This window comes from Puma concolor, chromosome F2, assembly GCF_028749965.1.
Source record: "Puma concolor isolate L17-30 chromosome F2, mPumCon1.1.hap2, whole genome shotgun sequence".
NCBI lineage: Eukaryota > Metazoa > Chordata > Mammalia > Carnivora > Felidae > Puma > Puma concolor.
Genome location: NC_141684.1, coordinates 77,285,477 through 77,357,565, shown reverse-complemented (window position 1 = coordinate 77,357,565; position 72,089 = coordinate 77,285,477). Strand labels below are relative to the sequence as shown.

General features: G+C 43.8%; 2 long non-coding RNA genes across 2 annotated transcripts; one reads left to right on the top strand and one right to left on the bottom strand.

Moving 5' to 3' along the window:
- Positions 1-33,418: 33,418 nt before the first annotated feature.
- Positions 33,419-35,603, bottom strand: LOC147572128 (uncharacterized). Its single transcript, XR_015246881.1, has 3 exons — positions 35,407-35,603; positions 34,517-34,555; positions 33,419-34,267 (listed from the first exon to the last, which is right to left on the bottom strand). It is a non-coding gene; the product is annotated as an uncharacterized LOC147572128 (long non-coding RNA).
- A 13,291-nt stretch (positions 35,604-48,894) lies between these two features.
- Positions 48,895-55,293, top strand: LOC147572127 (uncharacterized). The gene is made up of 3 exons (XR_015247084.1): positions 48,895-49,068; positions 49,344-49,454; positions 50,757-55,293. It is a non-coding gene; the product is annotated as an uncharacterized LOC147572127 (long non-coding RNA).
- The last annotated feature ends 16,796 nt before the right edge of the window (positions 55,294-72,089 follow it).

Here is a 72,089-nt window from a genome sequence, read left to right as displayed (position 1 = left end):
TGTATCTACTGATAAAGACCTCCAGAAGAAATTAAGTTAAAAAAAAAAAAGGATGGAGTAAACTGGTGATGGGCATTAAGGAGGCCACTTGGGATGAGCACTGGGTTTCATATGTAAGTGATGAATCACTAAATTCTACTCCTGAAACCATTATTATACTATATGTTAACTACCTTGGATTTAAATGAAAAGAAAAATCACTTTGAAACTCTCAAAAAATAATGTGTCTAAAGTAAATGAAAAAAATTTTTTAAGAAAGGCAAGGAACAGTACAATATGTAAAATATATATGTAAAAAGTGTGCTCATACATTATTCATGATGCATGAGAAACCAGTCTGACCCAGAGGACCAGGAGAGAAAGAGCCTCCTTTTCCCTGAACATACTTTCACCGTCTTTGAAGTTTTCATCATGTGCATTCAAAACTAAATAAATACAATTTTAAAAACTAGCTTTGCGAAAGATTTATTCCAGTGTCCTTGTTTTTTCAGTTTGTCCTGGATCAGTAAGAACCGAGCCTGGCAGTAGGCTGCAAATGGGCTTTGGAGAATCTCCATCCTAATGCACTATATCCAACTACCTTTTAATGAGTAAACCCCCTGGGGCAGGAGGGCAAGAGCCTTGCCTACCTTAGTCTCGCCCTTTGAGAAAATGATACATTATGGAAACTGCTGGCTCTTAAGACGTGAGTTGTTGTTTCCAAGATTGAAGAAGAGATACAGTGTTTCAAAAGATTCACCTCTTTCCCTTTTCTGGATCCTTGTTTATATTGATGGTAAGGTTCATATAAGGAAACCCAGCCTCATAGCTTTTCCTTTCGAGGGTGTTTGTAATGTCAGTGTGTGCCAGAATGCCCGAGTTTATTAATATGCACTGCACATTGTGTTTATTTCTGTTTCATCAAGATTTTGCCAGATTATGGCCTGTCTGTGCCTGATAGTGGCTGTGTTTGTGTATGAACACAGGGTCATCTGATAACGAATTGTCGCATCATGCGATTAAGTGATGTTTAAAATGGGTGTCAGCCAGAGAGTTTGACTCCCCGCGCACTTTGAGAAGGTCCAATCAACAAAAGAAAGTTCAGGGTATCTTGGAAGGGGTCATTGATTACAACCAACGTCTTGATCATTCTGGACTGGTTCCTTCCTGCAGAGACACAATTAAAATAATATTGTACAGTAGACATTTTTCATTGTTGGAGGAAGGATACTCTTTTTCAGAGGTCGATCAATGCAAAATCGATCTCCTTTTCTAGAAGATAAAAGCTAATTGTTCTAGAAATTCTCTCACTGAATTGTAGAAGAGTTGCTGCTTTATCAAGTGCATCAATTCCTGAATGCTGTTTATCTTGACTTTCTGCGTCACGTCCAAGGCCGCGCGGGCAGGCATGGTGTGCTGTGGGGCGGGGTTCTACGGCGTTCACTTTGCAGCGCTGGTAAAGGGGGCAGTTTGAGGACATAATTGTTGCCAAAAATAATTATTTCATCAAATTGCGGGCACTCAGTAAGTGCCTAGCAAGACTGAACGCTGCAAATAAACCCAGTTACTAGGCAGGACTATTAACAAAAATGTGAACTCTGACTTGTCATGCTCATGCTGTATATTTTTTGTACTGATACCTAATCTCTCCGATTGATGAGGGCTACAAATACCATAGGACTCAGTCTGGGAAGTATGGCAAGAAAGTTTTGCCTGATAGCTACCGCTCAGGAGCAGTGTCACCCCCTTCCCCATTATTGGTGGTGCACTCCAGAGAAAATTCCAGAATTAGTGTTTTCCAATTATTTTTCGGCCTTGGGTTCTTCTGCTCATTACTAGAGGCATATCATCTTGTTATAACTACTTTGAAACTTAAGAGAATGTGCCAAAGAGATGAATTTGTGTTCTCTTCCGTGGAAGCCTGGTAATTTTAGTAATCCGCTGCCCTCCGAGATACAAGCCAACTCTGCTTCCTCTGTAGTCTGTTTTTTCTTCCTTTCTTTCAAAATAACCTGCCATCTTTCCAAAATAAACACGAAGGGGAAATACATTAGTGGGTATGTAATCACCCAGATATCTGTAGCCACATGCCTCTAAAAAAATAGTAAAAATAAGATAGCCAGCAGAAGTTTATTCTGGTTTTACAAGACTTGTTAAGGCTCTTGTCTCTTCTCTAAGTCTTTTGGAAAGAAACATTTATATTCATGAAAAAAGGTTGGCAACGTGAAAATTAAATAACTCTCTGCCTGGAACTTATTTCCTCATCATCTTAGATTTGTAAGGTCATCATTTTGGGTGAACATCATCAAAATCATTATTTTACAGATTTTTAGCATTTTAGAATTATAATATCGTGTTCTATTTCTATTTAATACTTATGAGACCTTGGTCTGATGATCTTGTGCTGAATCTGTGTAACCATATGATTATGTGGTATGTTTTAATCACAAAATTCATATTTAACTTTCATTTTTAGATAGCCTGAATTTAAAGATACTTTTAGGATTCTTTTCAACCCTGAAGGGCCTATGGTATTTAAGAGGCGTTTAAAAAACTGGCTTGCTCAAAAGACTTCATCCCATCGAATGAGTCTGGTGAATGATTTTAGTATTTTCAATTTATGTTTTGGAAAAAATAATGATCACTGTCCTCTTCCTCCTCTTTTCTCCTGTTTTTTTTCTCCTTTTCCCCTTCCTTCTCTTCTTTATCTGCATCCGTTTCCTGACAACAAATATTTATTTAGCATCTATTCTCAATACTCTGCAGTGGGAATTCAAAGTTTTCAGGCACTGCCCTTAGATTTTGCTGCAAGACACTAAACTATGCACCAAATCCTGACTCAGTCTTTATCATTACCGTGGCCAGGAACAGACCCTTAGAAATGTAATACATATTTTTTTTTCAAGTTTATTTTATTTATTTTGAGAGAGAGAGAGAAAGTGCTAGCAGGGGAGGGGCAGAGAGAGCAGGAGAGAGAATCCCAAGTAGGCTCTTCTCTGTCAGCGTGGAGCCCAATGCAGGACTCGATCCCATTGAACTGTGAGATCATGACCTGAGCTGAAATCCAGAGTTGGACATTTTAACTGACTGAGCCACCCAGGCGCCCCCTTGGAGTGTAACACATTTTAAAATCAAGATCTGGTTCTTCTGGAGTCCATGATAATTTGTGGGGGGCTAAGCAATGCTATCTATGTACAACCTACCAGTATAAGGAAAGAGGGTTTGCCAAAGTTTAACAGCATCATAGGATAACAATCTTTATCCCTCAGGCAAGTCAACTCCTTTTGCCCAGACACATGCTTATGAAGCCTGAGGATGCTAATTACAAATCATTTTTATCTTGCCTTTAAAGTCACAAGTAGGCTTGTCTGCAAGCAGACCTTAGAAACCATGGGAATCTTAACGTTCAAAACCACATTAAGAAAAATTCTTCAGGTTAGACAGGCTAGACCCCCAGATTTCAAATTACCCTGACAGTAACACAAGGTGTATGTAGACTTTCCCTTCCCTTTGAATGTCGATTTATTACAATTCTACGTGCTAAAAGGAGCCCATTGTTTACGCTTCTGTGAGTTAGTCCTCTGGCCAAGACTCTGGAGGGAGAGCCCGTGAGAGGGAAATCGCAGCCAAGCTGTGAGGAGGGTTAGTTCTGGGGCTGGAGGTCTGGAAAATGAGATGGTGTTAGCCAACATTCCTAGTGGCTGTCTATCTGAAATGGGTGATCCTTCCCACTATGAGGCTGGGGCTTGTTCATAAAAGAGAAGGAAGAAAGAAAATGTGCAGAAAGAAAGAAAGAAAGAAAGAAAGAAAGAAAGAAAGGCATAGCAGCACCTGTCTGTTTCTCGTACGTACCAGTACGGGCCCAGTCTGGAAGGTTTCCTCTGGATGGATGACCAATTGGCTTCCAACTCGCCATGTTGGAGTTCCTTGGCTGCTCCTCCAGTCGTCAGCCTCAATCCCCAGGAAATGAGTTCCTCCACAATCATCACAGCTTTAGTCCATGGATTCTGACTAACGCTCTTGGAGATAAGGAGGAAAAATTCAATCAAAACATGTAGCCACACTTCCTCGGGGCAGAGCTATGGGACATTTCTGACTGTACCTTGGGACTGGGCAAACCAAAATGCCTAATTTTAATTAGAGTAGGAGTGTTTGGTATCGACGGAGGTAATTCTTTCCTCCCTAAATTGCCAAGTAGGGGAATTTTAGTATTGGGATAAAAATCCCAGGCTAAGGAATTGCTCTGCCAGCATGCTCAAGAACTCTGAGACTTTGGGCTGGTTACTAAGTGTGTGGTTCAGTGATGACGGACCTACGGAAATGCGGATGAGATTGGGAGGACGTCAGATGATTCTTAGGAGGTTCCTTTGCAGGGTCAAATGAGTTAATATCTGTAAAGTACTTACAACAGTATTTGTAACTAGATGGTATTTTTTTAAAAACTTTTCATGGGGCACTTGGGTGGCTTAGTCAGGTGAGCTTCTGACTTCGGCTCAGGTCATGATCTCACGGTTGGTGAGTTCGAGCCCCGCATCGGGCTCTGTGCTGATGGCTCAGAGCCTGGAGCCCGCTTCGGATTCTGTGTCTCCCTCTCTCTCTCCACACTCCCTCACTCACACTCTGTCTCTCTCTCTCAAAAATAAACATTAAAATAATTCTCACAATAACCTTGTGAAATAACTAACCAGCTAATATTTCATGATAGCTGGAAGAGAAGTAATTTTTTCCAGCTTTACCGAGGTATGATTGACAGGTAAATATTGTGTGTATTTAGATGGTGCAATGTGAGTTTTTAGCATGTACAATGTGATGGTTTAATACATGTATACATTATGGAATGATTACCACAATCAGGTTAATTAACACTCTCATCTCCTCACCTAGTTGCCATTTCTTTTCTGTGTGTGGTGAAAACACTTAAGATCTACTCTTTTAACAAACTTCCGGGATACAATACTGTGTTATTAACTATAGTCACCATGTACATAGCTTCCTAGAACTTATTTTCCTTATAACTGAAATTTCGTACCCTTTGACCAACCTCTTCATATACCCTGAGCCTAGAACCCCCACCCCCTGGTAACCACTGTTCTAATCTTTGTTTCTATGAACTCAACATTTTTAGATCATATAGTATTTGTCTTTTGGCTTATTTCACTAGTATAATGCCCTCCAAGTTCATCCATCTTCTTGCAAATGGTAGGATTACCTTCTTTTTAATGATTGAATGATATTCCGTTGTATCTATTTACCACATTTTCTTTACCATTCAGCAATTGACAACACTTAGGTTGTTTTCCTATTTTGATTATTGTCAGTAATGCTCCAATGAACGTGGGGTGCATGTATCTCCTTGAGAACCCGATTTCATTTCCTTTGGATAAATATCTAGAATTGTGATTTCTGGATCATAGGGTAATTCTCTCTTTAATTTTTTGAGGAGCTTCCATACTGTTTTCCAGAGTGGCTGCACCAATTTATATCCCCACCAATAGTGCACAGGGGTTCCTTTTGGAAGAGAACGATTACTGAAAATGAGCTAACATTTTCCAGGTACTGCGCTAAATTCATTATAGATTTATCTGGTTAAATCTTTGTAACTCTTAGAGACTTAATTTGTATATTTTTTGTTATCTCATCAAAAAAGTATCTGAGAGGCTTACATAAATTCATAACCTAAAATTACAGGACAAATAAAGACGTTCCAAGAAAAAGAAAAGCCCAGAATACAAAGAGGAACAAAACAAGGATGCAACATCCTCTTAGCAGATGATGGTTCAAAGACTCTGAGAAGTTTAAGCACTTTCTCCAGGGTGGTGAGGAGTTGAGCTGGGGTGGAAGTCCTGTCTCTCTGAGTTCTGGTGCAGTTCCAAGTGGTTTTACCAGTCTAGATGGCGTTGAGAGAAGGGGGAGAAAGGGTGTGTTGGCCAAATGGACATGTGAGGCTAGCAGCAAAGGTGGAAAAGAATAGGAAAAGTAAGTGGTAGAAAAGAGAGAACAGAGGGAAGGAACTGTAGGTGAAACTCAAATCCACGTGGTTTGTAACGGGGGGGGGGCAAAGGAGTGGTGGGGGAGGGGGCGGACTGTCCACAGGGAGTGGGAGGGGCGGCTCTGGTGAGGAAAGGGATAAGAAAGGTGGCTTCTCTCCAACTGAGTCAGGGGTTTTGTTTTTCTTAGAGAAGGCATCACCAGGGTCCAAAATTAACCCCCGCCCCCACAGAGGAGCAATCAACTCCCTAGTACTAGAAATTGAAATCCTGGGCCTCTTTGAAAATATTATTTTGAAGTAAAAGGCTGGCAAGATTATACCCAAAGCACGGGTATATCTCATAGGAAGCATCTATTCTACTTCTGGAGAAGCAGGATTCTGAGTCTCAGATATTCCTGGTTATCTGCATTCAACAAACTTACCCAGCATGTACTACGTGCTAAGTATAGGCACGTGGGGCTCAAAGTTAACTGGGCATGATGCAGAAATTCACAGTTTGGTGGGGAAAACAGACGTGAAGCTTATATTGAAACTACAGTGCAGTAGACGTTCTTTTGGGGATGTGCCCTTGTCCGCATGGCTTTGGGGTCCAGGGCTGGAGCATCCCACTCTGCCTGGGGGCACGAGCTGAGGTTTCAGCAGAAGAGGGTGTTCTTGTCTGACTCACAGGGATGAGCGGGCATGTACTAGACAAGGGAAGGAGAGGAAAATTCTAGGCAGAGAGCTGCGTGGGCAAACACAGCTGGCCCCAAAGTGAGCTGTGAATCTGGTAGGGTCTGAGCGGGCAAATGGGAGGCTGGACAGGTGGGGAGTAAGTCAGGTGGGGAATGAGGTCTGAAGGCAGCTTCTAGCCAGATTGTTAATGACCTTCTATGTTAAATTCTCACTCTAACCCTGCTTGCTCCGAAAGTGATCCAGGACTGCCTGTTCAAGCGCACATGTATTTCCTGCAGGCAATAGGTCCTAGTAGAGGTCTGAAAGCCTGGCCATGCAGCCCCCCCGGTGGCAGTGTGGAGATGGGCTGCTGGCATACAGAGGCGGAAAAGGCTTGGAAATTTCCCAGGAGACAAGGGCCCAGAATGCAAGCAGGGTGTGGGGTTGGAGACACACACTCAGATTGGAGGCACGACGGTTAGGATATCGTGACAGGCTGTGGGGTCAAGAGAGGAAGGAACTGAGGGCTGACACCAGGGGTTACAGCTTTGGGGCACTGGCCAGATAGCGATGACACATTTCAGGGAATTGAAGCTTAGTACAGTCTCGGAAATCATTGCCCAAGAACTGCAATTCCGCCTTAAAATCATCCAGTTTAGCTTGTTGTCTAGAACATTACATCTCACCAACCAGCCACAGCACATTGCTTCTGTCACTTATTAGCTGTGTCAACTTGGGTAAATCATTCCCTTTCTGAGCCCCTATTTCCTTATCTATAAAATTGGGATCAAATCTACTCTCACAGAATTGGGAATTCAACTGATCATTGACGTGAGTAATCTAGCCATGACCCAAAAGTTGGGGTAACTACACGTTAGTTCCCTTTGCGGAGAAGAATTTTGACTAATGGAGGCAGATCCTGGGGGGGGGGGGCTGGGTCCTTCTCCCTGCCCTCCCCTTTCTCTTCCTCTGGTTTTTCATAGCTAGATTGGCAGTTCAGGGAAGCTAGATGCTTGTTTTCTTGTAAATAAAAAGAGACAAATTGACCACTTCTGGACTTCTATTTGTGGGTCCAGAATTTAGCTTACTGAACAAATAGACATTTCAGTTTTAATATTTCAAATCACTCTTAAAAAAATCACTGAAACTGGTCCTTTGTCTCAATGGATATGAATGTTTCTAGTTGCTAAATCTCCTTACTAGTTTTTGGTCATCAGTTTTTACTGCTTGAGAAACCATGCCCGAGCAGCTGTGAGGACTTGTGTAGACCCACGCAGAGAGATGCCAAGGTGCCTTCTCACATCATACCTCTGCCGGGCATGCCGAGCTTTGAGGTGGCTGGGGCAGCGCTCCCAGGCTCATTTGGCCTCTGTGCACTTCTAGATCCTAGCATCTCAAATCACATGATCATTTATATACCCCCTTGCTTGTCTCTCTCCCATATGAAACCTTGAACCTTAAGAGCAGGAACCTTGTTCTATTCATGGTTTTCTTCCAGCACCTGACACAAGAGCGGCCACAAAGCAGCTAGTGAGTAACCGAGAGGAAAGAGCATGTGAGTGTGTGTATATGTGTGTGTGTGCGCACACACACACACACACACACACACACGCTAGGGATGTCGGTGGAGATCAGTCTACTGCTACTCTGTGTCCCAGAGGAGACTCTAGGGCTGGGTGGAACTGGGGTTATTCATCAGACATGTGTATACAGGAGACCCAGTCTCGGGGGAATTTGTCATAGCATTGGGCACAGGTTGGGAAGGGTAAACTATGGGGCCTCTGGTCTTCCACAGGCTAGTTTCCCAAGTTCTTTTTAATAAAACTGTGCAGATATCCATTTCGAGAATGGCGGAAGGAGCATCAGGCTACTGGATAGTTCTCCATTGTCAGCCTGGACACAGCAGCGTTCTCCTCTTTGCCTGCTTGACAGAGTCTAAGGTTCCTGTATTTTAACAGGTGCATACATAAGAATGTTTGGGATTGGGTGGGCTGGAAGCTCTCCTGCCCTGTGGTCAAGGCCAAGCAGTGGCCTTTTCTGTTGGCTTCTCTGCACTGAGTCTGTGCAGCCTGGATAGGCTCTTGGAAGCTGGAGAAAGGAGAGCATCGGGGCCTGTGCTGATGTCGCTCCTCCTGGGAACGACTTTATCTCTGTCCTTTCTAGCACGTAGGCTTTGTAAATAGACCGGGGTCTTGACTTCCCTGCTTTGTTACTGTGCACTATCGTCAGGACCTGGAGCCACTTGGTCTTTCTGTCAAAGACACTTGTTTATGTGTCGTCTAGAAAGCCAACCGCTGCCCAGAGGGCGGGCCAGCTTGCCTGGGGACGTGCGCCTGGAGTACAAGCTAGAGTGTATCTTGTCTCCTTCTTTGATTTGCTGGCCTGTTGGGAGCTCAATGTTATTAAAAAAGTGAATATATATGCTCAAAAAATATATATATACATATTTATATTTTGCCAAATTTCCACAGAGAGATGCCAAATTACTTCCAGTCTTCTGGTAAATTACCATGTTTCCCATCCCTCTTGAGATGATATTCTAAACAATGTTCTATAATTAAGCTTTAAATTAGGTGTTATTCACTTCAGACCAGATACCAGATACCATTACCAGAAAAAAAGAAAAAAAAAAAAAAGGGGGACTGTCAGGCTGAACAGAGTGTCCTCTATAAAATAAAATAAAGTAAAATAAAATAAAATAAAATACACTCTTTTTAATTGTGGTAACATACACAATATAAAATTTCATCATTTCAATTACTTCAAAATAGCACTTTGTAAATTCACAAGGTTGTGCAACAATCATCACCATCCAGTTCTAGAACATTTTCGTTATTCCACTCACTGTCTCCTTTTTCAAATGCTAAGATTCTGTCTAATAAATAAACTGAGACAATTTCAGTCAACTAGTGATTGAGGCAGTCAGTTCATAAATATCGTTATATTATTGGGGCGCCTGGGTGGCGCAGTCGGTTAAGCATCCGACTTCAGCCAGGTCACGATCTCGCGGTCCGTGAGTTCGAGCCCGGCGTCGGGCTCTGGGCTGATGGCTCAGAGCCTGGAGCCTGTTTCCGATTCTGTGTCTCCCTCTCTCTCTGCCCCTCCCCCGTTCATGCTCTGTCTCTCTCTGTCCCAAAAATAAATAAACGTTGAAAAAAAAAAATAAAAAAAAATATCGTTATATTATTATATTATATATTGACCACCCACAGGGACTAAATTCCTTGCGTGGACCATTATGAAAAGATTTGGCAAAGTAAACACTGTATAGTTATAGATATTGATAGATACATGGATATTTTTAAAAAGTCACTAGAGAGATGTTTGGGGTGCCTGGCTGGCTCATTTGGTGAAGCATGAGATTCTTGATCTCGGGGTCGTAAGTTTGAGCCGCGTGTTGGGTGTAGGGATTCCTTAAAAATAAAACCTTAAAAAAAGTTATTAGAGAAATATTTATGTGGATAAATATATTTGCAATAATATAGTGAAAAAGTGTATAGATTTTATTGACTACATTAAAATTTTCCTTAGTTGGAAGGAAGGTAAGAAATTGACATACCGAATATTTTAAAGAAATCTAATTTTATTGCTTTTATGTTCATAGGGTATCTGCTAATAGAAAAGGACAAGTAGGAATATATTTAATTATTTTGCTTAACAAATATAAAAATGTAGATATAGAGGTAGACAGAGATTTATAGTAATATTATTTATTAGTATTACCCATAATAAGAAGATAGAAAACCACTAGTGATTATCACATTGATGGTTTAACAGTACTATTTGTATATGATGATTTTTTTAGGAGCTCTCCTTGCTTATTAATTCTACTTTTAAGCAAACTATCTCTTTCCTTTACTTCAAAAAAATTTTCTAGCAAATATTCTCACAGGAAACTCAAATTTCAATTTCAGCGAATCACAAAAAACTGCAAGAACTGTTAAACAAATTCTGTAAAGTTGCAGGATACAAAATCAATCTACAAAAATCTGTTGCATTTCTATACACCAATAATGAAGCAGCAGAAAGAGAAATTAAACAAACAATCCCATTTGCAATTGCATCCCGAATAATAAGATACCTAAGAATAAATCTAACCAAAGAGGTGTTTTCTGAAAATTATAGAACACTTCTGAAGGAAATTGAAGAGAACACAAATAAATGGAATGATATTCCATGCTCATGGACTGAAAGAACAAATATTGTTAAAATGTCTATACTACCCAAAGCAATCTACACATTTAATGCAGTCTCTACCAAAATACCAACAGCATTTTTCACAGAGCTAGAACAAACAATCCTAAAATTTGTGTGGAACCACAAAAGACCTTGAATAGCCAAAGCAATCTTGAAAAAGAAAAGCAAAGCTGGAGACATCACAGCTTCAGACTTCAAGTTATATTACAAATCTATAATCATCAAAACGGTATGGAACTTGCACAAAAATAGACACAGAGATCAAGGAAATAGAATAGAAAACCCAGAAGTGAACCCACAACTATAGGGTCAATTAATCTTCAACAAAGCAGGAAAGAATATCTAGTGGGAAAAAAAAAACCAGTCTCTTCAACAAATGGAGTTGGGAAAACTGGACAACAACGTGCAAAAGAATGAAGCTGGACCACTTTCTTACACCAGACACAAAGATACATTCAAAATGGATTAAAGACCTGAATGTGAGACCTGAAACCATAAAAACTATAGAAGAGAACATAGGCAGTAACTTCTTTGACATCCAAAGTAGAAACATCTTTCTAGATATGTCTCCTGAGATAAAGGAAACAAAAGCAAAAATAAACTGGTGGGACTACATCAAAATAGAAAGCTTCTGCACAGTGAAGGAAACAATCAACAAAACTAAAAGGCAACCTATGGAATGGGAGAAGATATTTGCAAATGACAGATCCGATAAAGACTTAGTATCCAAAATATATAAAGAACTGATACAACTCAACACCTGAAAAACAAATAATCCAATTAAAAAAATGGACAGAAGACACGAACAGATATTTCTACAAAGAAGACATACAGATGGCCAACAGACACATGAAAAAATGTTCATGGTCACTCACCATCAGGGAAATGCAAATCAAAACTACAATGAGATTATCACCTCGCACCTGTCAGAATGGCTAAAAGCAACAACACAAGAAACAACAGGTGTTGGCAAGGATGTGGAGAAAATAGAACGCTCTCATGCTGTTGGTGGGAATGCAAACTGGTGCATCCTCTGTGGAAAACAGTATGGAGTTTTCTCAAAAAGTTAAAAATAGAACTACACTAAGATCCAGCAATTGCTCTATTGGGTTTTTCCCCAAAGAATACAAAAACACTAATTCAAAGCGATACACACACCCTATGTTTATTGCAGCATTACTCACAATAGCCATGGTATGGAAGCAGCTCACATATCCAGTGATTTATAAATGGATAAGGAAGACATGGGGCACCTGGCTGGTTCAGTTGGTAGAGCATGTGACTCTTGATTTTGGAGTCATGAGTTTGAGCCCCACATTGGGGCATAGATTGTATTTAAAATAAAAAAAAATAAATTAAAAAGAAGATGTGATACACACACACACACACACACACACACACACACACACACACACAATATGGAGTAGTATTCAGCCATAAAAAAGAATCAAATCTTGCTATTTGCAACAATATGGACAGAACTAGAAGGTATGATGCTGAGCAAAATAAGTCAGAGCAAGACAAGTGCCGTATGATTTCACTCAACTTGTGGAAATTAAGAAACAAAACCAACAAGCAAAGGGAAAAGAGAGAGAGACAAATCAACAAACGGACTCTCGTGGTGCCTGGGTGGCTCGGTTGGTTAAACATCCAACTCTTGATCTCGGCTCAGGTCATGATCTCATGGTTTATGAGTTCAAGTTCCACCTCGGGCTCTGTGCTGACAGCGTGGAGCCTGCTTGGGATTCTCTGTCTTCTTCTCTCTGCCCCTCCCTTGCTCATACTCTCTCAAAATAAATAAATAAACTTAAAAAAAAAAAGAAACAGACTCTTAATTACAGAGAACAAACTGATGGTTACTAGAGGAGAAGGGGTGGGGGGATGGGGGAAATAGGTGACAGGAATTAAGAGGACACTTATCATCATGAGCGTTGAGTAACATAGAATTGTTGAGTCACTACATTGTACACCTGAAACCAATATTACACTGTATGTTAACTAACTGGAATTAAAATTAAAACTTAAAAAAATAAATAAAAATTAAAAAAATTCAGTGAGTCATGACAAATTCGAAGTTATTAGAGCCCCAAAGTGTCACTAATCAGCACATACCCTACGACCATTCTCATGAACTAGTAGCTTTGTAGCAGGAAAATCTCGTTCGACAGACACGGCACTTATTTCCTTCTTTTTTTTAAGTTTATTTATTTTTAAGTAATCTCTATACCCAACATGGGGTTCAAATTCATGACCCCGAGATCAAGAGTTATGAGCTTTTCCAAGTGAGCCAGCCAGGTTTCCCTACTTCCTTCCTTCTTCATATCCTACTCACAGAGTTCTAGTCGTGACATGAGTCAGTATCTCTAACAAAGTGACAGAGAAATTTTATGTACATTAAATCCTGTTTTCTACAGAGTATTAGATATCTAATGGTGGGTGTACCTTTGTAAATTAACCTTGCTTTCCTTAGTGATCCTCTTTTCAAAATCCATAGATCACCCTTCTGTCCTTTCCTTCCATACTCTTCTGAGTGGAAGGATCTTTTCTTCAAATTCCCTTTATCTTATTTTTGGGACTCTAAATTCACCTCTTTTGTTTGTCCCTCCCATGGTCTGATGCCGTTGAACTGCAACATCATGTTTCATCAGAGGGGACTGTCTACATGTTATATATGAAGTATCTGTAGATAGAGTTGTATACCCATTTCTAATTGAAGCCAATGAGAGAGCTGCCCAGTCTAGGTAATGGATGCAAGAGTTTGCCTTATATTTCTCTGTGTTTATTTCATGTTAAAAATAAGAATAAAAATGCAACTAATCTCAGTTCATGAGTCTGAGGCTTTAGATTTTTATAATTAGAATGAGGACTTGGCTTCATTATTTTTGCAGTTGAAATTGAATCTCCTTTCCTGTTCCTAGTTTATGGGCAGTGTTAGCCTACACAATGGAGCACATTCATATTGACGTGCAGCCATCACCGCCATCCATCGCCAGAAGTGTTTCCTCTTCCCAAGCTGAACTTCTTAATACCCCTTAAAAAAGGAACTCCCACTTCTCCTCCCCTGAGCCCCTGGCGACCACCGTTCTACTTTCTCTCTCTGCTGTAGTGGAATCATACAGTCTGTGTCCTTTTTTGACCACCTCATTGCACTTAGCATAATGTCTTCAAGGCTCATCCATGTTGTAATATGTGTCAGAATTTCATGTCTTCCTAAGGCTGAAAAACATTCCATTTATGGACCTAACAGATTCTACTTATCCACTGATCCATCGATGGGCACTTGAGTTGCTTCTACCCTTTGGCTATTGTGAAGCATGCTGCTATGAACACCGATGTACAAGTGTCTCTTCGAGACCCTGCTTTCAATTCTTTGGGAATATGCCTAGGAGTGGACTTGGTGGATTATATGATAATTCTGTGTTTAACCTCTTCAGGAATCACCAATTTTTCCCCCAAACAACTGCATCATTTTACATTCCCACCAGCAGCTCACAAGAGTTCCAACTTCTCCACCTCCTCCCCAACCGCTGCGACAAATCTTTTGACTTCTAAGTGTGTGGTAGTTATCAAAGGATTAACATGGTAATCAGTAGGTTATGGTGGTTCGAAACGGAGCTTTGTCATTGAATCACACTCTCCTTGAATTCTAGCTTTCCATCTGCCAGCTGTGTGACTTCAGACAAGTGATGTGACTTGGCTCGTCGTTGTCTGTCTACTGAAGTATAAACTGAAGATCACAATACTTAGCTCATGGGGGCATTACGGGGCCTACATGAGGTCACCATTGTGAAGTACTTACCACAGTCCTGCCCATGGAAAAGTTAACAAATGCACCTTTTTTGAAAGAGTTTTTTTCTTCTTAAGAAGATGTTGATTATTGAAGAATGACACCTTTCGCCAGTTCAATTAGTAGATATTATTTCCACTGTTGAAACGTTCCTTCATTCTACAACTATCCACATACATACAGACGTTTCAAAGATTTAATTTTTATCTGATCTGGAAGATGAGAAGTTGATAGAAGACCAGAGTAAGTCCTGGAAAGAAGCTACGTTGAAAGAAACTATTTTTCTTATTTTGAGTGGTGGGAAGAGGGGGTGGGAAGATGGATGCTGAGTGGAAAATCCAGTGGGAGGGTGGGGTCTAGCAGAGGAAGACCTGGAAGAAGATTCTATGGCAAATAACAGCACAGGCTGGCTAGAGCCTTGGGATCCTTTCGTTTCCTGGACCTCAATTTACCTATCAAGTATCGCTGCTTAAGTACTCCAAGGAGTGGATGAACAAAACAAGCAATACATTGTGGGTGCTGCATGTGGCCACAAAACTGGTCAAAAAGTCATAATCCATGCTCAATTTTCAGTACTGCATTTCACACTGGCTGTAGGACACTAGCAAAGACTTGTACTGCTGAGTTCTTCTCCTTAACAGCTTGGCAATGGCACAGGAGCTTTAGAGAGATACTAAATATTCTTACGGTTCTTGGCAAATGGTAGCCACATTAGCTTTTCCTCCACTTTCTCTTCCCCCACCCCCCACCTTAGTCCCCAGATTTTTTTTTTAAATAAGATACCACGAAAGAATTAGTGTCAGGTAGAGTCAGCCCCGGGACCATTCCTTCAGCAAAGTCCTTGTCAGGAAATACTCCATGCTGGCCTGTGTCTTTCATTCTCTGAAGAGGGAAATTCTGTCATTGCCTCTGGAATTTTGTTTAGGTTTCTACTGGCAGCTGAGTCGGGCTGTGGCTCCTGTGCTCCCACCTATAGGACTTTAAGATCATTTTAGGAATAGTGGTGGCAGGAGAGGGGCTTTGCCATTGGTGATGGCTGAAGCTAAACGCGCCACACTTCACTTTGAGACAAAACATTTTATTCCGTTTCTTGAGGTAGGCCGCTATCACTATATATCCCTTTGCTGGCAGAAGAAGTTAAGATGGTCTAAAGACAGGGGTGCCCAGGTGGCTCAGTCAGTTAAGTGTCCAACTTTGGTTTAGGTCATGATCTCACGGTTCGTGAGGTCGAGCCCCACGTCGGGCTCTGTGCTGACAGCTCGGAGCCTGGAGCCTGCTTCGGATTCTGTGTCTCGCTCTCCCTCTGCCCCTCCCCCCCGCATTCTCTCTCTCTCTCTCCCCCCCCCAAATAAATAAACATTTTAAAAAATTTTAAAAAAAGATAGTCTAAAGACAGATAGTCTAAACACACTTTAGGGAAGCTTGATGGGTGGAATATTGCTCAACAACAATGATTTGGAAGCCGAGACAAAAACTTACGAGAAGAGCCTGGATTTGGAAGGGAAAAAAAGTTCATGGAGGCACAAGGCAATTGATCCAGGAAAAGCACCTTATGATAAACTCCAGGGGAGAGAAAACTCAAAATTCTTTAATAGAACAGAATGTTGATTCTCCCTTTCTTAGGATCATTGCTAGTTCTCTATGCCTTAAAATAACTAATAGAGAACAGACATCTCCACATGGAGAAATAGAAATAAAATAACCTTAATTATACCTCTAAGTAGGAAATTGGAGGTCTGGCAAAAGAAATGAGAATTTCAGTTTCCAGGGTAAATTTGTTCTCCTATTTGCTATTGTCCTTTGATCTGGAACAAGCGTGTAGTGTTTTTCTTTAATGTAGAACTCAAGTATCATTATATTTTATATAATACATATGAATACCTTTATGTAAGTAAAACAAACCTCTATTTTCTAACTTAGGTAATATTGTGGAAAATGACTATGGTGTACCGATAGAAACTTTCTTAAATTTTTTTTTTTTCAACGTTTATTTATTTTTGGGACAGAGAGAGACAGAGCATGAACGGGGGAGGGGCAGAGAGAGAGGGAGACACAGAATCGGAAACAGGCTCCAGGCTCCGAGCCATCAGCCCAGAGCCCGACGCGGGGCTCGAACTCACGGACTGCGAGATCGTGACCTGGCTGAAGTCGGACGCTTAACCGACTGCGCCACCCAGGCGCCCCACTGATAGAAACTTTCTTAAAATTTCTTCAAGATAAGCATGTTATTGATGCAATCAAATACACTCTCAGGAAAGAAACACGTAGAACAACATCCCTACAATGTCTATTTTGCATCTTGAAATTTGGAAGTGATGTGTTTCAGAGAAACATTGTTTTCTCCATTTTCCCTTCCTACTTGGAACAATAAAATTATAAATGTTATTTACAAACATCTTTTTTTTTTTTTTTTTAATTTTTTTTTTCAACGTTTATTTATTTTTGGGACAGAGAGAGACAGAGCATGAACGGGGGAGGGGCAGAGAGAGAGGGAGACACAGAATCGGAAACAGGCTCCAGGCTCTGAGCCATCAGCCCAGAGCCCGACGCGGGGCTCGAACTCACGGACCGCGAGATTGTGACCTGAGCTGAAGTCGGACGCTTAACCGACTGCGCCACCCAGGCGCCCCTACAAACATCTTTTAAGAAAGCTGGAGGAAGATCTTATTCTGGAAAGGCAGAGACCGAAACTGACTTACAGCACTCAAAATTCATTTTTTTTGTGTTTTGATTTTGTTTGTTCGTATTTATGTTCATTTTTTGGTCCTTAAGGCAGAGTTCTCAGCTCCACAAGTTACCCGAATTTGTTGAGAAACATCAAGGCATAACATTTTCATGGAATTCCTGAAAGGAACTTGAAGCAAAGTCAACACCCAGCCTTGAGGACGAGAAGCATGCCTACGATAATAAGTTGAGGTCTCACTGACCCAATGGAAAATTACAGATTGATACTTCTTTTGTTGGACAGCCTGTGATTTCATTAATTTCATTGACAGTCATTCTGAGTGAAATTTATGAGGGCCACAAAGCATAGAGTTAGTGAACCGCATGAAATGTCAGCACGCCCACTTGGGACCATATTTCTCTCCCTCTACTCCCACCCATACTGTTTGCCTTGGCAGGTGGCTTTTTCTAACCTAATTTGTAATGCTTCAACATTTCACCATGACCTCACTTGAGTTTCCTTACTGACAACCCTAGAAAGGCTCTCTATTCCACTGGGCACCGTGGATGTTTTACTGTGGACATTTTGGTTTCCATGTAGGCACCGCACTCACATGCACCACACACATACCACACACACACACTGTCCCCTCACACACACCTACACATCCCCTGCGTCCCTCCGCCACCCCCCCCCCCCCCGCCCTGTCCCCGCTCCCTGACAATGTCTCGGAGGCAACACCTTCAGGACCACTCTCCTAAGTTTTACACCAGATGGACTCTTATGTCTCATAATCCTACCGAACAATTGGTTTTTCTGCTCACGGTCTATTTCCCTGTCTTCAATAAAACAGGATCACATCTCGGTGCTGGCCCATTGACATAGTGCCTCTTTCTGGCCCCGATGCTGGATGTGGGGGAAGGTTCATCAAAACTAAGGAGACAGCTTCTCCTGGGACTGTTGAGAGGCACACTCACTTTTTCAGCCGGGTTTGGAGTGGTGGGTCTTGATCTTGGAATTGTGTCACGTGACCCTCCCACCACGAGGCGAGTGCCTTTTTGAGAACAGAGTCATCACAGAGGGCAGTGCGCAGGGACATGATGTGGAGTCCAGGTTTGGGTCCCCTGCCAAGTGGCCCTCCTGGCACTTCCCCACCCGTGACCATGAAGCTTCGTTTTTGCTTCAATCAGTTTCGGTTGGATTTTTCTGTCACTCACAACTGAAAGGTCCTGACTAATCAATGATATTTAGACAAAATTAGTCTGTTATCTTTCTGAGATAGTTTGAGGCCACAGTATTCCTCTGGGGCTGACATCTTAATTTGTGTGTTTAAAACGAAACCACCTTTTTCCATCAGTAAAACTTATATGTACAAAGAGAATCCCCAAACTTAAATTATGGAAATTATAAGAGCATATTATGATGCTGTGATACTCACAATGAACAGAAATATTTTCTGGGGCGCCTGGGTGGCTCAGTCGGTTAAACATCTGACTTCGGCTCAGGTCATGATCTCACAGTCTGCGAGTTCGAGCCCCGTGTGGGGCTCTGTGCTGACAGCTCAGAGCCTGGAGCCTGCTTCGGATTCTGTGTCTCCCTCTCTCTCTGCCCCTCCTCCACTCATGCTCTGTCTCTCTCTGTCTCAAAAATAAATAAATATTTAAAAAAATTAAAAAAAAAAAGAATGAACAGAAATATTTTTGTTTTGATGAACATAAATTTTTGTTAGGCATTTTAGATATTGTGTCTAGATTAGTTAAGCAAATAGCCATTAATAAAAAATGTTAAAGGAAATGCTTCTATATTTTAATGAGAAAGATGGTTTATTAAAGAAAAGAGGGGACAAATGCTATCTAACTGTAAACTATAAAATCAAATCTATTAACAGAATAGCCAAAGTATAGAAAAATGAAATATTTCTGTATTTAATCTCTCAGAATTTTAAAAATGAAAAATAATTACAGTAAAGTATTATTGAATATTCCAATCAATAGCTAATATTATTTCATCTGTACTTTTAGTATTTTAGTACTTTGTGTTGTGTATAAATGTTTATTTTGAATGAGAAAAGAACCACCACAAATTACAAATTACAAATTTAAAAAGATTAACAAAGCATCACAAAATGATCACCAAATCCAAAAAATCTCCACACAGTTTATTAACTGTGTCTATTAAGTTATATATTATTATATATATTTCATATTATTATATAATGATATAATAATTATACATTATTATATAGTATTAACATTGTTTATTATTTATGTTAATTGGTTGACATAACTCTATAACACTTTTCTCTACATTTTTTGGTGACAAACTCTTTAAGTGCCTCCCTATATAACATTGGTTTTGTAAGAGAATTTTCTACAGAGTATGAAGATAAATCCGTTTTCGTTTAGCGTGATTGACAGATTGCTTTTTAAGTTCTGATAGTATGAACAAATTTCTTTATGTTTCACGACTTGTTAGTGACAATATGACGTAAATATTTACAATTATTGTCAAATTTGGGAAAACCTTTATCAAATTTCTTTCACATATGAGTGTAAGATTTTAGGACATTTCAAGTTTTCTTGGAAAGTAACTGCTTTTAAATGCTTTCAGAATCGAAAACACACAGTTTGTCACCAATGTTCTTCATGCAGTGTGTGGTCTTAGGAATTTTACTTTATTTTTTTTCATTATAAGATGTTTATTTATTTATTTTTGAGAGAAGAAAGAATGCACGCTGGGGCTCTGAGTTGTCAGCTCAGAGCCCACCATGGGGCTCGCAAACTGTGAGATCATGACCTGAGCTGAAACCAAGAGTCAGACACTCAATGCACTGAGCCATCCAGGCGCCCCTTAGGAATTTTAAATCATCTTCGTTGACACCAGTATCTTGTGTAAGCTGCTCCATAGCCAGATGTACGATGGGTAAGGCCACTCCAACACCATCTGATGAAATATGATGGAGGGGAGGCAGCGTGGAAAGTGACAGAGATCTTAACTGATTGCCGTGAAAAGTCTCATTTTTTCAAATTAAAAAACAAACAAACAAACAAAAAACAAGGCCTATTCAACACAATAAGACCATCCCTAGGGTCTTGGAAGGGACCCCTATCAGCAGAGATTCTAAAACTGATTTCATTAACTTCAGCTAAATTCACTTCTGGGCAACACCGAAAATTAGAGTCAGTTGCGCTAAATCTCAGTACTAGCTTGCTAGTTAGAAAAATGAAACCTACTTCTTTTTTTTTTTTTTTTAAGTTTATTTATTCATTTTGAGGGAGGGAGGGCAGAGGGAAAGAGAGAGGGAGAATACCAATGTGGGGCTCCCTCATGACCTGACCTCACTCATGACCTGAGCGGAAATCAAGAGTTGGTCGCTCAACCCCAACGGAGCCACCCAGGTGCCCCAAGAGATGTACTTCTTGGTTAAAGTTTGCTTCTAGAATTTCTAGGAGAAAGACCATTATACTTCTAGTTTGCATACATACAGTAGTGTAACCATTTGACACGAAGTTTGGCTGCACCTTGAGGCTGAAATAGTACGGATACCATGTTAGTTCCATTGGTTGTATGAGTTGAAACTGGGAGATGGGCTTTCTTTTTGGCTGTTGTAAAAGCTGAACCCAATATTCCAAGTGTTCCTGGGAGCATTGGGTTTCTAAAGCCTTTGTGAATACTCTAGGGACAGATCAGACCTCTTAGGGATTCTCTACAATTCTGTCTTCTTGCTCTGTCAGGTAGTTATCAGTCTTTTGGAAGCCATCGGCACTTGAAAAGTATAGCCAAAAGGTTTAGAGTATACCAGACTCACCTCTATGTAGTCTTGTAAATTTCGATAGTACATTTAATACAAAATAGTGAAGTTTCTCTTAAAAAAAATTTTTTTTTGTTTATTTATTTTTGAGAGAAAGAGAGACAGAGCATGAGCGAGGGAGGGGCGGAGAGGGAGACACAGAATCCAAAGCAGAGTCCAGGCTCTGAGCTGTCGGCACAGAGCCCGATGCAGGGCTTGAACCCATGAACCTGAGCCGAGGTTGGATGCTTAACTGACTGAGCCACCCAGACACCCTGAAGTTTCTCTCTTTTGAGTCTCTTGTTTAGGGGGGAAGGCAGCCGTCATGTTGTAAAGATATTCAAGCAGCCTGTGGGGAGAGGCCCATATGGGGAGAAACTGAGGCCTTCTGACAATGACCAGAAGGAACGTACTTGCCATGTAACGAAACACCTTAGTGGGTCTGCCAGCCTCAGCCTGGCTGACCTCTTGACCACTACTACACGAGAAACTCCAAGTCACAACCACCCTCTCTTAGCTTCTAATCCACAGAAATTGTAAGAATAAATTCGCATCATGTAATGGACCTATTTAAAGTGCACGATCCAATGGTTTTTCGTATGTCCATAGAACTAATGACGGATTTTTAAACGTTGTGGTAAAACACACGTAACGTAAAACTCACCATGTAAGCCATTTTATAGTGTACCATTCAGGAGTGTCAGCTACATCCACACTACGGTGCAGCCAATCTCCAGAACTGTTTCATCTTGCCAAACTGAGACTCTAGACCCCTTGAAAACGAATTCTCCATCCCCAGCCCCTGACAACCGGCGTTCTACTTTTGCTCTTTATGAATTGGACTACTCTACTCCAGGTACCTTGTCTAAGTGGGACCATACAGTGTCCTGTTCATGACTGTCTCCTTTCACTCAGCATAATGTCTTCAAGGTTTATCCCTGTAGCCCATGTCAAGATTTCACGTCTTTCTATGGCTGGATGGTATTCTGTTGTATGTACATACTGCATTTTGTTTACCTATTGATCCATCTAAGGACACGTGGGTTCCTTCTACCCTTTGGCTCTTGCAAATAATGCTGCAGTGATCACTGGTGTACAAACACCTCTTCAAGACTCTGGTTTCAGTTTTTTGGTCGATATACTCAGAAGTGGGAGTGCTGGATCGTACGATAATTTTATGTTTAACTTTTGAAGAACCACCACCCGCATAATATTTTCCATCGTGACGGCACCATTTTACATTTTTGCCATCAGTAGTCTTAATGTAAGATACACATCAACAGAAAATATGTGATCGAGGAAACATGGTTTCACATTTGGGTGTTTAGCTTCTAGCATGTCGTGATTGGACAAATCCTGTGAAAATTTCTGACGAAACGAACATAAAAAGAGTTATCAATTGTTGGTTAGTACACCATTGAAGTGGCTCAGTATTGGAAGCTCAGAATCCATACGTCTTGCCAAACCTCCTGGAAGCTACTTCCTTACCTTCACTCTCTTTTTGAGGACTGCATTTACTGGAGGAGATTGGTCAGCTAATATGGGACTCTTGATCTGCAATCTGGGTCCTTAGGAAGACAATACAAAGCTCAGAAAAAAGCAAAACAAAACTATTTTATTTCAGTATGTATGAAAGAAGCATGTACTCAGGTTTACATTCTTTTTAAATTAAATCATTAAAAACAAATGCAAAAAATTGAAGAGACTTAACACATTCCCCTGGGGAATCCAAAACAATGTGTTACGAGGGGACCTGTTTGTCAGAGGAGGAAGTTCAGGCTCTGTGGCCAGCCTTAGGCTCCGAGATCTGAACAACCATGTGGAGAATAGAAGGAAATATTCTATTAGAGCTGAGTCTTTGACAGATCTTCCCTGCATAACAAAACCATTCTAGAAGGCACCCTGTGTCTGTGCCCCTGCAACCCACCCACATCTGCTGTGATGCACCAACGAGGTCTTTGCAGGGAATCAGGGAAGAGTGGCTGATGGCGAAGTAGTTGCTGGGTCCCATGGAGCCCTTGTGTTCAAGGGAGGAATGCCATGAATTGGAGAATACAATAAATAACCCACCTCCTAGCGGTGGTGAGCAAGAGAACCACCAGAAAACAGGCCGGCTGAAAAGATGCAGCTAGAACATTCTTGACCATTTGAGACTCTTTGTTTTCTTTTTGTCTTTGATTAGGACATTTGTTCATCACCTCTTTTAGAGATAGATTTGTTCAGGGGACACAGTTGGTTAAGCGTCCAACTTCGGCTCAGATCATGATCTCGCAGTCTGTGAGTTCAATCCCCATGTCAGGCTCTGTGCCTCAATCTGAGCCTGCTTCAGCTTCTCTGCCTCCCCCTCTCTCTGCCCCTTCCCCACTCACTCTCTCTGTCTCTCTCTGTCTCTTGAAAATAAATAAACACTAACAAATTCTTTTTAAAGATTTAAGATAAAGTTTCCATGTCTCTTGTTAGAAAAAACATTGCAGACACTTGAATAAAGAATATTCTCTTATTAGAGCCCTCATTGCAGGGAATGAGGGGATTATTTAGGGAGGGAATGAGATTCAGGGAATATTTTATTTATTTATTTATTATTTTTTTTAATTAAAAAAAATTTTTAATGTTTATTTATTATTGAGAGACAGAGAAAAACAGAGCACGAGCATGGGAGGGGCAGAGAGAGAGAGGCGGACACAGAATCCAAAGCAAGCTCCAGGATCTGAGCTGTCAGCACAGAACCTGACATGGGGCTTGAACCCACAAACTGTGAGATCATGACCTGAGCTGAAGTTGATGCTTAACTGACTGAGCCACCCAGGTGCCCTGAGCTAGAGGGAATATTTAGAAGACTTGACTCTAGTGACTTTAGAAGACTTTCCCAGAAAGTATCCTAAGTTCTACCTGCATTGGTGGGAGGGGAGCAGAAGGGTCCCCAGAAACCTCTCTGCATGAGAGGTAACTTCCATTCTGGGGCCGCATGCCTCTTGAAGGACCATCAGTGTTTCTCTGCGGCTCTACGGGAGTTTGGGGCTGAGAAATAGGAGTATATGTAGAGAGAAGCCTTGGGTATCAGCAGAGCCTGTGTATCCGCACTGGGAGAAAACACCTCAAAGTTTGTCTGTAACGTTAAAGGATCAAACTAGACAAACTGTACTGCTTTATCAGCTCTATGATTCTAGTATGTTGGTTGATTCAGGCCAAAGCCAGCATAAGAGCCAAACTCAAACCTGTTCTCTGAGGATCTATTTATCTCTTTTCGATTCTCTTACATATTTGCCTTGTCCATTGGCCTGTGAGCTTTTGAGGCAAAGGATTAGTTCTCTTCATCTTTGAAGCCCTTGAAACTTGCACAATCCATGGTATAAAATGCATGCTCAATGAGTCTTCTTTCAATTTCAATTAAAAAAAAAAAAAAAGAACTATGATTGGTTGCAACTTCCAGTCAGTCATCGGATGCAGAGAATCAATTGCCTCTGTCTGAAATGCCCCCAGCTGTCCCAGTCCCAGAGATCAGGGACCAAACGGCCGCCATGTCTCTCCTTGGAGGCTGATCTGGCTTATTTTTCTGACTTCCCTTTTGGTGCCCCAAGCTGAGCTATTAGGATCATCTTAGACCCCGTGTGTCTCTCATCCTTTATTGCCCCATATCTTATCGTACCATGGAAGTAAAGAGAATGCACGATGTAATTCTGCATATTTCTTCCCAGTGCTCTGACCTGATTTTCTAGAAGAGCAGTCTTTACACTGGGGTCCATGTTTCCCTTCAGGTATATGAAGAGTATCCAGGAGATGCTTGGCATGGATGGTCCCAAGGGGTCAACTTGAACATTTGCTCTGACCTAAAAGAGCTTGATGTCCTTTCCCACCTCTGCTTTCACATGAATCCCCACCTCAGTTGACAATGGAAGGGCCTTCCCCTGTGGCACATAACCTTGAGGTACAGTAGTCTCCTAGGCACGGAAGAAAAAAAGAACATTTGAAATACTGTCTCCCTGAACCAAGCTAACACCTTCACCTTTGCATTTCATGAAGAGATACGTCTAACAAAATTGTGCCTCCATATTTGACAATCACTTATCAAAATTGGGAAATGTGTTGTCTTGCTCAATTATATCGTGAGTATTCCATCCAGGATAATTTTTTTTTTTTTTTTTTTTGGCATTGAGAGCCATTGGGGCACAAGAAACAGTAAATGTATTAGGTTTTCACTTATGTACAATATTTTTAGGGACACTATGTGGGGTGATCAGCAAAATAAATTCTCGGGTGCACAAATATGTTATATTAGGATAAAATTCTGAAAAGAATGTGGAGCAGAAGGACAGCTTTTGAGGAGAAAATGGATTTTGATGTCACACTTCCGACTTTCTCAGGATCTTGTTCTAGAATTTTAAACAGATAGTGGTAGTTAACAAATGACTACAGCACTGAATGCATTTGATGGTGAGCTGTTTTATCGCCGAAGTTAGGCATTCCCGAGACACTGGAACTCACATTCTCTGCAACTATTTAGATTTCAGGTGAACGTTTCTGTATGGCAACGCATCAAGACGCAAAAGTGGAAGGTAGTTTTGGAAAATCCTTGAGCGGAACGGGTGTTTCCAATCGCTCTATAGATGAAGCCATAACATTAATTAAAAGCAACACCCCTTGACATTCAGGTTAACAGAAAACTGTAGAAGGTTAGCATTGAAGACCTGAAAATAGAAGTGACCCTGCACGTCATGTTGCCATAGCATAGGTGCTATTTAGAGCCAGGAAGAGTGAAGCTCGGTTGCCACACAAAAGACCTCCCCAATTGTGTATTGCTTATTTCCTCACATTGTGGGCCTTCAGGATCTGTTGGCAAATGTGGGGGTGAGTCAGGGCTTAGATAAGGCATCTGGAAATCTCTCTGGGAGCCCAAAGAAGTAATGAGGCAGCCACCCATTTTATCACGGCTGCTCTGGGAGGTGCCAAGGGCATGGTCATGCGGGGTCCTGTGGTGCCACGGTGAAGGCCGGTTGGGGCCACGCTCCGGCCATGTGCTGCAGGATGAGAGAACTCAACCTCAGGAAGGAGAGTCTCCACAGAAGGAAAAGCCCAGGGCAGTGCCCAGCACTTAGAAAGAACCAATAAATCCTTCTTGTATGAACTCCTTCAAAGCAGCCTTAAAGATACATCCCGAAAGGTTACAACCCGGACAGCATTTTAATAGCCTATTATTTCCCCTAGAAATATGCAGGCGGCGAAGAAATGAACTGAGCACTTCGCTGTGCCCATGGCGTGAGTCTGTTGCCCCGTCGGCCCAGCCTGACCTCTCTGAATTGCTCCCCCTCAGGAGTGCTCCTTGCCCACCCGAGGGCCAGGCAATGGCAAGGAAGCGCCTGCCAGGGATTCAACCGGAATGTTCATGGGCACCTTCAAGTCCCTGCGTCCCAACAAACCCTGCCTCTCAGCTACCCTCCTGACCGCTCTTTTCTGCCGTGCTGTTTCTTCAAGCCCAAAATGCAGAACTATCTTCTATCTCCCACCTTCCTCTGTCCCCTACCTAGTAGTGCATTTATGTATGAATTTATTTTTATCAAGGCAAAATATACACAACATAAAAGTCACCACGTTAGCCATTTTTAAGCATCCAGATCCGCGGCATTAAGTAAATTCACATTATTGTGCGCCGTCCGGGTCTAGAACTTTTTCATCATCCCAAACAGAAACTCTGTGCCTGCTAAACAGTGACTCCCCATCCCTCCCCTCTCCCTCCAGCTGCTGGTAACCTCTATTCGGCTTTCCGTTTTGTGAATTGGACTACTCTGGGCACCTCACGTAAGCCGGTTTGTACCGCATTTGTCTTTGGTCTGGTGTATTTCACTCAGTGTCACGTCTTCCAAGTTCGTCCATGTTGTAGCCTGTGTCCGAACCTCCTTCCCTTTAAAGGCTGAATACTTTTCTGTTGTATGAAAATGCCGTATTGTTTCATCCATTCATCTGCCAATTTTGAATAGTTTATTAATCTCATCAATTACCATTTTATTATCACGCCATTGCTCGACACTGATTTCCTTGATTTCCTAGTTTGCCTTAAAATTCTTCTCTTTTCAATCCATCCTATGCACCACCTGGGTAACTTACCTAAAATTTCTAATAACTATTCTTCCTCCTATATCTCCCAAATCCTTGCCCTTCAGGAACCAGGGCCCCACACCCGTTTTGCCTCATCTTCCTGCTTTCCGTGATGGTCCCCCAGTCACCCTACTAATCAGGACAAGAGACATTCTTTGGATGAGCCCTGCATTTTGGGCACACAGAGAAGCAGAAAGTCAGGAGAGGCTCCTCCCTAGAAAGCGGGAGCATGGTCTGAGAACTCTTCACCCCCACCTGTCTCACGCCCCCCCTTCGTGGCTGTGCCACGCACACTTGCTGTCTGGACTGTTCTCCACCCCCCACCCTATGAACCTCCTTGTCTCTCTGGGGGATTCCCACCCCATGGGTGACTAGATCACATGAGGTCATGAGAGCGGACGCGGGAGGTGGGTGGCCTGTCCTCAGACCCCAGCCCCGCCAGTCACTGGCTTATGCCCTGGGATAAATAACTTCCCCGGGAGTTGTGTTTTCAGTTGCACAACTGTAAGTGGGGCTAACAGTCACAGCGCCTCTTGTTGGCTTGTTGCAAATATTAGTACAGCACTACATTTGCAAAGAACTCAGAGCAGGACCACGCCGTAGAGTTAATACCGCAAGATTACTTTTTTGATTAACCCCAACTGGACTGTAAGTGATGCATTTGTGAAGTTACTGCTCTCTTGTAAATATCTCTGAATGTTTAGCTATGTGCTGGACACAAGGAGTGTACTGGTAACAAAAAAACATTGCCCCTTCTCTTCAGTAACTCATATGCATTTCTGCTTCTTTCTAGAACCCTGTGGTGACGACATAGTGCATTCCTCTTCCTCTCTGGCTACCTTCCTTCCTTTTCCTCCCTCATCTCCTCCCTTCCTACCTTCATCCTTCTTTCCTTTGTTCCTTTCCTTCTCCCCCTCCTTCCTTCCAAGAAATACACATCAGGTGCTTACCCTGAGCTGGCTACTGCCCCAAATGCCAGAGTCCCTGCTAAAAACAGGGCAGTCACCCTTTCAGGGAGGGTACTAAATAATGGAGAAGACAAATAAAAAATGCACAAGACAAAGAAGAAATAATCCGATCCAAGAGAGCAATAAATACTCTGGAAAAATCACCAAGTGTTACAGGACCGGTGTGTGCTGTTTGAGGTATTTCTGTGGAGGGTGGGCCCCCCGAAGAGACGTGCCCTGAGCAGCGGCTGAAGGAAGGGAAGGTGTCAGCTCTGCCCAGATTCATAGGATGAGCAACACGGGCAGAGGGAACAGTCACATCCCAGGATCAGGACTGGGCTTGGTGTGGAGGGGGGAGGGGAGCGAGCCAGAGCCTGGTGGAAGAGGCACGATGGAAGTGCAGTCAGAGAGGTGGGCTCAAGGAGATGCCACCAGGTCCTTTTGGTTCTGGAAGATGTGAGGAAGTCTGGGTTTTAATCCAAATGTGACGGGAAGCCACTTAGAGGGCAGGTGACATGATAAACGGGCCAGTGACATGATTCAACGTGTACTTATAAAAGTGGGGCGCCTGGATGGCTCAGTGGGTTGAGCGTCGGACTCTTAGTTTCGGCTCAGGTCATGATCTCACGGTTCGTGGGTTGGAGCCCCGTGTCCGGCTCTGCATGGTGGTGTGGAGCCTGCTTGGGAGTCTCTCCCTCCCTCTCTCCCTACCCACCCCCTCTCAAAACAAATAAATAAACTAAAAAAAAAAAAAACCATTAAAGAAAAGTGTCTCTGCCTATGAGAATCTCTTGGAGAAGTGTGAGGGGACAGCGGGAAGACAAGCAGCCCTGAAGGTCGGCATCCAGCTCAGGTCTTATAATGTCCTTAAATCAAATAGGAACTAAGCAGGTGTTGTGTGGTCAGAATCAGGTCCCCCGGATCTTAATCCTTAGACAAATTGGAAGAGTGAATTTATTAAATTTCTAAGTCTAATGGGAAAATATATTTTAAAATTGTAAAAACATGTCCCATAAGCAATAACAGACAAATTTTCTCATTTCATCTCTCTCTCTGATGCAACGTATGTGTTGGAATTTTAAATCTTGCATGGGGTGAGTTTTTATTGTTTCTTAAAGGCAATTGTTTTCATATTTCAAACATCCTTCTATTAAGAATTTAAACTGTAATTTTTTTTCTATTTTAAGCTAACAAAGAGCCAGTGAGTGTGTATATTCAATATACGAAGTAATAAAAAGGAGCTGACCTGGTGGGGGGTGCGGGTGGGGGAACAAAAGATTGTGGCACAAAACCTTTTGAATTAATTTCTTAGATCTCTTCAATTCTGTTGGCCAATTTGAAAGGAATTCCTCTCCCCTCGTAAAATTATTTATTTCAGGTATTTGTAGATTACTAATCTTAATTCTTTACTCATCTCCTGTCCCCTAATCCTTGTCAAAAGGGAAAAAAAGAAGCATCGATTAGCTGAGCTCAACATCAAAGGAATGATCTTCCCCATAAATCAATCCCTCCATTCTCTTAATTGCTTTGTTGATTCTCCCAAACTTCCCATTTATCTATTGAACTGCTCATTCCTAAAGCCTTAGGTTTGTTGCCAGAAATTCTTCCCTTTTATGTTTTTCTGCTACAAGTTATTGTCCAACTAGTGATGCTTGGAAAATCGAGGATTGCCTCCCCCATGAGCAGCACGGAGAACGTCGGATCCCAGAGATTCAGCAACATCTCACGTTGGATATGAAATTGACTAAAACTCAAGACTCCACGTTCCTTGATTCTTTGGAAAGTGCGTTCATTTCCCAATGAATACAAAGGGAATCAGTCTGCGTTCGCTGTTTTTAGTCTTTTAGAAATGAAATTAATGTGGCCCTAGCCTGCTTCTCACCAGACCTGAATATTGATTTCTGCCTCATTTTCTGGCCCCTTTTCTAAGTTCTGAAGACACTACCCAAAGGGGATATTGATCAGCAAGCTGCCTGCCACTTCCTTGGGCGCAAAGGACACAAGCCCTGTCACCTCCACGCCCCAAAATAGACCTAAAGGTAAAGGGTCAGAGATGAAAGGCTTCTGATTAGTTCTTTGTAATCAGCCTCTGAGGAAGAACTGAGCCTCTGTTTACACCTGTCCTTGGAGTTTAAGATGGAAAACTTTTACTCCCAGGTCCATGCATGGAGGTAGATGAAGCAGAACTCTTATCTTTCCCAGTTTCTGATTGGGAGAGATGGATTGTTTGTTTCTGCCTTTTTAGGGGAAAAAGCTTATGTTTCTGGGCCTTTCATTTGTTGCCTATGCTGATGGGACATCATCTGTTATAGGAATCGTAATGTTTTTAGGTACTGACTAAAGAACACCCAAATTAATTTCGCCTGGGAAAAAGAACGCGCAGACCCCGAGGGACTCCTTCTTCCTTCCTCAAGTTGTAGTGATGCCATTGACTTCATTGTTAGCCCAGAGCGGAGAGGGCCGGGGAGCTACATGAGGCTAAGAGAAGGAATGCAAGAAAAAAGTCATTACTTATCCATGTTCACAGAACGGCTGACGAAATCCAGGAGGGCAACTCTGAAGCATCCTCTGGGGAGGAGAAGTTTTCTAAAGTGGCCTTGGCTTTACCCATCACCCTCATAGTTAGCTCAATGGCCTTTAAAAATGAGGTCATGACGCGAAATTCTGGTAATCCTTTGTGCGTATTTCATATATATCCTCTTTTCCAGTTTTAGGTTACTGCCTTAAAGCAGGCTTGAACCTCTCATTTGAATTACGCTAATATTCTCCTTTACTCTCCTTGCCCGTGGTCATGCCTTCATCATTTATATTCTCCCTGATCCAGCAAGGGAAGTTATTTTCACGCATATTTCCTAAGTTCTCTCTAGGTTTTAGAACTGTGAATATATGACTAGCCAACATGTCCAATAAGCCACAAAGAAGGCAGAAATGTGCAGAGCTTCGCTTAATGATAAAAGTGACTCTTCACGATCCGGGTAAGCGGTGGGTGAGCGAACGCCCTGTGATTTGGGCCAAGGACATGCTTTGGGCCAAGAGCACCTCTCTTCCTTTCTCCTTGCTCCCCTTCTCTGTTCTCTTCCTTGTCCCTTTTCCCACGAGGAGGGAGAAAGTAAAGCAGGCTTGTCTGGACTCAGAACAGTAGCTTTTAGTTCTCTTCCCTTCCAGAAGTTGCAAAGCTGTCTCGCAAACCTGCCCAACGTACTTACTGACTCCAGGAGGAGTTTTCTCTTCTTGTCCTCACTTGTTCTAATGTGCAAGCCAGGAAGCAAGTGTGTTGGGACTGTGTGTAGCCATACCTGCACCCGGTTTAGCAGGGGAACATTCGCTGTATTGTTCTACTTCCCAGTTAGAACCCCTGTGTGCAGGAAATATAATTGGCCATTATTTCTACAACCAGGAGAGTATAACTTATTATAAATACCAGGCACCTCTTCTTGTCAAGGCTCAGATGTGATCCACTCTATGGCCCTCACACAGCCCTAGTGGGGAATGATGTGTTGAGAAACCAGTTCCCATGTGTTCAATTTCCCTAAAACTAGATTTCATGTCTATATCGAACTTCCCTGCATTCTTCAATCATTAATAAAACATAACTTGTGCTTTTCAAAAGTCCGTACAGAAAGACTGATTCTGCTGGTCCCAATTTTAGATTGTGACAATCAAACTTAGCCTAACATAGATCAATGAAAGTCCACAGACAAGTGACTCACAGAGCAATGTTTCCTCCTCTCTACCCCTCCGGCGTTGATTTAACTGTCATGAACGAAATAAGGTGGTTTTCAGGGGCCTATCGGCAAATGCTAATCTGGAGGTGATAAGCAAGAAATCTAAGGGGTGTTTGTTTTAGAGTATTTTCCATCAACATCAAACACAGTTGGTAACTCAACTTGTGTCATAAAGCAATTCACATAGATACTGGGATTAGTAGACCTTTGAAGACAGTGTCAATCAAGATATGGTCACTTTGTCCCCTACTGCTCCTAAATTCTGCCGAAGGTTGCCTCCTTCTAGCTGTCTGGCAATTCTAGATCACTAATTAACAACACCTGGGCGAGTGAACTCAGCTTGCCCAATGAGTATACGATGAAATTGAAGTTCATTTCATAAAACCACGTCACAGCCAAAGACGCCCTTCAGAATTAACCTGGTGTGATGGGGTTAAATCAAGACGGTAGTTATCGTTTGCTTGTTTAATTCTTGTCGGATCTTCACTATAGATGAGATTTGGGTGGTTCCTTACACAACCCAACAACTGGAAGTCTGGCAAGGAAGACATCCTTGGGTACGTTGAAGCAAGCAATAGAGAAATAGGTTTTCGAAGACATTTGAAAGATCGCTCCCCACATACAGACTCCTTGCACCTGTCTATTTAATGATGCGATTGAACTAGATATAGTCTTTAGGTCTCTTTCATTAATTAATCAATGCATTAGTTAATCAACTAGACTTCTGGCTGTTCTTCTAGTCCCTAAGCTGGTCCCTGTCCAGTAACTGAATGTGCTGTTCTCCCGGGCTGGGTGCTCACTCAGGATCTTTCCATAGCTCGTTCTTTTTCACCAAAAGGACTTCCTGTGGGCCTCCCAGAAGCCTTCCTGAGAGCCCAGCTTCCTGCAGAGTCCCCTTGCCTCCCCTCTGCTCCCTCGGGATTGCGCACATCCCCATCTGAACTCAGAGTGCATCACACGGTGGGTCTCGTAGAATTGGGTTTGTCGCTCCCTTTCGCTCTTGTGCATGGCCACGGCCCCAGCACCAGAAAAACACCCGGCTCCCACTGGGGCCCGGTACTTTTTGGTTGAATGAATGTTCAGAGGATAAAGGTGTCACTTCTGTATCGAACGGATTGTTTACCTGTGTTAGTTATGACTAGCTATCTAGCTGTGCTGGTGGTTTTTCAGAACCTGTGGATGTGCTTCTTTTGAAGTGTAGGTTTTGGTTTCTTCAACCTTTTTTTCTTGCAAAATAATGTCAAACTTAGGGGACATTTCGAAGTACAGTACAAAGAACTCTTGTATACCTTTTGCCCCAATTCATCAGAAGTCATTGACTGTAAACTAAGACTGTGATAGCCGAAAAAAGCTTCATGTGCCTGAAAAGGTGAGTGGTTCTCTTAGATGTGCTGAAAGTTCAGTCTGTCGATTCCATCTATACTTTGAGACTCTGTTTACCAAACGGAAATGGACAGTGGAACAGAAATCTGGACAGTTCATCGAGGAAGCTGTGCTAGTCCCTCTTTTTTTCTTGAGTCGCTAAGTTCCCCTGCTCCTGCCCCCGCCCCCCATCTCAGACATGTAATTCTGGGGCACTTGGCTCAACTGGGCATTGTATGCTTCTAACGTCTGCCAGCAGTCCAGTTCTGCTTCCTCCTATTCATCTGAGGTTCTCTTCTTCCCTGGCTCCTTTCTTCTCACAGAGAGTCCCAAGACGGAGGTAACAAGCAGCCGGAATAACGACAAAGTAATGGACACATTTATTTTGTTATTATTATCATTATTAAAGATTTTCTTTTTACGTAATCTCTACACCCATCGAAGGACTTGAACTCACAGCCCAGAGATCAAGAGCGGACACATTTGATTCCTACACCCTCTTGGGAAAAATGAAAATGTCGCTGCAGTGATCTTGAAGTTCAGCCGAGCCAGGGGGTGAAGGGCAGCAGAACGCAGGGAAGAGCTGACATCCAGGGCAGGAAGCACCCTGCTCTGTGCCGGCTACTCCAAAGGCGCAGCCGTGGAGTCTGGAGGTCACGGCCATTGGTAGCTCCCTTGTCTGAACCTAACAGGTAGCGTGCCATCATCGCACACTGCCATTGTTGGTTTCACGCTATTGACACAAGGGGATGAGTTGCCTCATCGCCTCTCCTGTGCAGAAACTGCCACTTGCCGTCTCCTGCACGGGCAAATATTTACCAGCTCTGCCGACATCCAAGTATATCAGCATGATGGAGGCAGACGGCAGTGTGGTCAAGTCAGTCTGGGGTCAGACGCCAAGGGGCACAGGGGTTGGGCATCTCCTTGCTGCGGTGGTGGCAACAGTGGGGGGGGGCTTGACTCTTTGGGACTCAGATTGGTGTTGAAATAGCTGTCATCTGTATCATCAGACTTGAAAATAATCTTGGCCTCAGTTACAGATTTGTAGATTCTGTGAATTTCCTGTTGATCAATATCAAGGTCTAAGAAGGGGAAAAAGGGAGAGGGGAGATGAGGAAGGCAGAGAGAAAGGGAAGAAAGGTGCTTGCGGAGGGAGGGGGCAGGCTAAATGACAGATTTGCTTCCTTTTGCTAACTAATGTTCCTGGGCCTTGGGGACATGGGTTGCTTTCCCGACCCAGACTAAAATACGGGAATGGCAGGGTCCCATGGACAGAATCAAACATCTGGATGAAGTGAACCATTAGATTGTTCTTGCACGTGGAAACATACCTTCCGGTAAGAGTGTAGGATCCGGGTAGAGCCCAGAGCCTGAAAAGATGGGAGATCAAAAATCAGGAATACATACGACATTTGTTGAAGCATGCATGAAGGCAGCCCTTGATGTGTAATCTTCACAGTAATCACGAAAGGGTGGTACTCTGATCCCCTCCGGATAAGAGAGGCTATCTCAGCCAGAAAGGGTCAGCGATCCACCAAAGTCCCCACAGCCAGTAAATGACATGGCCAGGCATCCATTATTGTTGTGACTCCAAATCCTACACTCATTTCTCCCCAGAATCTTTACTGCCCCTTAAACCCAGAGAACAACAGACGTGGGCTGGAAACAAATCTAAGAGCAAACACACTAGGTGAGCCAAAGCGGGGCCAAAGCAGCCCCAGGGGGCAGGTGGTGAGAAGGGCCAGGGGCTGGGAAGGCTGGGTGGGGGAGGCATTCTTTTCGCCAAGTTCTTTCTGCTCCTCTCTCACCTGAATCCAAACACGCTTTTCTGACGCTCCTGCCGATGATGCGTTATTTTCCTTCGCGCCATGAATACTGTTATCTAACTGGCCATTATTTTCAGCGTCAGTAGGAAAGTTTCTAGAAGCGCTTTCTTATGCTAACATGTCTTACCTCATCTAATCTCCAACAACCCATGCGGTAGATGCTGTGATCTTCCTGCATTTTACAGATGATGAGCCAGGATCTGAGACATGCCCGGTAATTTATTCTCACCCCTAGCTGGTGGCCAGCAACACTGGGAGCAGAGCTGAGCCCGTCTCTCTAAGAGGCGTGGCCACTGTCTGGGAGCTTTTCCTTGGGGCCCGTGGGACCTTTGAAAGTGAACTGACCCGGGTGGTCCAGAAGAGCCCCCTGGTCCATGCCAAGTACTAATTCCTACCTTGAGGACCGCTGATTTCACAGGTAAATCCCACCACCGTCTCATTGGTTTCCATCACGGAATTCGATTCTGTTCCGTCTGCAAAAATGCAATCGAGGAGGTGACCCATCTGAAACGATTACTTCACCTTCTATATTAAGAAATCATTTAGAAAAATTATTTGCCTGAAAGGTTCTATTTGCTTCTTAAAAGGCCTATTCTTTCTCACCCCGAAGCACCTTTTCACGACAAGAACCTAGCAACCCGTGTCATATTTGGAACATTTGAATTGGGACAGAATTTTTTACACTGTTTATCATCTGGTGAGGGCTTTAAGGGGAAAGTGTCAACATAAATTTGGAATTTCCTGACTCTTGCAGATTTGAGTTATAATCTTGACATGACTAGAAAGGAAATCTTAAAAAAAATATTTTAGAGTGTTTTATTGTGGAAATGTCCCCAAACATTTTCATCCCATTTTCCCAGAGAAACCTGACAGTTTGGGGAGGCGGGAAGGAGGGTGGGTGGGTGGGGGGGGGAGAGAACAAAACCCAATGGCCACATCCTTGAACTCTTTTGTGTGTTCAGAACAATGTCCAGTTAAAATCAAACAATATTGCTGCTAAATACGTCTAAAATAGTCCTTGGTAAGTACTCCTGCCTGCTGGAAAAGCTCTATGGGAAGGGCAGTTTGTAGAAGTGATGAGGGCCGAGGGCCTCTCTGAAGAACGAGCCCCGAGGTGGCTAAGCACAGCAAGATACAGTATCTTTCCAATAACCCTGTCATCAGCTCGTTTACTGCCTGGGACTTTAAATCCCCATCTGAGCACAGAGCAAATGCCATCCCTGCACCCAAGTGGAAAACAATCCCCCCCGCCCCGGCACCCTCCCCTGCAAGGACTGGGGGTGGGTAAGGCTCATAAAGGAGAAGTCATGAAGTCTGGCTTTCTGGCCAGATTTCCTCTGGAAGGTGAGGTGTGGCCGGCACTGTGTGTGTGGACCGCCTGGGAGGGGACACACACCCTGCCTTCAGACGGCAGGACCTCAGCCTGGCCTGCGGCCAAGGAGCCAGACGCCAGGCCCGGGCTCTCAGCGGTGGGAGCGGTCGCTGTGCCGGCTTATACAATGGCATTATCTCAAGCCAACCACGGCTGCAGAAACTCGCAGTGCTTCCTGTCTTTGCAGCACAAACTGTCCGATTTCCAACAGCTTTCGGACACACTCGCTGGCGCTCGGTCGCCAAGCTCGGCGTATAAATGTCTAAAGCCACTTCTTCCTTGGGAATTGCAGACGCTGCGATGCTGTAATCCATTGTATTTTTATCCCCTCTGGAAGGACTTGCACAATCGTGAGTCACACGGGGAAAGGGATTAACTCTCAAAACATGTATGTGATGTAGGCAACCGCCTGGAGCTTCTTATGGTAGGGGCCGTAGAGGAGTAGAACAGTCTCGAAGGTCATATTGACACCACGTACAACACAGTTTATTCGTGGTGGCCCATCATCTCATTGTGTTTCCCACTCTGGAATCTCTGGGGTCTTCTTGTACAAGGAAAGCCTCGGGACAGAAACGCCAAATCTGGGTGAATGTGATGGGGAGAGCTTCCTTTTAAAATCTAGTAATTACTGGGGCGCCTGGGTGGCTCAGTCGGTTGAGCGGCCAACTTCGGCTCAGGTCACGATCTCGCGGTCCGTGAGTTCGAACCCCGCGTCGGGCTCTGTGCTGACAGCTCAGAGCTTGGAGCCTGTTTCAGATTCTGTGTCTCCCTCTCTCTAACCCTCCCCCGTTCATGCTCTGTCTCTCTGTCTCAAAAATAAATAAACGTTAAAAAAAATTTTTTTTAAAAATCTAGTAATTACTTTCCGTGTATTTCAACTGCGTTTGCTCAAAATGGTGATGGAACTCTCAAACACAGCCCTTGGATTAAATTATAAAAATTTTAAAAGCCATTAAAACCCTGGTACTACCAATGTGTCAAACAGGATGAGAAAAACTTGTTTTTAAAAAATTGTTTTTATTTGTTTGGCTTTCTTGGCTTAGGAATATTGCAGTTAGATTATTGAATAGGTGACCAAGTCTCTCAAACGACGTGCCTATGCCAGAAGGCTGAAAACTTTTAGCAACCTGCTCCCAGAAATCGGGGGTTTAATTCAACAGTTACCAGAAATGCTCTTAAACCTTCTGCTTCCAGGTCAGGAAGTTTTTGGCAGGTCGTGGACTTCTGCTACGGGGTGTGCTGTGTAAGGAGTGTTGTCGGCCCAGGCTGGCTTCGCGGGGAGCTGAGCCCTCTGCTCTGTGCTTCATGGGAATCCCCGCTAACAGAGCGAAACCCAGTTGCGGTGGACGTGGGCATCGACAGCTTCAAATCCTGTGTCAGATAGCTTTGCTTCATTTACGAATGACGATGCTTCTCTCTGGCCCTTGCTTTCGTGGAAACGGGCAGGCTTTCCTGGCCAGGATGCAGGAGAGTGCTGGCGAATGTTTAACAACCAGCAACAGACAACCCTGGTGGGAGGCATTCATCATGGCTTTTAATGAGATGAGCCTAGAGATGTAGAATTTTTTTTTTCCAAATATTACATTTATTTATTTTTGAGAGAGGGAGAGAGACAGAGCATGAGCAGGGGAGGGGCAGAGAGAGAGAAGGAGACAGAATCCGAAGCAGGCTCCAGGCTCTGAGCTGTCAGTATAGAGCCCAACACGGGACTCGAACTCACGGACTGTGAGATCATGAGCTGAGCTGAAGTCGGACGCTTACCCGACTCAGCCACCCAGGTGCCCCGAGGCGTAGACTTTTTTAACTATGAAATGTTTCAAGCATATAGGAAAACGTAGGGAATCACACAATAAGTGTTCACGTGCTCACCAACCTGCACATTTTGTGATAGTGACATCAGAATTTTCTTTTAAAGAAAGAGTGAGGACCACTCTCCGGCCTCCTTCCCCTTTCTCTCTGCACAGAGGTGATTGCCTTCTGAACTTTGGTCTTTTCCTTCTCTGCCTGCAGCTCAGACGTTATTCAAGCACTCACCGCTGTGTGAAGGCTGCTGTCTGTCCTTGATGAGTCAGTACGGGTTTTTCAGCGTTTTGAATGCTCTTGCCTCCCTGTTTCCAAACGTGTGTTTGTAGGCACGATATGTAATACTGCTTTGTGTGTTTTCAAATTTGAATATACATGGTATTACGATGCACGTAACCTTTCTGATAAGTTTTCTTGAGGTATAGTCCACATCCTGTATAAATCATCTATTTCAAGCACACAGTTTAATCGTTTTTTAATGTCTTCACAGAACCGCACCACAATTGACTTTAGAACATTTTCGTTACACCTCCGAAAAACCCTGCACCGATTACCAGCCACTCCCCCTTCTCCCCAGCACCCCCCACCTCCCAGACCCCAGCAACCACACATCTGCTTCTCGTCTCTGCGGACTTGCCTGTTCGTTTCACATAAACGGCATTATATCTGGGACCTTTTTTGTCTGACGTCTTTTATGCAACATGACATCTTTCCTATTCACCCATGTTGTTCGGGTGTTGGTGCTTTATGCCTTTTCACGGTCTACCATTTGGCCGTATGGAGGTATCGCTTTTTATTTTAGTCACCTATCGATGGATATCTGTTTTTTCCCCCACTTTTTGGCTATTATGAATAATGCTGCAAATGAACATTTCTGTACCAGTGTTTGTGTGAACATGTTTGAGTTTGGCGGTAAGTGTCTAGAGCAGACTTGCTAGGTTGTAGGGTAACTCTATGTTCATTCTTTTAAGGAGCTGCTAGACTTTCCCAGACAAGCCGCATCACTTTACATTTCCACCTGCAGTGTATGAGGGTTTCAACCTCTCCATATCCTTGTCAACCCTTGTTACTGGCTGATTTCTTTATTTTGGCCATCCTAATGGGTGGTGTGAACTGGTTTTGATTTGCATTTCCCTAATGACTAATCACGGTGACATTGAGCTGTGACATCTTTTCATCCGCTTACTGGCTATCTTTTGATTTTTGCAGTATAAGAACTCTTTACACAGCTTATTTTATTTTAAATGTTTATTTATTTATTTTGAGAGAGACCGAGAGAGAGAGAGAGAGAGAATCCCAAGCAGGCTCCCCACTGTCAGCGCAGAGCTCTCGATGCGGGGCTCCAACCCATGAACTGTGCGATCACAATGCGAGCCGGTATCGAGAGTCAGACGCTTAACCAACTGAGCCACCCAGGCGCCCCTCCTGAGGTATGTTTTTAAGTGTCTATTGGGTAAATACCTAGGAGTGGAAAACCTGGGGTCTGAATGCATGCTGTAGGGTTTATTAGATATTGTCACATGCTCTTCTTTCTCATAAACAGTGTATTAGAGGTCTCCATTCGATAATACTTGGTATTGTTCGACATTTAAATTGTATTTAGATGAGTATGAAATCGAATGTTGGCACTGTCTTAAAACGTGGTCTTTACTGATTGTCAGACGATGGTGGCCTGCGAGGGCCAGAAAAGCTGCTGGTGCTGTTTCGTTATTTGTAACACAGAGTTAAGAAATTGTGGCAATAATATGTCCTTGTGAATCGACAGCCGTGGAGGCCCCGGTAGAAGTGGAACAACATGAATACGTGTGCAGAATGTTTGTAGGGCCCCTCTGCATAGCCTTAGTCGGCCGTATAACACCACTGACTACGTAGACTAGACTAGACGTAGCGTAGAGCATTTTTTAAATCTGCAATATGAACTTTTGCTATTGTTTAGTGTAAAGTTCTAGAGCTTATTAGAACAAGCCGTTTGCAGCTTCTTTAGCCCCTGAAAGCCCTTGTAAGAGCAAAATAGATTCCATTCCCACTTTTGGTTCCCAGCCTTTGCTTAGTCTTGTAGCTAATAATTCCAATTCCTTCGGCAATCCAACTATATAATAAGTTGTTTTTAAGCATAAGTCAGTGTCACATCATATTTATGCAAATAAGAACATTTTAGTGGCAAATAAAGGTTTCTTTTTTCTTTACTAGAGTTTGATTCAAAAGGAGACCTAAGAAGAAGTCTCAACTTGCATTGTGAGGGCTCTAAAATTTCAATCGTGTTTTCAGCTGAGTTTCTTGTATGAGTGTTGATCTGTGGTTTTAATATGCATAGGTAGAACCTACAGGGTAAAACAAGCAAACAAGAAACCAATAATAAAGCGAGGAACCTTCTAATGGAAGAAGCTTCATAAATGTTGGGTCCCATAATTACAAAAATGCTGCTTTAAAGTGTATTTTAGGGGCGCCTGGGTGGCGCAGTCGGTTGAGCGTCCGACTTCAGCCAGGTCACGATCTCGCGGTCCATGAGTTTGAGCCCCGCATCAGGCTCTGGGCTGATGGCTCGGAGCCTGGAGCCTGTTTCCGATTCTGTGTCTCCCTCTCTCTCTGCCCCTCCCCCGTTCATGCTCTGTCTATCTCTGTCCCAAAAAAAATAAATAAAAAACGTTGAAAAAAAAAATTAAAAAAATAAATAAATAAATAAAGTGTATTTTAACAGACAGGTTCTCTCACAGGTTCTCTCACAGTTATGGTAACACTGTGCTCAGCCTTTCACACATATTCATCATATCATTTACTCCTTACCAAAACCTAAGAGGCAGACATTACCTCACTTAACCCGGCTTTAGCTGTTTGTTAGAATCTTCCACAGATTTAGCTAGTGATATTAATTTAGGCTCTGAAAATAAACGAAACTTTGGAGCCTTTGGATATTTCCTTCCAGCAAATTTGCAAAAGCCAAGACGATTCAAGAGTTTCATTAAAGACAGCTGATCGTCTTAGCAGTGCACCATGGAGCATTCTCCTTCAGAGAAAAAAGGTAAAGTCAGGAAATCCTGGGATGTTCTGTCTAAATTCTACTTCACTGAAGTGGTGACAGATTAAAGTTCAGCCTCAAAGTTATTTTTCACTGGAAATTGGGTAGACTCCAGTTTGCACCAGATTTTTTGGCCAGACTTTTTTTTATCTCTCTGGGCAGAGCTCAGGGCTCTCTATGTAGTTGATGGAATCTTGCCCACGAAAGGCTCAAAAGAGGGATGGAGGGTGTGGAGAGGAGAGGTTCTGACCCCTGTCTCCAAGCCAGTGATGGTCGGCGGTTTCATAGGCTTTGTATCCAAGTGTGTGCAGATGGGCTGTTGGCCAGACATGGAACCGTCACACCACGCAGGAAGGGATTCAGAGTTGACCAGGGACAAAGATGTCTTCCTTCACAGGCCCTTCAACTTGTCCTGGTGTTATCTGCCTCTCACGCAGCTATTATGAAATTCAGAAGACGTCTAGCTAGCATTTTATCTTTGTCACACGTTAGCTCTGTGCTTCAAATTAGGGAAAATAATAGAACCATCCCATGGCAATTACACTTTAATAACAAAAATTTTAAAAAATAGTACTATTCAACACGGCTAATGTGAAGATTCAGTGAGATAATATAGTGCACGAAAGGTGCCTGGGAAACAGGAAATGCGTAATAATTGTTAGATAGGACTACGCTTGTATCATTAATAGTGATACATACAATAAGTCAGAGGAAAATAAATTCATTCTTAATGTATACAGAATGTTGTTTGGCTGCACCTTTAAGCTTTTCTCTTTTTTAGGATTTTAGGTTTTATTTATTTATTTTTAAGTAGGCTTCATGCCCAGCACAGAGCCCAATGCAGGGCTTGAACTCGTGAGCCTGAGATCGAGGTCTGAGCTGAGATCAAGAGTCAGATGCTTAGCTGACTGAGCCCCCCAGGCTCCCCTAAACCTTTCAACTTTTTAGAGATCATTTTGATACATCCAGTTAGATGGACCATCAATGTAGGTCTTCTCCATGCATGGCCATCAACTTAAAAATAAAGAAGAGTAATTTTACATACCATATAAAAATGTAGCTTTAGTAGGTGGTTTGTAAATCTGAATAGTTTTTACTGTTTCAGGACATACCTATTGATGCAGAAACAGTCTCTGGATGTACCTTAATATTAAAAAATCAGAAAGCACATATGCTACTATACCAACATGGCAAAAATTTTGAAATATCATAAAAAGTCTGAGATAAAAACCACAAAAATATTATTTTACTGGATTCACACTACAGAGTCTGGATTTTTAACTTCGTGGCTATTTTTTGACTTATACAATTAAGAAATGACCAAGTCAAGGGGCACCTGGGTGGCTCAGTCGGTTAAGCATCCGACTTCGGCTCAGGTCATGATCTCCCGGTCTGGAGTTCAAGCCCTGCGTCGGGCTCTGTGCTGACAGCTCGGAACCTGGAGCCTGCTTCGGATTCTGTGTCTCCCTCTCTCTGCCCCTGCCCCACTCATGCTCTGTCTCGCTCTCTCTCTGTCAAAAATAAATACACATTAAAAAAAAAAAGAAATGGCCAAATCAACATTTAAGTAAATAGGGTTTCAAACAATTTAGGATTAATTTTCCCCATTTTTTTTTTAAATCAACCAAGAGAATTCAGAACACCATACACACACACACACACACACACACACACACACACAGTCCCCCCTCCCCCAAATTAAAATCGACCTGGATAGTGCCATTTCAGAGCACGATTGTAGCAAATCTAAGTTTTATCTAAATAAATAATTCTCTATGACTTAGGGTAGTTATTACACAATTATGAACCATCACCAAAACTTACATTGTTTAAGAGTAAGTGATCTTTCTTTTCAAGAAGTGGCTCACGAATGTTTTCTTAAGTAAATTATAATGATAAATCGTCAGTAGTATCTTAAATAAATATCTTCTAACATTTTCCCCTTGATTTCCATGCCCAAGGTGAACAATTTATTTTAGGAGGATTATTTCTGCTGACAAGGAAGTTAAGAAAAAAAATCACTCAGCTGAAGAAGGTTTCCTGATAATCACGGAATCTTTGAAAGCTTGGCCCTGGATATCATTAGATGACAGTCTCACCCCAGGGTCCCCTCACCGGGAGGAAACCCGGGTGAGCACTGAGTCTCCTTATTACTGGAGGGCATGCCTGCCAACACAGACCATTTTGGAAGAGGGGAAATGTAAATAGAAGCATAAGTAGCCACCGACAAGGTTCAGGAAATAGCAGTAAGGGAGTCACCAAGGTCGTCATATCTCAGGTTTTTTGATTTGGGAGGGGATATGAAAAAGCAGGAACTATCCTTTGGCCCTTCATGAAATGGGAATATTTGCTGGTCCAACTAGTGGAAAAACACCATGCTTCAAAAGTTTCCAGAGAGTAACAATGAAAGCTATGATTTGATGAGGCGTACAAAAAAATTTTTTTTCTATGTAGCCAAGTGTACAAATCGTAAATATCTAGCTTGACCCATTTTTCTCTCTCAATCGAATTGTGGTAAAAATATACATGGCACAAAATTTACCACCGTAGCCATCTTTGAGCGTGCACTCCGGTCTACACATTGTTGGGGAACCACCACCACTCTCCGCCTCCAGAAGTTTTTCAACTTCCCAAAATGAAACGCCACACCCATTCGACACTGGCTTCCCATTTCCCCTCCCCCTAGGCCTGGACGGCCACCGGGCTACCTTCTGTCTCTCTGAATTTGACTCCTGTAGGTGTAAGTCATCTGAGTGGACCCCTACAACATATGTCTTTCTGTGCCTGGCTTATTTCATTGAGCATAATGTCTTTGACGAATTTTATCAAATTGAAACCCTTGCATAACCGGTGAGCTGACAAAGAAACACGACATTGCCAGAACCAAAGAGGCCCTTGCGGCCCTTCTTTTTTGGTACCTGCTACCCTTGTGTGATCATGAGGGCGAACATGTCCATGGTCAATGACAAGAGTGAGACAGAAGAGAGAAGACCAAGGTTTCTGGCTCTCGTCTCCCCAGTAGGAGAAACTGCATATCTGGTCTGTTTTGGACATGAGGCTTTAGTCTACCTGCCAAGAAAAAGCTTGGAAACTGTTGGCTTAGAAAATGTTCATACTTCCACACCCAGATTGTCTGGAAAAGTGCCTTGGGTTTGCCCTTATTCTGCTAACTCCCACTTTTGTGACTCTGTTTAGACAGCATCTCCTTCAGGAAGCCTTTTCTAATTGCTCATTGGTGACTTCCCACCAAAATGTGGCATAGCCATACGATGGAATATTATGCTGCCTTTAAAAGGAAAAAAATTCTGTCATGCTGAAACATGAATGAACCTCAAGAATGTTCTGTTAAGCAAAATAAGCCAGTCACAGAAGGGCATACACTGTATGATTCCACTCATATGAGGTATTTAAGCAGCTCTTAATTACACAGAAGCATCATTACACTGTCATCATAAGAGTTAGTATGCATACTTCATTCTATTTATTTTATTTTTTTTAATAATTTTTTAATGTTTATTCATTTTTTAAAGACAGAGAGAGACAGAGCACAAGCAGGGGTGGGGTGGAGAGAGAGGGGGACACAGAATCTGAAGCAGGCTCCAGGCTCTGAGCTGTCAGCACAGAGCCTGACGCGGGGCTCAAACTCACAAACTGCGAGATCATGACCTGAGCCTAAGTTGGCCGCTCAACCGACTGAGCCACCCAGGAGCCCCTTCATTCTCTTTTTTATCTGAAAGAAATTACTTACAAATCTTTCACTTTTACACTTCCTGATCTAGAAACAAAAACCCACATAGTTTAATTAGATAAAGGTATAAAATATACATGAACATTTACAAAGAAACAGGCCAAGTTTTTTTTTTTCTTTTTGAAGCTAGAGTAAGTAACAATAGATAAAAACATATTTCCCATATCCCTAATATGTCTGACCTTTATTTGAACGCCATTCTCTGAGTTGTGGGGATTTACTATACATTCTTTTACTCTAGGTTGCAAGAAAATCTTGAAACATGGAAGCCAACAGTAGGTGAAGTCCAAAGTTTCCCTTTGTTAATTCCCCAAATGTCTGCAAGTAAGTTACTCTCTGATGGTGTCCTTACATCCAAAAAGTGAGCATCTTTCCTCTTGTTGGTTTGTTTGTTTATTTATTTAATATAAAAAAAATGTTTTTTAAGTTTATTTATTTTGAGAGAGAGATAGAAAGCGAGTGGGATAGGGGCAGAGAGAGGGGGAGAATCCCGAGCAGGCTCCACATTGTCAGTGAGAATCCCGAGTGCGGCTGGAACCCAAGAACCATGAGATCCTACCCTGAGCTGAGATCAAGAGTCAGATGCTCAACCAACTGAGCCACCCAGGTGCCCCCTTCCTCTTGTCGTATAAGAAGCTATCCACAAAACCAAGGGAAGTCCCCCAAATCTACCTTTCCTTTAACTTTGGATCGTGAGTCAACAGAAAAGATATCAAGTCAGATGAACAGGCTAAAATATTGAACAGACTCCTCATAACTATTCTCACAAACACAATGAAACTTTGAAAAGCCACAATTTGAATATTATTAGAAAACTCGTTGTGGCCTGATCACAAAACATTTAAAAAAATTAATTAGAATTATGGATGATTTTTGTTCCCTCCTTTCTATTTGTCAGATTTTTTAAAATGCTAAATTCAGATTCTTTTTATCGCCACCTTATGCTATTTGAGAGTATGCTGTAAACAAATGAACTCACTTCATTTCGTTCCTGTGCAGGAAGCCAAAGTCAAGCCGGTGGAAACAGCAGTGAGCTACGTGTACACGGTTTTATCGGCACCTACTCTACTGTTCACTTTGTAGCTGCCTTGGGATGGGTAGGCGTAGCTCTTGTTTTCTCAGATACGAGAGCAATGAAATTGACCCAGACTCACCCAGCTTCCAGGAAATGGGCAAGTGCTCTGGTGAGAGGCAGGTACGGGAGGCGAGAACAAAAATAGGAACCGAGCAGACTGGGCATCAGATCCAATTTTCACCATAGTCGAATGGAGGAGAATGACAACCCAGGCGATTACCTGCAGTGTGATCGTAGTTACGACCTAGGTAAGCCCAGAGTGATGGGTTCCAGAAAGGCACCTCACCCAGGCTTGAGTTGGGGAAGTGGGGGTTACAGAAACTCTGCTGGAAGACGACATGCCCAACTGGAGTGGAGAAACATGTTCTGGGCCAAGGGAACAGCACACGAGAGTCTCCGAGGGAAGAGGGAGCAGAGCAAGTTGAGGGAATGCAGATTGTCCAGGAGGATGGGAGGTGAGGACAGGATGTGGCTAAGTGGAAACATCTAAGGCCAGGAGGAGGATGATCATGGAAATTATCTACTGCAGCCAGCAGCTGGACTTCGTCTAAGGCTATCCGAGGTCCTTGAAATGCATTAAGCAGACAGAACGTGATCAAGAGGACTCTTAGGAAGAGTATCCTGCAGTGACGAGGAGGGAAGATCGGGAGGTGCATGCAGCAGAAAGGAAGTGTGTCGAAAATCGGGTAGTCCTCAGGCGATCAATCCTGATGGCCTGTTGGGCAAAGCTGAACGCTTGGCCCTTGCGGGGCAGCCGCGGGGGCAATGCACGGCCCCTGGCCCCAGCTGCCCTTCCGAGGGGTGGGTGAGGTGCTATCCCCCAACCTGGGAAGAAGCAGGTCTGGCAGGGGGGATGTAAGCTCTGGTTTGGATGTGTTGGGTCTGCTGTGTCTGTAGTGTGTCTGGCTCTAGGACAGATGGTCAAGAGCCACTAGGAGGGCTCTGAGAGAGCAAACAAAACCGGTGATGCATGAGCTATGCGCAGGAAGGGAAACTCTGGTGGGGAATGAGATCGCTCAGAGAAAGGCCACCGCGTGGGGAACTGGCCCAGGACCGCACTTTCAGGAACAAGGAACGTTTGAGGAGTGAGCAGAGGTGAGGGCAGTGAAGAAGGCTGACACTGAACACTCGCGTCCAAGAAGCAGGAGAATGAGGACCCAGCGTGGTCAAGGCGAGCCGTGGGCAAGGAGCTTCCTGCCCTTCCCATCCCTCTTGGGCAGCTAGGGTTTGCACAAGCCCGAGCAAAGCCAGGGACTGTTGGGGAAAGGGCTGTAGTCCGGAGGCAGGCTGGGTGCTGGGTCCCACCTGGCTGGCTGCAGCACCCCTGCGTCTGGAGCCCGGTGTTGCCAACCCAGCGGGGGAGCAGTTCAGTGCTTGGTGCCCACCGGAAGCTGGCTGGGAGGTTGCCAGGCGTTGGCCGTGGGAGCGCTTAGACCGGGGCCTGGCTGGCTCGCCTGTTCAGGAAGCCTCCGCTGGTAATGTTAGTGGCACACGTGGATCTGTTTTAGGAGAATATTCTCTAACATTGGGCCTGTCCTGTAAACTCCTAATTCTGTTTGGCTCTAAAAGTAATTACCATACTTCACAGCCGTTTATGAAAGTATATTAAAATTAAGCAGGGAACTCACAATCTATTTCTTTTTCAAACACTAGAGTTTGGTTTTTAGAAGTAAGAAATATGTCCATTTCTTAAAGTACCGTAGACTTTCTTCACTCTCCTGTTCAGAAGTCAGAATCTAATCACCCCTTATCTGACGAACTGAAAGGAGAAAAATATCATAAGGCTATATTAAAATCCAGGGATTCTGCACTGAATAACTAGAGTTTCTTCTTTCAGCGATTACATAAATCTTCTTTTACAAGCAACATAACTACTGAACTTTATTTTTTTATTTTTATTAAAAAAAATTTTTTTTTAACGTTTATTTATTTTTGAGACAGAGAGAGACAGAGCATGAACGGGGGAGGGTCAGAGAGAGGGAGACACAAAATCGGAAGCAGGCTCCAGGCTCTGAGCTGTCAGCACAGAGCCCGACCCGGGGCTCGAACTCACGGACCACAAGATCATGACCTGAGCCGAAGTCGGCCGCTTAACCGACTGAGCCACCCAGGCGCCCCACTACTGAACTTTAAAATAAAGCACAGATACATTCCTATCTCTAAATAACACAGCATAAAATAAAAGAACTACATTTTATTTTATTTAAAAACATTTGTTTGTTAAAAAATTCTTTTCATGTTTATTTATTTTTGAGAGAGAGAGACAGAGTGTAAGGGGGCGGGGAGGGCAGCAAGGTAGGGAGACACAGAATCCGAAGCAGGCTCCAGGCTCCAAGGTGTCAGCACAGAGCCCGGCACGGGGCTCAAACCGATGAAGCAGGAGATCATGACCTGAGCCGAAGTCCGGAGCTTAACCGATTGAGCCGCCCAGGTGCCCCAAAAGAACTACGTTTTAAAGAAATGGGCCATAGGTAACCAGAAGGGAGGTGGGTGAAGGGATGGCCAACACAGGTAAAGGGAATTAAGAGATACAGACTTCCAGTAATTTTTTTTTTTAATTTTTTTTTTCAACGTTTATTTATTTTTGGGACAGAGAGAGACAGAGCATGAACGGGCGAGGGGCAGAGAGAGAGGGGGACACAGAATCGGAAACAGGCTCCAGGCTCTGAGCCATCAGCCCAGAGCCCGATGCGGGGCTCGAACTCACGGACCGCGAGATCGTGACCTGGCTGAAGTCGGACGCTTAACCGACTGCGCCACCCAGGTGCCCCAGACTTCCAGTAATCGAATAAATCACGGACATGAAAAGTACAGCCCGGGGAATATAGTTGTCATAATGATGTCTGGTGACTGATGGTCGCTACTAGATTCCTACACCTATAGAGAGGAAGGAGAAACACTCGGGTGTCTACACAAGCCAGAGCACCGGATACGGATACAGCACCAGCCCAGATGGATGGGGCATTCCATTTCTCCACAAAAGCTGAGCTAAGAAAAATGTCAGGTCGATAATGAAGAAAGACTGGGAGGAAACGTAATACAGGTGAGTCGGGTCTCCTTGAGGAGATTTCACAGCAGCGAGACTGGTGGGCAGGGCAGTGGAAGATCGACATTTTTTATTGACCAGCTACCATATCCTGGGTGTGGTGCTCAGTGCTTTATGCCTATTATGACATCCTTACAAGAAAATGAGTAGAGCTTTCCCCCTGGGAAGAGTGCCACAGTCCTATGGCTGGTTAACAGACATCAACATTCAACAAAACTTGGCAGTGAAATTATTTGCAGAAGCTATCATAAGAGTGCTTTTCTTTGTCTCAGATTGTTTTGTAGGACCTTGGAGTTTAATAACAGAGACCCAGATGCCTAATCCGTCCAGCTCGGTCTTGTGCCTGACTCACTGGATGGCCTTCGTGAAATCATTCTCCATCGGTGAGTGCATTTCCTTGCTGCTAAGACAAAACTAAAAATACGTATTGTCTTCAGGGGTTATGGTAAGCACTGGCTGAGTAATTTTTGCTAAGAAATTGCAACTTTTTCAAGTATAGAGGAGAGAAAAAGATGTATTTCATCATACAGGAAATCTTTTTGGGAGTTGCCCTATCCTAAAGTGATACAATATAACAGAAAAAACTTTCTACAACCTCTAAGCTTCATTAGACCACGGGACACAAAGTGCCGTAATTCTCGTGCTTTCTGATGCTGGCCAAGACACGGCCAAGACAGTTGCAAGAAGCAGTTCAGTCGTTCAAGACACGGTCAGTCGTTCAAGACACGGTGTGCGGGGGAGAGAGCAGTCTTTTTCTGTCCTGCTCTTCACACACGGGGCGGGTCCCCCATGGACCTGGTCCAGCCGGGCCAGACATCTCTCATGTGTCTGTGCTCCCAAAGTGTACTCTTTCCCAAGTGCTAAGCCCACCGGCAACTTTTCTTTGGAATTTATATGACTCCGTGTTTTGGCTGCTACAAATCTAGTTTTATAAAGTGCTGGGTTTTCTAATTTTTTAAAACAAATTTTTAATGTTTATTTAGTTTTGAGAGACAGAGACAGAACACGAGCAGGGGAGGGGCACAGAGAGGAGACACAGAAGCTCAAGCAGGCTCCAGGCTCTGAGCCATCAGCACAGAGCCCGACGCGGGGCTTAAACCCATGAGCCGTGAGATCATGACCTGAGCCGAAGTCGGAGGCTTAACCGACTGAGCCACCCAGGCGCCCTTGAGTTTTCTAATTTTAAGCAGGAAAATTCTGCCCCACTCGCTTTGTATTTTCTATGATTTTATTCATCTCCCTTTAATTTGAGTGACCGAGTCTAGCGGCTAAGAAGGTTTTGAGAGACAACTCAGGATAGTAGAAAAAGCCTAAAATGTGGAAGCCAGGAGAGGAATCCCGACATTGCTACCAACTCTCTTACGGCCTTGGATGCATTCCTCAGATCTTTGAAATTCAGGGTTTTTTGACCATCCGATGGGGAGAATGATATTGACCTTGTAGAGTTGTTGTAAGGGTTAGAGATCTTTGATATATTTGCTTTATGAAACAAGCATATATTGAGTACCAAGTTCCTTACGTGGAAATATGGCTGCAAACAAGACAAATAACCAGCTCTTATACAGCCAGAGTTTCAGTGGGGAGCTATATCTAAAGTTACTGGGTCTAGAACTCGGGCAAACAGTCCATAGACACGGTGGGCACCTCCATATTGGATGCCAGTGAGTTCTTCCTTTATCCTCCAGACACAGGACAAAGGGACATTTTGAGGGGTCATCTGGTCCTCCTGTTGCTTCCATTTTCACGACTTATTCGGATAGCAGTTACTGAGCAGCTGGATCCCACGTGCACAGGCTTCCTCCAGCACTAGGAACACGGAAGTGATCGGGCTGTGGCCTTGGTCTCAGGGCTGACAGTCGGGGAGACAGACAGGCAGTTACCCTTCAGTGTGCTGGGGACTGTGGGGTCCTTTGGAGGGGGAGTGCTTCCCAGAGGGATCTGGGAACTAAGTCTTGAAAGATGAAGGGGATTTGGCACAACGAGGCGTGGTCGGGAAGGTGGAGAAGGTGCTCAAGATAGAGAGGACCGAGGCCAAGGCTTGGAGGGCACAGGGTCCTTGCTGTCTTGGGGGCAGTAGAAAATAATTCAGTATGAAGTACAGGGTGTAGGGAGGGGGTGGGGAGAGATAAGGGGTGCCGGATACACGAAGAGAGCTCAGCCTCACACGTGTGCTGAGGAAGTTAAAACCTCTTACACGAGCCTGAGATTTTTGGAGAAGAGGTCAAACTGGAGACTCAGTGACACTGGCCAGAGGTTGAACCAGGGCACTGGTCATCAGGAGAGTCAGGCAGCAATGTTTGAGGAGGTGGACAGCCCAGTGGAGAGCGGCTGGGGTGAGGAGTGGTGGGAGGGCGGACCTGGGTCCCCCCAAGGAGGACGGCCAAGCCATGGACCTGGGGAGGGAGGGAGCGCAGTCTTTGATGACAAAGGCCGCCTCGAGCTCTTGCTAGCCCTGTGGCCCCGGGAAAGTTACCGAACTCTCTGTGCCTCAGACCCTTCATCTAAAAGTGAGCATGATGATAGTAGAACCTCATAGGGTGTTGCGTTGTTACGTGGCTTAAAGAAAATAAGGCATGTAAGGCACTCAGAAGGGTGTCTGGAGTGTCCCAAGTCCTCAGGAGGTGCCAGCTTTTCTTAGGGGACACAGCAAGATGGAGATTCTTGGAGGAGAAAGAGGGCTCAGGAGGACCAGGGGGTCTCCTTCTGTTTCCCGTGACAAGAGGTTGCTTCAAGACTTTAAGAACACCATTTCGGTCACCTTGTCAAAGGAGGTAAACTCCACAACGGAGGCTGCCTCACCGGCTGCCAGCTGCGCAAAACCCGGGGCAACTCTCTCTGAACAGATTTGTGGAGTCCGGGACACCTAAGACAGCGGACCCCACATCCGCTTCAGGGCTCGAGCAAGAGAAACGTAAGTGAAAACGTTCAGGCCGTAGATCCCTGTGGGGGGTTCAGTCTTCATACGAGGTCGGGGACCAAGCGGGGTCCTGGTGAGATGGTGAAGCACGTGCAGTTTGTTTTTACCCAAACTGCTACCAACTTCTCTGATGTTTTTCTAAAGACATCTTTTTTATTTTTTTAAATGTTTATTCATGTTTTAGAGAGAGAGACAGACAGAGTGGGAGCAGGGGAGGAGCAGAGACAGACAGGGACACAGAACCCGAAGCAGGCTCCAGGCTCCGGGGTGTCAGCACAGAGCCCGACGCGGGGCTCAGACTCATGAACCGCGAGGTCGTGACCTGAGCCAAAGTCGGATGCTTCACCGTCTGAGCCACCCAGGCGCCCCTCAAGATCTATTTCTTTTAAGTTTTTTCACGGCACCAATGAATAATAAATTCTTAGTGGCTTATTTAAAAAGTAAACATATCCTAGGAGCACTTGGGCGGCTCAGTCAGTTAAGCATCTGACTCTCGATTTCAGCTCAGGTCCTGATCTCAGGGTCGTGAGATCGAGCCCCGTGTTGGGCTCCGTGCCGAGTGTGGATCCTGCTTAAGATAATCTCTCTCTCAAGGGGAGGCTGTCTCCCCTTCTGCTGCACTCTCTCTCAAAGAAGTCGACAAGTTATTAATTAATTAATTAAAATAAAAGTATACACACCCTAAACGGGCAATTGATGACCAAGGCATTTCGAAATCAGCCTGCCCCTCCTCTCACTCACCAAACGACTGGGTTTTCCACGCTAGCAAGTCAGAGAGCTCTGCTTGCCTCAGACGTGCACCGCTGTTCATGAAACACTTGAATCTGGTTCTTGCTCTCCATGCTTATGTCTGCCTTCCTTCTGGACGCATCCAACCCTCTGACCTCCTTGACCCGATGACCTTATTCTCTGCTGGGCCACGGCTTCCCGTTCTCACGGTGCAGAATGTGAAGTCTGAGCCTCGTTATCTTTTGAAACTGTTCCACCTCGAAAATCATGAATCAGACATCCTCCTTGCTGGTCACAAACTTGCCACTGCAGCTTCTTGCACAAAGGTCCCCGGCGCAAGTGTCCCTCTGGCTGTGGGTGGCGTGCACACCTCCCCCTTTCTCTCCGTTAGCGGGCCTCTCTGCTCTATTAATGTTCCCGAGATCCAAGTTGGATTCTGGCCCCCATGACACAACCACGTTTCTGGTAAGCTCTCTTGCCCTCCCTTTGCTACATATGCCTGGCAAATTCAATTCCTTGTCTGTTTTTCGTTTTTCTAGTTTACTTATTTACTTTGAGAAAGAGAAAGAGAGAGCAAGCAGAGGAGGGGCAGAGAGAGAGAGAGGGAATCCCAAGCAGGCTCCACCCTCCCAGCGAGGAGCTGGATACAGGGCTCGAACCCATGAACCCGTGACATTATGACCTGAGCTGAAATCAAGAGCTGGACAGCTAATCAACTGAGCCACTCAGGCACCCCTAGCGGAGTCAATTCTTTTTTTTTCTTTTAACGTATTTTTAATGTTTTATTTATTTTTGAGAGAGAGAGACAGAGACAGAGTGCAAGCAGGGAAGAGGCAGAGAGAGAGGGAGACACAGCATCCGAAGCAGGCTCCAGGCTCCGAGCCGTCAGCACAGAGCCCGACGCGGGGCTCAGATCCACAAACCGCGAGATCATGACCTGAGCCGAAGTCGGACGCTTAACCGACTGAGCCACCCAGGCGCCCCATGGTGAATTCAGCTCTGAATGAACTCAACCATAGCCATTCTCCGGCCTTGACCAGGCTGCTGAGTGTCACCACTGGGAAGCTCCCCAGCTAGGCACATGGTGAGCGCTATATGCCTTTGATCACCAACCACAGGGGTGCTCCCTTTTCCTGGCAATCTCTCTATGCTTCTCTCAAAACACTTTTCACAAATGTTCCATCTCCTTCAATCTCAAATATGCCCCGCCTCTCCCTAACTGACTTTGCTTCATATTTCACAAAGAGATAGAAATACCAGACAAGACCTTTCTCGACTTCGTGCCATCAAATCGACACCACCACCTGCATCGGCCCTGGTTTTCCCCTCCTCTCGATAGAACTGAGTGGCCATTTCCCCTTTAACAGAGACTTATTTTCCATCCTGCCCTGGACCGAAGGTACTGAGAAGTGATTTATGGTTGCAGACACGTGGTGCTTACTGGCAACCCCGATGGAAGCCATATTGAAGTGGAAAAAGAAGGAGCCAGAAGGTGGAGAAAGCAACAGAGCGGCTGTAAGCCAGTTCAGTCGAGAAATCTGATTATGAAGAGAGGCAGTCACTTAAGTGCTCTCTTCTGAACCTTAGGCTATCAGCTATTGCCCTCATCTTTCCCCTGGTCCCCCCTACCCATTCCTTTCTGCCCTCAGATATGCAACGTCCTCTGAACCTCAACACTAGTACGAACAGCTAGACAAACCGGAAACAGAAACCACCCTCATACCTTGTATACCTCAGCTATTGGCCTATTATTTGCTTCCCTTCGTAATCAAATTTCTACAACGGCTGTCCATAGCAGTCTTATTACTTTTTCCACCTTCCGGTTCCTTCAAATCTCGCTTCCATATGGCTTTTGTTAGGATCACCAGTGATGTCCAGATTAGTGAAACCGAAAATCACTTCTCTGTCTCCTGAGGTGTTTCCCTGAGGCAAGTCCTCAGGGAAAATCTTGTAGATTTGGGAAAGTAACGTCCAAAGGTGATGGAATCGGCTTAACAAATTAACTCCCCATTTACTGACTGCATAGTCTGTGTGAGGCACTGGCTTGAGTAATGGGACTTCACAGAGACACGCAGGATGTGGCCTCTTATCATGGGCCTACTGGCCGGCACCGTAAAGAAATGGTGGTGATACACCGAGCTCCAAGCAGTAAGTAAGTGAAGCAGATGGGTCCCAGGGAGCACCAGGGAAGAAGGAGAGTCAACCTTCTCTACAGTGGGCAGGAAGGGCAGTGCCTGAACTGAGGACCTGAATGACGAGGGAGCACACTCCAGGCCGTGGAAGCTTGTGCAGTGCAGGGGGACTTGTTGCTGTGGTGACAGTCGGGGAACTTCCTGTCACATGGGACACAAAAGTCTGCAGCGGAAGTGACGATGGAGGGAAGGACAGACATGACCAGTCGGACGGTGATCTCTGACCAGGACCGCAGAGGTGCTCACAGCAAGGACACTGGCCGCCAGCCCTCTCTCCATCCCAGTGACATCGGAACCACTGTATTTGACCTAGGTATGGTCCTGGGTGTCAGCAGGTGCTGAATAAAGGACTGAATATTTTAGCTCATGAAACTTGCCACATTACTGGTGTTGTTTTCATTAAAAGTGTTACTGCATCTGACCTGCTTAGAACACTATTAGGCACAGCGTTTAAGAGACAGCAGGACATAGGAACACCTGGGTGGCTCAGTCGGATAAGCATCTGACTTCGGCTCAGGTCACGATCTCACGGTCCGTGGGTTCGAGCCCCGCGTCGGGCTCTGTGCCGACAGCTCGGAGCCTGGTGCCTGCTTTGGATTCTGTGTCTCCCTCTCTCTCTGCCCCTCCTCCACTCATACTTTCTCTCTCTCTCTCTCTCTCTCAAAATAAATAAATGAATATTAAAAAAAATTAAAAAAACAAACAAACAAAAAAGACAGCGGGGCATAACGGTTGGACCCCAACCTACTAGACTAGACGCCCAGAGTTTATGCCCTGGCTTCGCTGTCTGCCATGACTGGCCAAGTTACTTAGCCTCTTTGTACCTTCTGTGCCTTGGGAACTCTGATAGTACCTAACTCACAAGGTTACCACGAAGGTGAAATGAGAGTTTATATGTGTAAAACACTTAATGCTTTGTAACAATTCACAACAATTGCCCACATTACCACTAATAGTAGGCACGACTAACAATTATTGTTAATAATTTATATTGTGACTAAATAATTATTGACCATTATGATGAAATTTTCCAAGCGCTCCGACTCCTAGAGCCCCAGCCCTGCCCTCACCACTGCACTCTTTTCCTGGCATATCCATATCTCTTGCTGACTTGAGATACATGTCGGTCATCAAGCGTGTCCGTCAGCTGACGGAAGAGGCAGGGGAAACTGTAGCAACCATCCACAGACCCAACCATCATGCTATTCCCAAGTCGGAATAGCTCTTCTTCCTCACTGAAAGTATGATTGAATACCTCATGGATGAACCAGCATGGAATTGGGTTCTGGAAGGCGAAAGAAAGAAATTACCACTCCAGGTGTGCTCTCTGGAAGCTTCACATGACACCCTCCCCATTTTGTTTATTGTCACGTCAGCTTTGGGATTTACTGTCCAACTAGTCCGAAGAGCATGTGTTTTTATATTTTGCAAGACTGTCTCAACCAGCAGTGTAAAACAACAGAAAACAGTTGCAAAGCTTTCACTTTTAAAGGGTTTCCAAGCACCCTGCCCTTTTCCTAAAGGACTCTTTTCCCTTTTATGGATGAGCACCAGGCTCCAAGACAGTGTAAATAGAGCTTCCTGTTCCAGGGAAGTGTTGGCTCCTGCAGGAGCCCAGGGGTCCTTTGGGAAAAGTTGATAGGAACTATGAGCTGTATGTGACCTGCGGCCCAGGAGTCAGCTGAGCCAGCAGGGAGGGAAACACATTTAACAGCCCCTTTGTGCAGACTGAGGTCCCAGAAGCACTTCTGGGAAAGTAAGTCTGGTGCCATACACACAGTCCTTGTAAAGAATGGCAGGGAAGCCGGCCGAGCTGAAGAAGGACATGCCCAGATTAGACGCCCAAATCTTGGACCTGGCTGCTTTGAAGAACCGAGAGATATCTGAAACTCCCTGTGTTCCATATGAGTGAAGGTTTAAGAATCAGGAAAAAACCCAAATTGATGTCGCACGACTTTAGTCCAACGGCAACTATTTTTTCAGGGTGCTTGGTGTTCGCACACTGCTGGCCTGCAAGTTAAAATCCATTACCCGATGCTTTTTGTTGGTAATAAAAGCATTACTTGTATGTGGTTGAGTCGATGGGCCATCCATCTGAGAAGGGTGCTCTTTGACTTTTGTGTGCTTCCCAGTCTCATCGATGGTGGAAAGAAAGTAAACCGAGAAAGCATACTAGTCCTTTTAGATTCACTCATAATGATACCATGACAATTATGAGTATTATTTTGAGGATAGCTGACATTTACTGAGTACTCGCTATGTGCTAATCAATGAATTCAGCCAATAGTCTCCATCAATGCAAAAAAAAAAAAAAAAAATGAGCATGAACTGACAAACCGGGTTTGCTAATCTAACGTAAAGTCCGCAAAGGGACACCCGGAAATCAAGAAACAGAAATACAAGTGAAAGTAGCGACATGGAAATTCTTGTCTTCTTGTTCTGCACAACGTTCTCTCGTAGTTTGTCTACTAAAGGGGTGTGGGCACCCAGTTTGGAGACAGCTCTGCAAACACTGAGCTGTTACTATTTCCCTTTGAAGGGTGAGAGAGATCGGAGGACGAAGATCTGAAGAGGTGAAACCCTGGCCCGAGGTTTGCAGGGCTATCATCGTGGGACGGGCTGCGGTGCCCTCTCCGTGACCTCATGATCTCACTCATTGCTGTAGCTGCAGTTCCAGGAAGCTGTACAATCGTGTATTCATATTTCTGCCTCTTCTCAGTCTCAATTTAGAGGGATGTACTCAAACGAGGTGTCCGCAGGTGTTCTCGTCGCATCATCTGAGGTCTTTAAAGCAGATGGAGTCAAATTTGTGACGTTGTTCTTGGGCCAGACATAAAAATTTCAGAATGAGTTGAGATTTCTTCATCTGAAGTTTGCCTTATTAATCAAGAAAGGAAGCCCAGATATTGGGCTTATGGTGGTTAAGAGTAAGCATGGAACGGCAATTGGAATTAAGAAAATGACACCATTTGGAACAGCCTCGACAAAGAATAAAATGTGGGGGTGCCGGGTTGGCTCAGTTGGTAGAGCATGTGACTCTTGATATCAGGGTCTTGAGTTCAAGCCCCATGTTGGGGTAGAGTTTACTTAAAAAGAAATTTAAAAAAAGAGGGCAAAATGTTTAGGAATAATGAAAGCAATGCAAAACTTGTGTTTTGGAAACTATAAAACATTTTTGAGTGAAATTTGAAAGTTCTAAATAAATGAAACATAACCAGTGCTCATGGATCGGAAGACTTTCTGTTGCTAAAATAGCAAATACTCCCCAAATTCCTCTACAGATTCCACTCAATTCTTATCAAGCATGAGCTGGCTTATCAGAAGAAGTTTACAAGCTCATCCTAAAATTTAGTGGAAATTCAAGAGATCAAAAATAGCCCAAACAATCTCAGATAGGAAAAACAAAGTTGGAGGATTCACACTTCCCAATTTCAAAACTTACCGTAAGACGGATGCCTGGGTGACTCGGCCAATTAAGCCTCGGACTTTGACTCAGGTCATGACCTTGCAGTTCGTGGGTTTGAGCCCCGAGTCAGACTGTGTAGTGACAGCTGGATCCTGGAGCCTGCTTCAGATTCTGTGTCTCTCTCTCTCTCTCTGCCTCTCCCCTGCTCGTGCTCTGTCTCTCTCTCCCTCTCAAAAATACATAAATGCTTAAAAAAAATATCTTACTATAGGACAATAGCAATCAAGACGGTGTAGTACTGACATAAGGATAGATGTATATCAATGGAATTGAATTGAGACTCCAGAAATAAACCCTCACGTTTATAGTCAATTGATTTTTGACAAGCGCACCAGGACAATTTAGTGGGGAAAGGAAAGTATTTTCAATAAATGGTCCTGGGACAACTGGATATCCACATGCCCAGAGTGAAATTGGACCCTTACCTCATACCCTATAAAAAAATTAATGCAAGTTCGATCAAAGACTTAACATAAGAGCTAAAACTATAAACATCTAGAAAAAAACAGGTGTACATCCTTATGACCTTGGATTATGCAGTAGTTCTTATATGGCACAGGAAGCTCAAGCAAAGATTAAAAAAAAAAAAAGATAAAGTGGACTTCATCAAAATTTAAAACTTCTGTACCTTGAAGGATACTATCAAGAGTGTAAAAAGGCAATCCAAAGAATGGAAGAAAATTTTTGCAAATCACATATCTGATAGGGGACTTGACTCTAGAATACTTAAAGAGTTCTCACACTTCATTAATAAAAAGGCAATTTCACAACAAAAACCTCAAACGGCCCAATTTTTAAAATGGGCAAAGGGTTTGAACAGATATTTCTGCAAAGAAGATACACAAATGGTCAATGAGCACCTGAAAAGATGCTCAACATCACTAATCATCAGGGAAACAAAAGTCAAAACTACAAGATACCAATTCATTCTCATCAGGTTGGGTATTATAGCAAACAGACAAAACAAAACAACAAGTGTCGGGTAAGGACGTGGAGAATTTGGAACCCTTGTGTTCTGTTGGTGGGAATATAAAATGGTGCAGCTGCTGTAGAAAATGGCACAGTGGCTCTTCAAAAACTTAAACAAAGAATTGCAGTATGATCCAACAACTTCACTTCTGGGTGTATTCCCAGAAGAATTGAAAGTAGGGACTCAAACAGGTATTTGCACAATGATGTCCACACCAGCCTTGTTTCTAATAGCCAGAAGGTGGAAGCTATCCAAGTGTTCATTGACTGATGAGTGGATGAATAAAATGTGGTATATTCATACAGTGGAATATTATTCAGCCTTAAAAAGAAAATTCTGACAGATGTTCCCACATGGATGAACCTTGAAGATATCATACGAAGTGAAATAAGCCAGCCACACTGTATTACTGTATTATACGCTTATACAGAGTGCCTACAGTACTTACACAAAGTACCCATGGGGGCGCCTGGGTGGCTCAGTCAGTTAAGCGTCTGACTTCAGCTGAGGTCATGGTCTCACAGTCTGTAAGTTTGAGCCCCGCGTTGGGCTCTGTGCTGACAGCTCAGAGCCTGGAGCCCACTTCAGATTCTGTGTCTCCCTCTCTCTACCCTTCCCCTACTCATGCTCTGTCTCTCTCTCTCTCTCAAAAATACGTAAACATTAAAAACGTTTTTTTAAAAAAGCAAAGTACCCCTGGTACTCAAATTCTTAAAGACATGAAGTAGAATCGTGGTTTCCAGGAGCAGGAAGAAAGAGAGGATAGGAAGTTATTTTTTAATGGATACAGAGTTTCAGTTGGGGAAGATGAAAAAGTCCTGGAAATGGATAGTGGTAATAGTCCTACAACACTTTCAATGTACTTAATGCCATAGAACTGTACATTTAAAAATGGTTAAAATGGTAAAATTTACACTCTGTGTATTATACCACAGTAAGAATATAAAGTAAGAAAAATAAAAAGACAACCCAGTTAAAATATGGGCAAAGAATCTGAATAGAAACTCCTTTAAAGAAGGTATACAAATGACCAACAAGTACATAAAAAAGATGCTCAGTATCATTAGTCACTAGGGAAACACAAATCAAAACCACAAGGAGATACTGCTTCATAGCCAGTAGGGCGCCTCTAATCAAGAAGACACATAATAAATGTTGACAAAACTGTGGAGAGACTGAAACCCTCATACACCAATGGCGGAAATGTAAGATGGCCCAGCTATTTTAGAAACAGTTTGGCAGTAGCTCAAATAGTTAGACATAGAGTTATCATTGATCCAGCAATTCCACTCCTAGGTATATACCCATGAAACAAATGAACACATATATCCACACAAACCTGCACATGAATGTTCATAGTAGCGTTGTAGTAGCTAAGAAGTGTAAACAACCCAAATGGCCATCAACTGATGAGCGAATAAATAAAATGTGGTACACAAACGGAATATTATTCTATGATAAAAAGAAAGAAAATACTAATGAATGTTAAAACATGGATGAACCTTTGAAAACATTAAGGTAAGGGAAAGAAGCCACTCATGAAGGACTACGTATCGTAAGATTCCATTTACATGAAATATCTAGAACAAGCAAATCTATAGTGACGGATAAGCAATTAGTGGTTGCTTAGGGCTAGGGGGATGGGAGTAAGAGTGGATTGGTATGGGGGGGGCACCTGGGTGGCTCAGTTGGTTGAACGTCTGACTCTTGATTTCGGCTCAGGTCATGATCCCAGGGTCATGGGACCAAGTCCCAATTGGGGCATGGAGCCTACTTAAAATTCGCTCTCTCCTTCTGCCCACCCCCCCCCCCGCCCACTCATGCTCATGTACACGCACACGCTCTCAAAAAAACCACCGAAAACCAAAAAACAATAGTTCACCCATTTAGGGTGTACAATTCAATGGTTGTGGATATATTTACAGAGTTGTGTTTGTCACCACAATCCATTTTAGAACATTTTCATTACCCCCAAAGAAGCACCCATGTTTGGGAAAATATATTTTCCCATGTTATTTATGTTACCTATAATAGATTTGTTAGTTTCCAGTGGATTCATTAACTATTTTGAAAAGTTCTCAGTTTTAAAATTTTTTTTTCAACGTTTATTTATTTTTGGGACAGAGAGAGACAGAGCATGAACGGGGGAGGGGCAGAGAGAGAGGGAGACACAGAATCGGAAACAGGCTCCAGGCTCTGAGCCATCAGCCCAGAGCTTGACATGGGGCTCGAACTCACGGACCGCGAGATCGTGACCTGGCTGAAGTCGGACGCTTAACCGACTGTGCCACCCAGGCGCCCCAAAAGTTCTCAGTTTTAATTTTTACTATGGTCACTATCGGTAGCTACAAGCCACATAAAGAAAAACTTTTGGTGCTTCTCAATAACTACAGAGTGTAAAGAGTTCTGAAGTCCAAAGAGCTTGACAAATGCTGGTTTATGTACCCATCATCTCGACTTCTTCAAATCACACACATCTCTCAGCTTCCCAACAATGTTTTCTTCTGCTACTGCTTTTCTGAAGCTCTTCTTGGTAAAATTACCCACAAATTCTGCCTTCCAAAATCCAATTCAGTGTTCGTTTCCTATCTTATTTGACCACAGTAAGCCTCTGACGTTGTTGGCTTGACGGTCTTGTTTCCGAAAGAGTGTGAATGTGCCACGAGCATCTCAGAGTGAACATATCCAGCTGAAACTCAAGGACTTCCTTTTCCCGAACTCAGTCTTTCGTTTGGGCTAGTAATATTATTTTCCACTTCTTTGAAACAAATTTAAAAATCTTCAAAACAATGATTAAAAACTTGTAAAGTTATCTCTGAGTCCTTCTCTTCCTCCATTGCCCCCCAACCCTGCGCAATCCACACATCCACAAATCCAATTCTAGCTCCAAAACGGCTCTCCTATCGATTCTTTGCTTTTCCTCCCCTTATTCGTGTCTGTCCCGTCCCTTTCCTGAACTACTGCCACTGTCCTGTTGACCTGCTGGCTTCATCTTTCAGAGTTATCTTTCCAACGGGCACGTGTCCATGATCACTTCCGGTTTTTAAAACATCTTCCGCACTTCCTCTTCACCTGCGGGATAATTTGATGCTTCTTAACCGGGCTACGGCACATGAAGTCCTTCTTTATTTGGCTCTCCTCAGATTTTTAGCCGTGTCCCCTGCTACTCCCAACTTCTTCCCTCTTTTCAGCCATGCTTCGTGGTGCCACTGCACCTTTACGCGGCCAGTTCGCTCTGTCTAGAGTGTCCATACCCGCTCCGTCGGCAGAACTCATCCTGTGTATCTTCTTCATTGTTTTTTCCAGGTCTCTTCTTACAGGTCACGTCCTCTCTGGGTTCTTCCCTCTCGGTCAGCCCAGAGCACATTTGCGGACATTATCTTGCAAACTCAGAAATCCATTTGAATCAGCCCTTATCGCATCTTGCTGTGTTGTGGACATTTGTTTACATGTCTGTTTCCCCGCTAGACTGTGAGTGTGGGGCTGAGCAGCTGTCCAGGCTCACCCCCCAGGGGTGCAGCTGGTTTGGTTGGGTGGGAGGACGTCAGAACAGTGTTCCCTGGTTTCTTTACTGACCCAACAGCAGAGAAACTCATTCCTGTTCGTACTTCAGTCAAGACGGGAATATGGAAATGGCTCGGCGTGGAGAAAGGGAAGCTCCAAGTGCCTAAAGCTGGTGAAGCAGGTGAAATGGAGTTTCCTTCTCAGTGAGGGATCTAGGATTCTTCCTGCGCCTTCGTTGGCTTCCTCTCCTAGATTAGCAATGTGGACAAGGATTCTGAGAGAAAAAGGCACTGGGATGGCAGAACTCACGGGGCAAGAAAAGGGAAACCAGTTGGCTAAGCGGCTCAGGCCATGATCTCGCGGTTCATGAGTTCGAGCCCCCACACCGGGCTCCTTTCGGACAGCACAGAACCCGCTTCAGATCCTCTCTCTGCCCCTCCCCTGCTCATTCTCGCTCTCTGGCTCTCTCTTTCAAAATAAATAAATAAACTTAAAAAAAACACACACACAGGGAAGGTACTTGGAGGAAACAGTACTGAGAGGGGCATGAGGGAGATAGAAAAATAAAAAGGGAAAAGCATTGTGGGAAAGAATGTACAGAAACGGCACCAAAGAATAGTCAACTCGCTGCCAATACGGAGCTACGGGGAAAAAGAAATACAGGAATGAGAGGAAGCCCTGACAGGATGCGGCTTCGCGATTCTTTTTCAAGCCCACACTCATGCCGCCTCCTTTACATTGTCTCTCAAGTGTGTGTCCACCCCGACTCCAGACCCACGCAGCTTTTCTCTGAAAGGCACTTCTGGGTCAAAAGGCCAGAGCCCCCACATTACAATAGGAAACTGCCTTTCTGGATATAGGTGCCTTCACAGGAACAAAATCAGCTGACACCTCAATCATTTGATGACATAGGTCCAATAGTTCCGAGTTTGACTTAAGATATTGATGAGGGTCTTTCTAAGACCCCAGTTGTTATATTCAGTTTCTCCCATCTGATGCATTTATACAGGATTTGATCAAATCCTATGCCAAAGGTTCACACTTTGATGTCGAAAATCGGGAAAAAAAAAAACCCCTGTTAAAAAAACATATAAGAGATCAAGGCTACTGTTGGTAACCGCTTTGGTTAAAGAGCGAAGGAGCTTTAATTTCATCATAATTTTACAACTGTAGCAGAACATGAGGGCTGAGCTTACAAGTCCGCCATTTTTTTTTAACGAAGGCTTTCTCCGGAATTGGAGGTGGTAGTTGTTTTGTAATACGCTACCTCATGAATGAAATAGATCCCAAAGGTAAGAAAAATGGTATGTGATGTTTTAAGAGTAAGATAGACCTTCCTAGTGACCCCACTGGCAATACGTTCTTGGTCTTGAGAGACAACACCACATCAAATCATTGTAAAGTGAGCAGAAAATAGGGGCGCCTGGTGGCTCAGTCAGTCAAGAGACCAACTCTTGGTTTTGGTTCAGATCACCATCTCATGGTTCATGGGTTCGAGGCCCGAGTCTGTGTCTGCACTGACAAGTGCAGAGTCTGCTTGGGGTTCTCTCTCTCTCCCCCCCTTCTCCCCCCCCCCACCCCGGCTCTGTCTCTACCCCTCCCCAGCTCATACTCTCTCTCTCTCAAAATAAATAAATAAACTTTGTCAGCAGAAATTACAAGAAACGAAACGTTTTGCCAGCACATACTCATTTGCAAAGTACTCTCCCACCAATCATGCAGGTCTAGAGAGGAATCCGCATGTATATATCCTCCAGTCAGAACTATTAGTCTCCTATTTCAATACCAAACTATGAACTAAGCATTTAGGAACAAATAATTTCATGGGTTCTTTCACTCCAATGAGGTTTTTTTTTTTTTTTTTAAGTTTATTTATTTTGAGAAACTGAGCAGGAGGGGCAGAGAGAGAGAGAGAGAGAGAGAGAGAGAATCCCAAACAGGCCCTGCACTGTCACCACAGAGCCTGATGCGGGGCTCAAACTCATGAATGGTGAGATCACGACCTGAGCAGAAATCAAGAGTCAGATGCTTAACCGGCTGAGCCACCCATGTGCCCCTCTATGGTGCCAATAAGGTTTGATCAGTTCCCGCCAATGACTGTCCATTAGAGGGAGATGAATTTGTGGGCAAGAAACAGGACGCTTCTGTGAAATTTAAGGTTTAAGTTAATAGTCTACCTTAACTGCTACCTGCCTTCTTCCTGCCTTGACAAATCCCTCAACCCTTGTACCATGGGATTATAGAGTGTTTGAGCCTGAAGGGAGTGGAGGATTCTGGGCCGGCTCTTCACTTGAGGCACCAGGAAATCGGAGGCCAGAAGGGGCAGCAGCTCACCGGCAATCACTCAGCTGGTCTGGAGAGGAGGCAAGGTCCGGTCTAGATAGAGCACAGGCTCCTAACTGAAGCACACGCTCTGTCACCTGCTTCTCTGCCCATCGGAAAGATCGTACCTTTGGTACTTCCCAAAGTCCTGGACGTTTTTTTCCAGATCCATGAGCCAATCCTGTTTAAGAGAACTTAGGTTGGCTCCCCGTGTTAGGACAGGCTATATTTTGTGTACGTTGACAAGTGGTGGGAGAAGGAAGCAGGTCGGTGCACAGAGAAGAGACACTACAACACGGGAGCAATTTAGCTTAGCAGTCAAGGGCAAAGACTGGCCTCACACTGCCCGTGTTCCTCCCCCAGCCATCCCAGACGCGAACAGCTGCATGGCCCACGGCCAGTTTCTCAGTTTCTGGGGGGACTGGAGGAACTAACGTCCTCACAACCACCTGGCCCACAGTGAGTGCTGCATGTGCTAGCACTTCTGGAAAGTGCTAGATGGAACCCCTTTTAATTAGAGGAGCCCCAAACAATTTGGTGACACCCGAAGGTGTCTCATCTGCAAAGACATGTGGGCTTTGACTAAGCTGTGCACAATTAAGATCCCAGCGAGGTCACTCACGGCTGCTAAGTTGCGTTTTTCATTGCGACCCTGACCAATCCACATTGGCAATAAAACCGGTGATATTTTTAGGGCTGTACATGAGCCAGCTCATCTAACCCACAGTCTCTCTCAAATGTAAGACACCCACGGTTCTCTGAAAAGCTAGAGGTAATAATGACCTCATCCCAACCTGCATTCCACACACTCATTAGTTGAACTCGAGAAGGAGATTCCAATCTTCAAATCAGTTGGAGACAGAGGACCCCAAGGTCAAGAAGAAAAAGGATCCCAAATCACCCAAAGGTCTTCCCTTTCTCTCCATCCCCACAACAACATTTCAGGTTTATTAGACTGTCCGTTGACGTTATTCCTGTGAAACCCAACCCTGGGTGTGTGCCTTTTAGAGAACCATGAAGATCAACAAAGCTATACATAGAACAGAGTAATGTGCTTAACGGCCAAGAGCTCCCCACAGACAGCACTTACACAGAACTCACAGAAGAAAGGAAGTGTGGTGCTTCCTTATTTTCCTAGCACCCTTGGCCAGCAAATCAATACACATCCTCCATCCAGTTGGCCATCCAAATAAATATTGACAAACCATACCGATTATTACAAGAACTTTGACTTGTAGTATCACAATGTTAGGCCTGCTGGAGCTCTTTTCTTTGAAGTATCAGTATCAGGTGTGTTTATTATTTTAGTCTTAAATTTAGAGGTAAGTTAGAAATGTCATATTTAAGGGGCACCTGGCGGGGACTCTTACTCTTGAGGTTGTGAGTTCGAGCCCCACGATGGGTGGAGAGATTGCTTAAAAATAGGTCTTAAAAAAAAAAAAAGAGGAAGAAATGGCCCAGTTAAGAGTAGTGCCTATTTAAATTCATAGTGCATGAGCAAAAGTAAAATATTACTATGCATACTCCGAAAATTATGCATGCAACCGTGGCATGGTCCGTTTGAACTTAAAAACAGACGGATTAGTAGGCATTCATACGACACTAATGGCTTTCTCATATTTCCTTGATGATGTTATAATCACCTCTGGGACTACAGAGAGCCACTTCCCATCTGCCCGGACAGTTTTCAGTCCTGAGTTAAAAGTTGTTTTTTATTTCTCCTTAGGTCATGTTAAGGAGCGCCTCATAAATCCCTGCCTGGCACCTTTTTGGAGAACTGAGACCAGAGGTTACCTGGAGTGCTAGGGTCACGTCAAGGGCTTAGTCCGCTTTGGCTTTTTATGACGTCCCCCCACCCCCCAAGACGCTCCTTCCGGTGTGCTTCCCACAGCGGCCTGGCCCAGACTTGTCCCCTCTCTTCTCTACTGCCAAACAGGGGCCAGACTTTGGATTTACTCTGATATCTTTTCCCTACTCTTTATGTGAACCCCGAAAGGAGAAAGTAGGGTTGACTTTGCGCGAGCTTCAATGGCGGCTCCCTTTTGGTCATAGGAGCCCCCTCATCCAGGGATGCTCAGAGGCCTGTTCCTTGAGGGGAGACTGCAGAGCCCTGGTGGGCTCCTCACGCAGAATTGATAAGATCGTGGCCTTCACGAAGCCAGCACTTTCAGAGATCACTGCCACAACCACACTCCTCGCCAAGGTCGCTCCATGGGCTGCTGAACACAGTCCTCCATGGCTGTCCTGGTTCCCAGCCCCCCGTGAGAGAGGCCAGCTACCGGGTTGACTTGGCTTCTCAAATAGGCATATTGAATAGGGAAAACACAGATTTCCAGACAATACTGTGACTTAACCAGAAGTTAACTTATTCTCAGTCTCCTCATCTCCTGAAGTCTTTTGCCTCTGGCTGAGTTTCAAGGTTTCATCTTGAGGAAAGACTTCTCTGTTCTTGGGGTAACTCCAGAGTGAGGAAAGGGTAGCCTGTGAGTACCCCTCCTCTAGCTCCGTCGCTCCTTACCACTTGTGGACACAGCTTCGTTCCTTGTGACTCGCAAGGTCCTTGAGGGTCGGAAGTAGGTCTTCTTGACCATTCTGTCTGCCTAGCAAGGCTCATCCTGAATGAATGTGCGACAGCCGCACAAACCTGGGTCCCTCCCCGGAAACCATAAGAGACTCTTAAATACAGAGAACAAACTGAGGGTTGCTGGGGAGGAGGTGGGTGGGGGGTGGGCTAGATGGGTGAGGGCACTTGTTGGGATGAGCACTGGCTGTTTTATGTAAGTGAGAAATCACTGACTTCTGCTCCTGAGACCAATACTACACTGTAGGTTAACTAACTTGAACGGGTCCCTCCAGACTAGGGACTCTAGGGGTCTCCGTATCCACTGCACTTGAATGTCGTGTGGGCACAGTGACATCACTGAATTCACTCTCCCCTCCCCCAGGGCTGCTTCTGCTCCTGGGCCCCTAGTCTGTGGTCGCTATTTGTTTAGTTGCCCAAGCCTTGCCACTGGGGTCACAGTCAGCTCCCCATGAGAGTCCCGCCCCACAGCTGCCACCTTGAACCACTTACCTAAATTCTGCCACCTGAGCGTTCCCATTTATCAAGTGTTCTTTATTCGTGGAGACAGGATCTTAATTTCAGCAACCTGAATCAATACGGCTGTTTCCAAGTCAGTGTCCTTGCCCTCAGTGCCGCTGCCTTCCATCACTGTCTCCATTCGGGATCATCTGTCACAAACAGTTCGGTGGCCCCGCTGCCGCTGGAAGGAGCCGAGCGGCGTTGCACGGTTTCAGAGGCCACTGGTCTTTCACCCAGTCACCCGTTCCTCCTAGCTCTGCTCCCTGTGCCTGACTTGAATTGGAACCCTCCACCCCCAACATTCTCCCGCCCTTTGCTTTGATCGCTCGCCACCTGCTCTCATTAAGCCAGGGCCGAGAAACAGGGGAATGTGGTCCCTCTGGCACGGTGACTGATTCAGGCTTGGCTGTTTGTCTCCATCGCCCCGGTGAAAAAGCAATCTTTGGAACTACTGGTTAAGAAGAACTCCTTCTGCTGGGTTCGTACCTCGTGGAATCTGAGCTCACACTTCGAAGCACTTGGGTTCACACTTGCTCAAACCACTCGCCCCCAGTCTTTGCAGTTACACAGCCCCCTTTTTTGTTTACATCCATCTGAGTTGATATGTTTTTTTTTAGCCAGAGACTTGACTACCACAGACGGCCATATGAGACCCTGGGTGATGGGCTTCTCTGTGTCTTTTGAGGATTCCATAAGCTCCAGGCTTTTTCTTACTTCCAGACTTGCATAATAAGGTTCCTCTTTTTCTGGAATTTCCTTTCCTTTTCTTTCTTTGCTTGAATAATTCCCATTCATTCTCCAAGAATCAGCTAAGACTTCACTATCCTGAGAGGCCCTGCTGACTCCCCCAGGCTCCCTGATCGTAACCTGCGTGCAGCACTTACCACGGGACATCCCAATCGCCTGTGTTACGTTTTGGAGACTCCCTCTAGACGCCCAGCTCCCTAAGCTGCGATCGTGCCTTTTCATTGTTGCTTCTCTAGAATCCTATACGTTCACTCACATGGATGAAAAACCAAAGCCTCAAAGGGAGATAAAGGAGAAATTATTAACTTGATTTAGTTTAAAATGTGATCACATATATTAGAAAGATCATTCCCTTTGGTTAAATCATAGAGAATGTTCTGGGCAAGGGAAAGATTGGAAGCATGGAGACCAGTTGCAGTCATTGGGTGAGAGGTGATGGCATGATGATTCACGATAGTATGAGTGGAAATGGAGAAGAAGTGATAGATACAAGATACTGAAAGATATAAAGATTGAGTGAAGGTGGGGTATAGAGAACGAACTCGACCTGACTCAAGGTTTCTTGAGTTATGAAGACATACAAGGAGCAAAAGTTTTGGAATTAGGGAAGTTAGTTTTCCTTCTTTTTTGAATTTTTTAAAACTGAGATGGAACTTATATACCATAACATTCATCCTTTAAAAATAATACAGTTCGGTGGCTTTTAAGCGTTTTCACAAGGTTTTCCAAACATCACCATTATCAAATTCCAAAACATTTCATTATTTCTCAAAAACCAAAACCAAAACCAAACAAAAACCCAATCCCATTAGCAATCACTTAGCAATCACTTTCTGTTGCCCCATTGCCCCAGCCTCTGGCAATGACTAACTACTTTTATAGATTTGCCTACTTTTGATATTTCACATAAATAGGTTCATATAATATATGGTCTTTGTGTCTGACTTCTTTCCTTCAGCATATTTGCAAGGTTCACCTGCATGGTGGCATCTTTTCGTACTTCATGCCTCTTTATGGCTGAATAATATTCCGCAGCGTGGCTATATCGGTTTGTTTAATCATTCATTAACTGATGGACACTGGGTTGTTTCCATTTTTAGTTAGTGTGAATAGTGTTACTATGAACATTGGTCTACAATTTTTTATGTAGACATATATGTTCAATTTTCTTGGGTAGATATCTATGAGCAGAATTGCTGGGTTATATAGTAACTCTGTGTAATATTTTTTTTTTAAGAAAAAGCTTTTAAAAGTTTATTTATTTATTTTGAGAGAGAGGGAGAGTGGGAGAGAGAATGAGCAGGGGAGGGACAGAGAGAGAGGGAGAGAGAGAGAACCCCAAGCAGGCTCTGCACTGCCAGCACAGAGCCCAACGTGGGGCTCGAACTCACAAACCGTGAGATCATGACCTGAACTGGAATCAAGAGTCCGACGCTTCACTGACTGAGCCACCCAGACGCCCCATCTTTTTAAGGAACTGCCAGGCTGTTTTCAAAGTGGCTGTTGTAAAACGAAGGCTCCAATGTCTCCACATCCTCATCCACACTTATTATCGTCTTTCATTTTGATAATAGCCATCCCAGTAGTTGTGAACTGGCATCTGAATGTGGTTTTGATTTGTATCATCCTAATGACAAATGATATTGAGCTTATTTTCATGTGCTTTTTTTTTTTTTTTTTTTTTTGGCATTTGAATATCCTCTTTGGAGAAATGTGCATTCAGCTCATATGCCCATTTTATTATTTTTTTTGTAGATGAAGGACAAAATTTTATTCTAAGAATAGATTTCAGCAACAACAGAATACCAAGAGCTGGTAATTCATAATAAAAGAGAGGAAAAGGTAACAGAAATTTTCTTTCACAAAATGTATATAATTTGCAAACAATTCCCCCATTCTGTAGGTTGCCTTTTAACTTTCTTTATAGTGTCCTTTTAAGCACGGAAGTTTTATTTTATTTTTTTTTAAATTTTTTTAACCTTTATTTGTTTTTTTGACACAGAGAACGGACGGGAGAGGGTCAGAGAGAGCGGCAGACACAGAATCCGAAACAGGCTCTGAGCAATGGGCACGGAGCCCGACGTGGGGCTCGAACTCAGGGACCGCGAGATCTCGACCTGAGCCGGAGTCAGACGCTCAGCCGACTGAGCCACCCAGGCGCCCCTAAGCACAGAAGTTTTAAATTTTGATATAGACCAATTTATCTATTTTTCTTTTGTTGCCTGAACTGTTGCTGCCACATCTGAACAAACATCATCTAATCCAAGATTGTGGAGATTTAAGCCTATGTTCTGTCTAAGAGTTTTATAGGTTTAGGTCTTACCTTTAGATTTTTGATCCATGTTGAGTTAATTTTTATATATGGTGTGAAGAAGAGGTTCAGCTGCGTTCTTTGGCAGGTAGACATTCACTATCATTTGTTGAAAAAATGATTTTTTCCCCCATTGAATTGTCTTGGCACCTTGTCCAAAATCAATCAACCATAAATATATGGGTTCATTTCTGGCCTCTCAAGTTTATTCCATTTATCCATACGTGTATTCTCATATCAGGACACAATCTTATCTACTGTAGCTTTTTAGAAAGTTTTGAAATTGGGAAGTGTTGAGCCCTTTATCTTTATCTTTTTTTTAAATAAATGTTTATTTTGAGAGAGAGAGAGAGAGGACAAGCTGGGGAGTGTCAGAGAGAGAGAGGGATACACAGAATCCAAAGCAGGCTCCAGGTTCTGAGCTGTCAGCACAGAGCCCAATGTGGGACTCGAACTCACTAACCATGAGATCACGACCTGAGCTGAAGTCAGATGCTTAACCAACTGAGCCACCCAAGGCGCCCCACTTTGTTAATCTTTTTTAAGATGGCTTTGGCTGTCTGGATCCTTCAAATATCCATTAGAATTTTAAGATCAGCTTGTAAATTTGTGCAAATAAATCAGTTGGGATTTTGAAATAAATTGTGTTGAGTTTGTAAATCAATTTGGAGAGTATTGCTATCTTAGTAACATGAAGCCTTTCAGCCATGAACACGGGATGCCTATTTATTTCATTAATTTCTTTCAATAATATTTTGTAGTTTTCAGTGTACTTGCG